We start from the raw sequence: 70,379 nt of genomic DNA on the forward strand, positions 1-70,379 counted from the left end.
ATGCAATATTCTGGATACTTTCTCAGCTCAAAAATATTAGATACTAACAATTCCAAATTCATTTGAAAGAACCAAGGATTTTTCAATTTCGATTAAATTACTTGTAGCATTTTTAATAAAATTTTCCTCCGTAATGAAACATTTAAATATTTTGTTGTTACTGTACGAATATAGAAAACAGGATTAAATGTTAACTAAGACTAAGCGGACTAATTTCCTACTAACGATTAGAAAGGAATGATTAAGCTGGGATTTATTAAGTGGCGAAATAGTGTCCCAATATAGTAACAACTATTATGGATTTTAAGCATCAAATGACTTTAATTAATCCACTGCAAAACTACATTTTTTCCTTATAAATATGTTTGATTTTGGATCAGGTAGATGACGTTTCTCATGTTTACCCTCACAAAAAACCAATTATTAAATTTTATTTTTTTTTATAGCTTGCCATCTGAAATAGTAAGACTACGTGGTTCTGTGTGATCGTAAAATTCCAGAGAGCTGAAACCCTACTGGGGATCCCATGTTCTCTTCAGTCATGCGGCGTGGCGCGGCGGTTCGGTTCAGAAAGATTCTGGTCTGCCGCTAATGTTGAACCCGCGGTGACATCTTCACCATGACACTCCGTGGGTGTGAAGAGATTCTCGAGTCACGTGGGAGTGGGAGACCAAGAAGAATTGAATGGTTCGCGATTAGTTATGCCGCGGGACGCACGCACACAAACACAAGCAATATAGTTATGCTAATATCCGTGGGCGAACAAAGCCGATGTCCGTACCACTGTTTCCTGTCGGAGATGTTCCCGAATCTGTCCATACGCCGTCGAACTTGCGGTGGAAACAACCAAGTGCACATATAGCATACAACTTGTATTGTCTTAGCAAATAATTAATTGGATTTTGTAATGGCGAAAACGGAACCAAGAACTTACATACAATACAAAGACCCTGTTCTTTATTAGTCTACTTATAAAATATATTTGATTTGCATGTAAGGCAATTAAAGGTACCTCTGGGAATCGCGCGCCAGCACAGAAAACATACTACTATAACCTACCACATATTAAGGAGTAAGGATACATACAAATATATTATTTTCCCCTGTTGAAATTAACGTACCAGTGTTTGTTACTAAACACAATACAACGGCAACAGTAATGATTTATTAAAAAGAAATACAAAAACTATTTAACATTCAACCTGTAAATAGTTTTTTTTTTTTTTTTTTTTTTTAGGGTGAGGAGGGAAAATGCTTTTACGCACACAGGTAGCCAGCCTGTAGTGTGAGACTCCTGAGAATAGTAAATAGTAGTCTTGTCACAGAGTACAGTAGAGAGAGAGAGAGAGAGAGAGAGAGAGAAATCTTTATTTTACAATCATCAAGATTGAAAATGGTGTCATTACACAAAATTAGAAAAGAGTATTATGATCTTGCTTTACACAGAGTCATTCTTCCAGTAATCAAGTATATACAAGTATACAGGAATACAGGGCGAACAACTTAACTGTGCCACCATTAGTATCTCAGAAACTATTAGATTTAGAGAGAACAATATTAATCAAGAACGTCAACTAGTTTCTAATGACGTAAAAAGTATTAATTTAAATGTTTAAAAGATGTCCGCCATTTTCCAATATGATGGCTAGCTTTAAAGTTTCTTATGGAACACTCTGTATTTTATGACTGTTAAGAGATTCTAGATACAATTTTAAGACTTTTCACTATTGGCATTTTGTCACTAAACCCGTTTAGGAGCTACAGCATGTTAAACTAAAAAAAAATTGCTAATATGACATTATGACTTTAAAGACAAGGTAAACTATTTTTTTTAAGTTTAACATGCTGTAGCTCCTGAACGAGTAGGGTTAGAGAGAAAATGACAATAGTAAACAAGTCTTAAAATTGCATCTAAAATCTCAAACAGTCATAAAATACACGGTGTTAAATAAGAAATTTTAAAGCTAGCCACCATATTGGAAAATGGTGGCCATTTTTGAAACATTGAAATGCATATTTTTTATGTCATTAAACATTAGTTGAAGCTCTCCATTAGTTCTCTCTAAATCTAATAGTTTCTGAGATACCAATGGTATATTCACCCAGTATATTTAATAATTTAATAAATATATTTCAATGATGTAGGGAATTACAGGTAGCCTACCTTGTTGATTTCGACGATGTGTAAGCGTGGTGGGTTGTCAGGGAGATACACGACAGCACCCTTGTGTGATGTTTTGTCATTAGTGTATTTGTATGTTGGCGCATAAGGTTATATAATTGACTATTGGATACAGAAATTGTATAAATAGTCAATGGTTGTATTAACTTGATTATTTTTGTTTGGTGCTGAATGGGTGTGTTAACTGGTACGTATGTATGGTCCGGTGTAATTGGCTTGTGTGTTACGTGGCGTGTGGGACTGTATTGTGCTGTAGGTGTTTTGTCTAGTGTTTGGTGTATAGTATTTTTTGTGTGTCTTGTATGATTTTAGTGTAGCATTGTTATGTTGTGTTATGTATTGTCTGTTGTTTGGTGTATGGGATTTGTTGTTTGCGTCTTGTATGATGGTAGTGTGGCATTGTTGTGTTGTGTGTGTGTTATGTGTTGTCTAGTGTTTGGCGTATGATATTTGTGTGGCTGGGTGCTGGGTGTGTTGTGTGTGATATGTTGGTATCTGATGACGGCAAGTGACCGCACCCGCACAGTGTGACTTGTGACACCAAGACCGCATTCGTGAATCTTATATTGCATTGACACCGATCATCTTACTCGACGCGAACCTCTAATTAGACCGTTTGATTCTGCGGTTATACCTTTTGGGGCAACTTAGAGTCGTGGGTGGGCAATAGTCAACACTTGTAGAGTAGCTTTTTAGTTTGCTTAGGTACTTTATTGTAGTTGTATATTACTGAACAATTAATGTGCAACTAGAAATCAATACTAGACATCAAATATAAAATATTAAAATGATATAAACACACAGTATAACTACCAGGACAAATCGTCGTTAATTCTGAACATGTGGCTGGCATTATTCTTTACTATAAGTATCGGAAATGAAATAACAGCTACGTAATATAAGAGGAACTGTGCGCGCCTCAACATTGGGCAGGTGTTGGATCACCTGCATTGGATCCTGGGTTTCCATTGAGAGCAGCAACCTTGTATTTGATCCAGGTGTTAATGCACCTGCTTGTGATACTAATTACTAGCCTAACTTATTTTAATTTTCGATCATTTCAACCAGTTGTTTACTACGTTCCACAAGAATGTGTTTATTATTACTGCAGCCGGCAGTGGTGTTTTTATTTGGATATGATTGTTCGTTGGTGTTGATCTTTAGTACCTTAAGACAAAGTTTTGTCTGAAAAACCTCAGTGAGTTTAAGATTTTATTAGCCTTTTTAGGGGTTCCCTGTCATAACTTCCCAACATTCACTTTAATTTGTTTAACGTATAGGATATACCACAGGATATTCCAAATGCAATCGATTAAGGTGTTGACATTTATAGCTTGTTTAGACGCAATACACTAACCTCCCAGGATTACTATTTTAAAGATACTATACTCGTTGTTAATCTCTGTTGTAGACTGGGCTTTTTCTGTAAAACTGCTTACGACATGTTAAACGCAATTTTTGGGATTTCTACATTATGAGTTAGATGTTGTAGACAGAAACACTAACCCCCCACCCCCAACATTTCACTACATGGGCCTATGAATGAATCTCCACGGTATACTTAACGGATGTATCCCAGGTGTTGTGCAATACTTACATCAGCAGTGATCTCCTTCTCCACCTGCCCAGGCTGAGCCCATTCATCAGACAGAGGACCACCAGCTGTCAGCTGTCCAGCCACTAGCCACTTACCACCTGCGCCGTTACTAAAGGTGCTTTGGAATAATGGGTACCGTAGGTTAAAGTTGAATTACACGGTGGTGGATTCTAGATTATGAAGGATTTACTTTTATACGATTGTTGTTTTAATTACTTTACCTTATTTTCCTCACTCTATGCGTCTCAGGAAATATTAAGGGGAGAATATTTTTCATTAGCACGTTCATTGACACATATTTGGCAATTTAGTAGAGTAATTCTGTACTTTATACTTCATGGGGGTCGGTAGGAATAGCCACTCACTAGCTATGGAACTTTACCCCTAACTACACATTGGGAGGGAGCGAAGATATAGATTAACTGAGAGCGTTAGCTAGCTAGAACATGCTACACGGTATCTGATATTTTGGAAGAGCATGGGCGATCTTCTTGTCTCATACTCATACAGTAAACAGCATCGAGAAAGTGTGAGTTCCATCGTTCCATCCAATAGCTTAACAAACATGCTCAACCATTCGTTACGGTTAAATTCCAACATGTTCGTCCAACTTGACAATGTCGGGTACAGTATATTTTTGCTTTCGTTTTGCAATAACCAAAACTAATCCTCTTTAATGGTCAGACTGTTTGGGTAAGCGTCATCCAGGAGCGTTCTTTAGCCAGCATTTTGCTCGTAATTACCAATTCGAATATACAATAAGGATTTTTCTTATTTGTCCTGCTACGATAATATTATTGAATTTTTGCACTGCCAACATACCACTAAGCTTTTATAAACTATCAAAGCGCATGAAGTTCATAGTTACAATAGTTAAATTAAAACATAATTGTTCAGTTGTGATATTGTTTAAATAGTCCTCTTCACTCCAAACAAGGTCTACCCTCATACATCGGACCAGCACCCCAGCACCCCAGCACCACAGCACCCCAGCACCCCAGCACCACAGCACCCCAGCACCCCAGCACCACAGTACCACAGCACCACAGCACCACAGCACCCCAGCACACACGGCGCCTTGGACACTCTAGTATCAAGTACACGTGTGTCGCACGTGTCTGTCTGTCTGGCTGCTCATTATATCCTCCTCCTCACAGATGAATTTATGGTGTTAAGGGTGGGTCCAGTAGCAGTCATTACAATAAAAACACTATAAGTTATGGAAACTCACATTCTCCAATATTGTCTAAGAGAATGAAAAATATCACAATTATATAAAAAAATTCATATGCACTAACTAACCCTTACTGACGAACCTGTAACTATTGGTTCTGATTTCTGAACTATCTTACCACAGCAGTACTCACTGGCATGATCGTATGACCGATTGCACGGTCTTCATATAGCCGCTCGTACAGTTCCACTATGTCAGACAACGGGTAATTCAAATGTTTTTAAACAATTTAAAAAAAAGTTTACCTCAAACGTTATCTAGTGCTTATACTATAATACAAGAACTATTTTGGTACATTTTCAACACAACAACAATACAACCTCCACTGTCTGACTACAACAATGTACAGTACAGTAATGAAGCAAGTTGTTCAATACTAGTGATACTAGCCAGTCTAGATTGCTATTCCGTGGTTTGTACTTGTGGTATTTACGTTGCTTTGCCGTTTCGTTTCATCGGCGCTCACCAATTAATTATATATTATGGATCATAGAACAAAATTATTGTACATATAATTAGCATGGAACATAATAATTATCGAAGACAAAATCAATGAGTGCGTCAAGTCAGCATTGCAACACTGTCAAAGTATAATTAACATGTGAGCTAAGCTGCTGGACCTCCCGTTTCCACTCTGACTCCCACCTCTTCCCACGTGTTTATAAGTCAATTTGATTAACCAGACACTGCCACCGCTGCTAAATGCTACTTGGGACCCAAAAGGCTCATTTGTAACTCAATATTATTACCTACGCGGTTTTAAAGTCGCTGAATTAATTTGAAGTGCTTCAAACCTTATTTGGCTGAGCTGCTCGGCGCAGTGGTGGCCACTTTTCCTTTGACATTGAATTTAATTACAGTAGAGCTTTTGTGACGTAAATAATGTTTAATTGTAACTCTCGTAATTAAATATATTTTAAATGTATAGTAAATTAATTTAAACTTTAATGTTTGTGGGGTTAAACATGCCTTTTCAAATAATAGTTAATTGCATTTTCACATGAAATAACTTGACTTTGGTCTTGCTGTTAAACTATGCATTAGATAAAACATAATTGTATTTGGGATTGATATTATTTCGTCCTAATATGGGTCGGAGTGTTTAGGGTTTCCTGGCTGACGACCAATAGCCATTGCCCCTAATTAGTTACTATGTATAGATTGGTTAAACTACCTTGAAAAGATGTTGGTACTTTTACCTGCACCTTCACGATTGTGGGTGCTCGAATTCTAATGACATCATGGACATCCACCACTCTGAGTTTTTATTGTTCACTTCTGACTTCTACAGCTGTTACCTTGTTCGTTAACATCATAAACAAACACCCTACATATTCATAGGGGTCAGAAGGCGGAAGGGTACGCCATATGAGCAAAATCAGAGCAGTGCTTTGTACTGCTAAATTCTCTGGAATACCCATTGGTACTGTATGTAACAAACTCTGGATGACCTTTAAGACAAAGATCATAAGATTGAATACTGCAAAACAGCAGTGATGAACTACTGTTGTGATGATGATGTACTGTTAGTGATGATGTACTGTAGTTTACAGTAGGCCAGTCACACCACCATGTCCATGTCCATGTCCCGGTCTGATAAATAATCATATGGACATTTTGTTATTGATATTCAGGTGTTACTCTCATACGCCCGTGTGATAAGTTTGTCTTGTCTTCAAACATTGGGTAGCTCCCCAATGCTTTCAACCTGCACATTCTACATCATAGAAATTCCTTTGACTAATGGCATAACGTTTGATGGAACTATAAGGACGAATTTCTTGGAACAGGTAACATCTAAGGTGGGACATCTGGGGAACAGGTTTCCTACTACAGTACTACTAGTTACCTAAACGGATCTGGTTCTTGCCGACTATGGAATTCCAGTATGTAGTGGGAATTGTTAAGAAACTGTCCAAAGAGCGAATAACTACCATATTGCCGAAAAGGTGAACTGTAAACGATATAGTTAAATTATCATGATCAACCCTCCATTAGTAATATGGTTTCCCAGCGTTGAGTTATTTTTATGGATCCTAATGATGAACGTTCAAAAAGTACAATTATAACAAGTATTTGTAATATTTTGGTAGCATTGACAGTTATTAATCCTACCTCTTTTACCAATCAAACCATTAATGAGACAATTTCCCAAACTATTTAAGTGGTTTGCTATTAGTCAGACCTTCAGAAAATGTTTACTATATTTCCATGTCATCAAATTACGATATATTTTTTTTTATTTGACGAGTGCAACGCATTGAAGTGTAAATAAAATTAACTCAATGATAGAAACACAATTAAATCAGTACTGTACAACGAAAAGTGTATGCAGTGTATTCGGCGTCGAATACAAAATGAGTACCTACCCCCATTGAACACATTGTTGAATGTTTGGGCTTTAACATAAACCCCAAAATACAGATACAGTATATAAACATTACAGTTCTAGTTGAAATTTTAGGAAAGAAAATTATACCTTATTATTCTGCTCAGTCGTAAGTCTAACTAAGTTTGGTTGAGTGGAAACAAAAGCTTAATTCCGGTACCGGGAATCGAACCCGAGCCTCCTGGGTGAGAGCCAGGTATCCTAGCCACTAGACCATACCGGACATGCCTTTTCACAAATCAGTTGTAAATCTAAAGCAGTTTGATATGTTTTTTGAACTTATTTGTGAAATTGAAATTATTATTTCAAAATAAACTTTGTATCTATTATCTATCTAATTGTATCGTATCTAGTATCATTTATCCATTGTAGCTAATTTTAGTTTTATGTATTATAATTATCACCAATGAACTATCAATTTTATTAAAAAGGGTCTTTTATTACAGAACTTTTAATAATTTTTTGAGCATTAAGTTTAGGCTTACAAGAAAAAATTTACCAACCATGGTATTGCATATCGTTATGTTCATTATTTTTTAAATTATTGAGTAATTATTGATGGAATAATTTTGAATTTTTATTGCATGTTACATAACATTCTATAATTTAAATTGGGTAGGTATCCCCCAAGGTAGTTCAAGATGATTTGTAATTGTGTTTATTGCTTTTAGCGAGTTTCCCTATAGGGAAGTAGCTATTACCCTAGTTGGCACCGTAAGATCTGGGCCCGGGACCGATTTACTTTTTCATTTAGATGTCTTTAGAGGCTAAAACACCTTTCGCTCAAATCATTATATATGTATATACATTAATTCTAGATATTGTTAGTATCTGCAACAATGAGTAAATCTTAATAAGTAAATTTATATATCTTGGCTTGTAATAATTTTATTTGAATATATGTGTTTAATATAATCACAACCATATTGTATGTGTGTGTGTGTGATCGTGAAAGTTATAACTCGAATAATTTTGTTTGAAAGTGTAGGGTGGGATAAACTTGAATGAGTTTGCGAATCAGCAAGATTCGGGTCATGGGAACAGGGTATTATGGGGTCTTGACATGTTCAAAAATGGGGTTTTCCAAATTTTAACCCTTAGAACATGGAAATGCCATTTCCAATGAATCCATCGTGTAGAGCTTAAAAAACAAATTATTTTGTATATTGAAGCGTTGTTGTAAAACCAAAAATTACGGAGAAAATTAAAAAAAAAACTGTACATTTAAGATTATTATGTTGTTCTTAGGGAGAAAAAGAAAACTGTTGTAATTTGCTTGCTTATAAATATATATATGCTTGATCAAATTTGGCAAATTTATTTATTTTATCCTATATACTACAGTATTACATTTGGCTAAACAACTGTTTAATTTCCTGTAGCAGCAAACCTAGGTACTCGTCATAATGTTTTAATGAGGAATAAATATCTCTTGTTTATGGAAATATTTGAGCAAAAATCCAATCAGACAAATTGCAATTCGCTCAGTCTGCAGGTTTGCTGCGGTGGGGGTATTTTACTTTAAGTGCCGAATTATTCATAAATTTGCCATTAACACAGACCCTGTAAGACAGATTATATTACTGTATTTTTATTTAGTACCAGGGGACCTGGCATTGCTCGGTGGTATTTTATTTGTTTGGGAAGTTGAAAAATATAAAACAAACAATGATTGATTTCCAACCGATTCCCCCTTTCAATGCCATCTAAAATTTGTAAAGACACGAATTATATAAGAATATTTAATTGTGCTTAAGTATTGAGCTATAAAAACTTTTGTTTACAATATTGTCATCTTAAGTACGGTAATTAAAACTACTGGAAATAAACACGCACTACTAACACAACCAACACCAATTACCAACGTAAACAATCCGCATTTGAAAACAGTATAAATACAGTAGGGTAGAAATGGGTTCAATTTTAAATATATTGTTTTATTTCGGCGTATTTATACGTCAATGGCTATATAAACTTTTGTAACTGTACAGTCCCAATATTCTCGAGCAATAATGTTCTGGTTAAAGGCAATGTGATATGTTTTGTGACATCAATTATTATTCGACCTTGGGCCTTTACTGCTAATGAATCGGAGCTTACTGGTGCTGTATGTTTCAGTCTGTCCCTGAAAATCACCTCAATATTTTAATGTCAAATTTAAAAACCTCATTTAGCAATTTGCTGTTTATAAATTAAATACTTTCATTGTGTAACGTACTATAGCTTTTCACGGTTCAGATGTTACTGTACAAGATGAAAGTCTACAGTGATACGTATTACTGTAGTCTTTTATCCTGTACAGTAATAACATCCTCATCTAATAACCGACACTATAGTACGTTACATAATGAAAGTATTTTATTTATAAACAGCAAATGGCTAAACAAGGTGTTTAAATTTGACCTTTGTAATGATTTTAAACTTTCCTATTTAGAATAAACTTTACACTCAGACATTTATAGGTTTTGTTCAGTTTATAGCCAACATTATGTCTTGATTTTGTATGAAGGAAAATCGTCAGCCAGCATTAACATGTACGTAAATGTACGTGTACATTTGGTAGGTTAAAATCTGCCAGTGGGGTGACGAATGCCATCTCCATGCATCAAGTTGTCTTAGCTCCACATTTGTATTCCTGAGTACAAACAACAAACGCAGCATATATATACGGCTACAATTCCAAAATATAAGAGTTGTGTTTTGTGTTAATAATTAGTCACAGTACACCCACAAAGACAGCGCAGTTTCATTACAGTACTGGCAGCATGCCGCAGCCGCCGCCGTGTCCTATACCTCTATTATTGTTCACTCCTCTGTAATTTACTACTCTATGCACCAATTTGTAAAATTGATTCTGTACTCTATGGTGTGGACCTCGTGCTTCCACCATTCTGTTTGTGAACGTTATTTTGCTGTAGAGTCCATTTCCGATTTTTAGTTCAGCAGATTTGTGGTGCAGCTTGGTGTAATATTCCAGGTGTTCGCTAGTGTGTCCTACAGTACACTGTTTACACTCCAAAGCTGTTGATAGTTTCCAAAGGTGTACTGAGGCACAATATATTCATTATGGTTAAGAAAAAAACCAAGTTAGTGACGACCTTTCACTTGAACTTTGAAAGCCTGTATTTGTTCAACTTTTAAAATTCAATATATGACCTACGCCATATAAATATACATATATGCCAAGGCGTGTTGCAAAGAGAAAGGTTTTGCTTCTCTTCTGATACAATGGACATGTTCAAAACCAACTGTAACGTCACCAAATTAAAATACTGTATATTAAATCATAAAATCTATTTTAATATATAACGAGTTGACACCAACGGAAGCGTGTAAAAACAGTTACTATACATTTTTGTATTTTTTCGTTTACGAATATTTGTCAATGTATTTTGATAAATTTATTAGTGCACACAATTTTGAAAACCATACAAATACTCACATATTGCATTTTGATTATATGTTTACTTTGGAAATGGTCTAAGGGCTGAAACTAGGTCAGTGTTTATTAAATAATGTTATAATGTTGAATAAGTGTATTCAATTTATTTGTTAAAATATTCTGCATATATATAGTAACTATATTACTCTTTTGTTCATTATATAAATACAGTAGCCTGTACTGTTGTTTTATTCTACGTGCATGCTTTTAAAACCAGCCAATGTTCCCTTTTTGGAAGATACAAATTATTATCTTTATATTAGTAGAACGTGCGTATACGTTTTATATCCTGGATTTACAAGAGAATGTATACTTTCAGTAATCGGAATCCCTGAGGTAGGTCATTGTCAAGTTACAGTGATTTATCAGCCAATTAGAATCAATGCAATGTGAGGTGGTTTTATAGCAAAGTCATCAATCCAAGGCGAAGTAAGGCGCAGGTGCTGCGACTGCGAATTGTTTGTTATATTTGTCATAAGCCATTGACCACGATTTGTTGAATCCTTGTTCATTGAAATATTTTACATTTTAATGATATTAAGATGTCATAACAATTGCTTACAATGTCTTTAAGATTCTTTTATAGGCCTACATTGAATCCAGCACAGAATACAGAGACGACAAAACATTCCACATCTGCCTGTATGGAATGCCTCGGAAGGGTTGGTTGAGACAGAGACAGGTGGCGGGTGGATACATCTGCTGTTTGTAACATCAGGATCATAACCTTCCAAGGTCATTCAGGACACCCGGCTGTAACGGCTTTCAGACATTCACACCATGTGTACATTGTACAGCCTGGGCGAAAATATTATAAGATTAAGGTACATAGTTATCTGTGCTGAATAAACACAGTACTATAATAAAGTACTATAATTAATTGGAAGCAATAATAAATACAGTTTTACTGTAACGCAATTCTTGAAACCTATTGTAGAAAAAGGTTTAGATATAATCAGCAGCTCAGATAGACACATATACGTGGTTTATCGTAAGAAGAAAACCAACTGTTTTTTTTTCAAAAGCTCCTCATGGACACCTGGAAGTCCACGACCAAAAATTTAGTTTTAGTTTAGTGGGTAGCCTAATGTTTCACCCCCTAGGTAGTCATGCAGATGCAGCTCGAGCTCGCAGGCCAGTGAGCTATTTGACATTTCAGCCCGGTCAGCAGTCGTTTTTGCATTTACTCGGAAAAACTAGAAATACAGAAACCACCTACCTCAAATTATCAGTTTTATCAAAGTAAGTTTTATTGAATTAAAGATTACTACGCGTATATTTATACTCCAATCATAAAGAGAAACTGTCACCATCGAGATCATAATTCCAGACTTTTTCCCATGAAATACATTGCTTACAGGTAGGTAATATTTATCCGCCAGGAAAGTGTTCCTGAGTAAGCTAACATCACGGGTGAACGTGGTACGTTAGGTACAGAAGCAGCGTCAAAGTTTATCTAACTTGGAAGACCCAATTCCGTTGCTGCATACTCAGCTGCATACTAATATAGCATTCGGATATCAGGTTCTTCCGATTACTATCCCAATTTCATTATTGGATTAACGATGTAATAACACGAATAACATTTATGTCGGTAAGTAAAAAGTTAAACGTGAAATTGTATTTTTCTACAATTTCCTCTCACGTACAGTATTGTCAATAAAATCATAAATTCATTCATAGTTTAAGCTAGAACAATAAATAAGTCTTATATTTATTCCCCATCCAAATAAAATTTGAGTTAAAGAGTAGTAGCAGGTTTGCTGCTACAGGGAAGGGGAAAAGTGTTTTTATTCAATTTTAATCAAATAGGATGAAATAAATAAATCTGATGAATTCAACCAAGATATAAACAAGCAAAATACGAACTCATTTAAGTTCATCCAACTCTTCAAATTCACATCTTGGTAGTTTTAACATAAAAGTCCTGTCATTCGTATTTGAAATTACCTGCAAAATAAGGAATATTTCAAAATTTATTGTTCAAATTAACCATGCTCTCTGTTTCAAAAAATTATTCATACTAAATACCAAACACCTGCAGTTTAAACATACGTGTCGTACACAACACGTAATAGCTATGGACAGCTTGATGAGAGTTCCTTACTACTCTGTGGAGTGTGGAGTGCGGAGCCACTGAATGGGTCCATAATGGGAAGAGGTATCTTATTGTGTTAAGTAAATAGAATAAATCAGTGAGGTTCACCTTACAAGCCCACGTGTTGGGGTCGTCCTCCGAGGGTTTACAAGAAGGTCGGATGGCGAACACATCCTGATCCTGGGCCTGGCAGATGGTGAGGCGGATGTGACGAGACGACAAAGGGGTGCCATCCGATCACCGGTTGGCTCGTATACTATTTAATAAATAATTGGTTGTAATCTGTGCAACCGCAACTGGTTTTACCAAATTCGAAATGATCATATTTTTTTTCTACAGTCACCCGACAAAGTGGGCCTCCTTGCACAGATTATAGAACAGAAAACCTTCCTTTGGCGCACAGTTTTTACTTTGGCACACACCAGTATTCCAACCAAACAACAGAGAACAGTGTGCTTTTATTATGCACGCAATTAGTGTACGCTTGAAAATAAGTTGACAACACTAAAGATACTACGACTACGATCAGCTGGTGCAGCGTTTCCCATTTCATTTCGTTCAATGTTTGGATTTAACCTAACCTAAAGCGTGTTATACAGTGTTTTAAAGACTAATTATCTATATGATTTATAGTAACTGTAGGAAAAATATAACGTCACTGTGCAAACTGCCTTTGCTGCACTCGGGAAACTTTCCATACTCGCCTGCGGCTCGTGCGTAAACATTTCTCTCGTGTGCAACAAAGTGCCAACTAGTTCCACATAAATAACTAATCTATTCACGTTTAATTATAGAATGTGTTTTTGTAGTTTTGATGGATTCATTGTTGATGTCTTCATTAATAACACATTTTAGATGTATTTCCTGAACTTGTAAAGACACCAAGGGTGGGTTTCTGAGTCTTTGGTTAAACTAGTTCTCTAAAATCTGGAATTCAGATCAAGCAATACCAATAATACTTGAAGTCTACTGGATTAGGGAGAAGCTACTTGTTCGAGACTAAAGTTGACAGGAATACTTGAGTTAGGATACAGATTCTTAGGTCTCTGAACGGAGTTTTTTTTTACGTAAGAATAATAGTAGAAACTATGTCAGTAAGTTCAACCATACAGTATTAGCATTATTAGTTACATACATATTATGTTAATAGCAATATTTATGACTATGAGCATGATTTCACTAGAGCCCAATGTTTTTTACAATTCCTTACAGGTAGTTTTGAAATAATTTTCACCGTGATTATAAACTCGTAGTATCGCACTATCGTAGCATCACTATTTCAATTTGATATTATATATTATTTTGTATACTGTCAAAAACACCCTCTTGTGAATATTGTTTTTTGTCTTGAAACTTGAAATGGAACAGGACATAAAACGTCAATAACGATAGAATTAAAGGATATATAAGGTGTTTGCAATCAGTCACCTGTAACCGGTTCTTCAGTCGACTAATCGAGAGGTACGGGTGTTGCAGTAATATAAGTTAAACTGGTTTATATTAAACCGTAAGGCCCCGGCCACACGAGGCGAATTTAAGCCGCGCGGCTTATCTTCGCGCGAAGTTAAGCCGCGCTAGGGGTTCGACAACACATTGAATCAAATGAGAGTGGCCACACGAGGCGAAGTTTAGCCGCATGTGCGGTTGAGCCGCACCATGTCGTCCCTCGACCGCGCGAAGTTAAGCCGCGTTGGAGGGGATGACACATGCAGTCTTATGAGAGTGGCCACACGATACGGTTCGACCGCGCGGCAGCCGCGCTTATTGGAGATATTCTTCGGACATTTCCAGTGGTTTTTGAGTTTGTATTTTGTGTGTTTGTAACCGGTTGTGTGGTGTTTGAACAATGTTTGAAAAACACCGAACTATGGTTTCGCATGTGCTCGTAAAATGTTTGAAACACAAATGGTTTTTCGTTATGAAGGGATGGACCCAATGATTTCGGTTAACATTCGGTTCCAGATCACCACACGCTTCTAGTGCACAAACTAACATTAGTGTTTCGTCAATGACTACTAAAAACAGTGAACTGAACTATGTTTTAATAGAGTACTGATACTGGGAAACCCCAACAGGAAGCGGTTCATCCGCCCCGTGTGGCCAGGCACTTGCGCGGCTTAACTTCGCGCGAAGTTAAGCCGCGCTAGGGGTTCGACAACACATTGAATCAAATGAGAGTGGCCACACGAGGCGAAGTTTAGCCGCATGTGCGGTTGAGCCGCACCATGTCGTCCCTCGACCGCGCGAAGTTAAGCCGCGTTGGAGGGGATGACACATGCAGTCTTATGAGAGTGGCCACACGATACGGTTCGACCGCGCGGCAGCCGCGCTTATTGGAGATATTCTTCGGACATTTCCAGTGGTTTTTGAGTTTGTATTTTGTGTGTTTGTAACCGGTTGTGTGGTGTTTGAACAATGTTTGAAAAACACCGAACTATGGTTTCGCATGTGCTCGTAAAATGTTTGAAACACAAATGGTTTTTCTTTCACAATGATTTATGTTAACGTTCCAGATCACCACACGCTTTTAATGCACAAACTAACATAAGTGTTTCGCCCATGACTAAAAAGAGTGAACTAAACTATGTTTTAATAGAGTACTGATACTAGGAAAACCCAACAGGAAGCGGTTCATCCGCCCCGTGTGGCCAGGCACTTCGCGCGGCTTAACTTCGCGCGAAGATAAGCCGCGCGGCTTAAATTCGCCTCGTGTGGCCGGGGCCTAATGGTTGTAGGAGCTTCCTGTGCATCAACACTTCTAGTCAAAATTGTAATGGCAAAATAAGTAACGATGAACTTCGAGTTGGCAAAATAAAAATAATGAGATTAATAAGATGTGTGTACTTGAAAGCATTATTCAAAGAATTAACTAAAAAATTGAATTGTGAAATATGAACCTTATATGAAATAAAAAGGTTTAAATACCTGCCATTAGGCAATCCATTCAATTTCATCCACACAATTCCTTCCTAATAGAAGTATTTAAATTTTTTTTATTATTATTTGGAAATCTGGAGACTAACAATGAACTTATACAAAATGTTAATTCAGAACAAATGTTGGATTTGAAACTTTACGAAGCGACCATTTGTCGTACATTGATATGCATCTGTATCTGTATATATCTGTATCTGATACTCCGGTAGACGCTAGTCTAGTCTCATTGCGTGGTTTGTTGGTTGTTAGTCTTTTGTGCGACATTGGAATGTGAGATGTAATTGAGGAGTTCCTTTTGTCTTTATAATTGACTCCCACTCCCCCCTTCTCCTATCACCGTGTGAACTAAGAACTACAACCCAACCACTGTACAGTGTACAATACTTCGATGTGTACAACCTCCCCACCCCTCCCCTCCCCTCCCCTCACACATTCCAACAATGCAACGTGCAACGCAAATCTTGGAAATCCGTGACTATACACCTACAGTACAGTTCAGCAAATTATTCGTTCAAATCAGAGTAGGAGTGAGACAGCATATTTGTCACAAAAAGTAGCTTGTGAATTATTTCTCTCTGGTGAAATAGTTATTGCCGTAGGGCAGGGGCGTCATTTGGGGGGGGGCAGGGGCGGAATTCCCCCCCCCCTGGATCCTGGGCTAGAGAAAAAAATATGCTGTACAAGCCAATATACAAATATTTTCTCCTGTCAAATCCTAAAAAGCACAGCAGACAAAAATCTGTATTTTCTTGTACAGTAATTTGAAAGAAAAATTATTATTGTTTTATTGTCTTAGATAGCACATTTTGAGTTTACATAAATAAGTAGTTTTGTTATTCATTTACTTTTTCTGTTTGATGCTGTACGATAAACCACTTACTTCTAGTTTATATATATACATAAAAATTCAGATTTTTTAGAAGCATTGCTTTGTCATTTACTTTTATGAATTATTCAAGCATTAAAATTATACATGTTTATACATTTTACGTGATTTATTTTGAAAATTGTAGACTACCAATTTAATATAGTTAAATAGAACCTTTTGTACTTTTGTGTCAAATTATTTTATTGGTGATACAATTTGATTTGCTTTTAAGTTCTTAAATACTTGTATTTTATTTAAAAACCAAAATAAACTGTTATAAACTATGGGCTATGAACAACCGTATTCATTGTTAAATGTTGTACAAGAGAAATTGGTCATGAATCTAATAACAAACATAATATTAATAAATCATGGAACTATTGATCACGTTTCTTAGATGACTAACTTACCAACATCAAATTATTGAGTTTCTGTCTGTTGTCAATAATTCTTAGTTTCATTAACTTTCTGCCTAAATTTAAATACATTTTACTCATAATTTTTTTTATTTGAAGTGCTTTTGACAATTAAAATAAGCTTAAACCCCTCTTTTTTTGCTTCAAAACTGCTAAATTTTCCAGCATCCTGGGTATTCCATACCCCCCATCCCCCGGTGTTTGCCCCCCCCCCCCCAAGGATTTGGTGAAATGACGCCACTGCCGTAGGATTTCTTGTATAGTCTCGCTCTTTATTCAATAGATGGACATGTGCTGCAATGATGTGTGTACAATACTTTAAACCATATCTTTATGAATTTGACAAAAATATTGATATTAAAGTAATTAATTACTTGCAATTATGAGGCATGGAAATACCTACAATTGTGCAAATAAAAATATTGTATGTTCAGTGTGGCTTTTTATTTCTAAATCTGAAAATGAATCAGATCTGTATTACTTTTAAGTTTTTTAATAATCATTATTAAGATTGTTTCTTACATACAATATATATTGTCCCTGGAACCAAAACAGAAATAAAATTTTTGACATTAAAACAATTTTAACATCTCCATTTTTGTTCGTTGGTAAGCTCTTAATGACCTAATTACTCTTATGTATTTCATACCATTAATTTAATATATTTAACATTGCACCTATTGTACAGTATAGCTAATGGTGTAGCATTGTAGCAAGCAATAACAAACCGTTAACGATATTTTGGCGTCAAACTCTCAAGGTTCCCGCAATTATCATTATTACTTGCTAATATGCTGGATTCCTCACATTCCTCACGTATCCGGCTATGTTTAGGTTAATTAATTGAGCATATTCTCAACTAATTTAAGTACAATACTTTCCAAAATTGTAGTCTTTGTTATGTGCAGTACAATAATGTATAGTTCACTGAAACTTATTACTACTTCGTGGTTCTCGTAAACCTAAACGTTTTCTGTACGTATCTATAAAGGCATGGTACGTTCGTACTGGTGGACGATGTTCGTCCAATATTTGGGTTTTAGCTGATAACATAACTAGTTATTAGGTACAAACGAGAGGGATACTATATTATAGTAAGTTTGTACCTTGTTATTCTTCCTATATTAGGCTATTACATAATACTAGTGGCTTGTAGGGGCAATAGCCCCTATTATTTTAGTAAATATTTTGTACAAATTATTAGTCTCATGAGTTATCCTCTACCTTGAATTATTGTTTAACATTTTTATTTGTTATACTATGATAGTTATTACATAGCTGCATAAAGCATTTTGATGTCTGCCCTGTTTAAAATACAAATTCCAAAGGACTGTTCATGCGGTGTGTTTATAATAAAAAATTTATAATCATAATACAACTAAGGAACATTTTCAATAGTAATTTTCATGACTAATCATTAAATATATACATTTCTTTGAATATAGACAAATTTACTTTGAAAAATACATAGAGGTAATGTGATCCTCCAAATTGTAAAATGCAAAATCTCTCTGTTTCTACAGTATCCATATTGGTCGATTCCTTGGTCTTTATTTGGTTCTAGTAGTATTTTAAAATCATCTGGCCGCTTTACCCGGCTAAAAGCAACATAAAGTTGACCACTGGGTAAACACTGTTTTTTTTTTTTTCAAATAATATTGCCAACTTTTGTGAAGGTTTGGCCTTGCGCTTTACTTTTAGTAATAGCGAAAGCTAAATCGCAATTGGAAATGAATCCTTATAAATTTAAACAGCATATTAGGATCGGTAGATATTAGTTTTATTTTTGGCATGAAAAATATGTTTCCTTTGCCTACTCCAGTAATTCCTTCTAACTTTACACTTTTTCAGACATGCCTAACACAACCAATCGTACTCCATTAACAATTGGGAAAAAGTCTATTTAAGCAATTTATAATAGAAAAGATTACATATAATCTTTGATAATAGTATACACAGTACATATTACAAATTACCATATTCTTTAAATAAAGTTAAACCACATGTTTTAAAGTAAACAAAGCAGACATGACCTAGATTCCCATGCTATTTAAATGTGAATTATTTTATTCTGTAATAACCTTTTGGTGCATAATTAAGAAAAATGAATATTTTTCCCCAAAATTTCATGCCCAGACCTTTAAAATGAGACCTCTCCCAGCTTTCTATGGCCTCCGGTTCGCTCACAATTTCATTGTAAAATTTTGGGCTTACGGAATTAGATATATAGATGATGATAACGATAACTATGATTTTGTTTTGTGAAAACTATTTCACACGTTTCCTATTTGAATGTCAAAAAGATTTAAACACTGTACAGAAAGTTATTTGCTTTGATACTTGGTTTTCCTATCTCAAGGCAAGTCAACAAACCAAATAATACATTTTCTTCTTGTCTTTCATTTAGCGACAAATGACTGGAAACAAAACAATAGAAAGCTGGTTCTTCGGAAAAAAATACCACTTTTTTTCATCTGAAATGCTCAAAGGATGGGAAGTACAGTAAATAATAGCCAGGGATCCATTTGAGCCGATTGCTCCAAACCCATCATTACGGCCCCGGGCCCTCTGTTGGAGTCTTTCAATGCTTATTTCTGGCATTGCGACATCTAATGACGCTATCAGCTGATGCTTCGCGTGTCAGTTGTGTAGTAGCGCGTAGCGTGAGGATGTTCTATGCCTCGTATTGTGTTGTGTTGTGGCTAGAGGTGTTCCTCTATGGCCCAGGCCGTTCAACCAATGCACTTACGTCTTTAAGTTATTAACATGATTGTTCTATTAACACTAAGTGTAGTGTTTCAACGGGTTCAACACCAATTTGGAGTGTTAAATTAGAGTTTGTTAAATGATCGTTTCGTTACATGCTTTGACACCTTTTTATGTGATTTAAATTTAACTTGTGTTGTTACAACGTCCAACTAGTTGTTATGGCAAATTAGGAAATCAATGTATAAATAAATGCATTTGTTAGTTATAAACACGAAAGGTTATTTCTTTAAAGCATTTGAAGTATTTGCATTTTGCCTTAAAGAATAATTAATTTGTTTTTTTCATATCCTCAGAGTAAATTTTAAATTTTACAATAGCTATCAAAATCTTTGGTTGTTTGCACTGTGATTAATAATTCCCATAAATTGTATCTATCGAAACGGAAAGTAAAAATGTATTATTCTAATTATTTACAAAGTTATAAATTAATTGCAATGATCGGTAGTCAAATATAGTATTTCTGTGCTTACATCAGTTTTGTAATAAGTTATTGCTGTCGTACCCACAGAATAAATAATCCTTTTTACAAAAATAATTGTATTATGTTTCTCTTTACCCCGAAATCAGGAACGTGCGAGGCTAAAGACGTTTGACTGCATTTTTAAACAAACCACCAAGTACACACTAACCAACCCAAAATGTCGATATGTGCCAAGGTCCTGGTGTGCAATCGACTACATCAATGTATAGAGTGTACAGTACACACTGTGCAGTATTGTCTGGCATGTGGACCACATTCCTGGAGATGGACGATATGTGGAGATGAGACGCAGGATGCAGGCAGGACGTGACCTGACGGCGCGGTGTCCTTGGACAGGATCGTGCAGGATCAACAGCTGATATCCCGCCTTTATTCCCACGCCGCCGAATACCGATGGTATGGGTGTATAAAGTGCATTTTACCGAAACCCAGGTGCAGGTGATAGGTTCTATAACTGTACAGCCATTATTGGTGGTATTGACGAGCTGTCACCAGGTTTCGGTTGAGAAAATCAAAAGTGCATTAAGCGAATAGATTTGTTGATGAACATGACATCATTACGGGAACAATTCACGGGAACAATATCAAAACAATTCACTTGGGGTGTGTTGCTATTTGCTTCGCTTATATGTAAAGCTAGCAACCAAAAATCTGCTGTACTGGTTGAGTCTCGGACTTCTGTGCGGGTTTGATCTCCAGTTAATACACAGTAATTAAAGGGATTTTGACCTTTTTCCCTTACGTACGTTCGCAATTATTTAACAATGTCATAGAAGTTTCCTCCAGCCAACTAACACAGATTATGCCTACACATTGTTCAAATGCAAAAGTATACTGATTGAAATTACATAAGGCTTTACTGTACTTTAAGTTTAATTTACGCTCTCATACTTATCCAAGGATTACCCACAGATAACGCTTTTTTATATTCGAGTAAAGTATAGCTTATACACACTTTTTTCTGCAACACAAAACGCATTGTATTAGATGCACATGTGTTGTGCTAGTCTGGTAGGTGAGACAGAGATGCTCACAAGGTCGGTGGTCCAGACACTGCTACAGACAGTAACCAACCTGTAGCCAGTGGGTTCCCACGGCGTTCGAGATGGTCTCCCTGACTATTAAAATAACCATCAAAAACAACGACCCACGTGCTCGGGTTCGCATTACTTTAGCCTCTCGCAAATCACGCAAACCATGGAAGAAATGATAGAAGTACAGTATATTAGTCTCCGTATCAAGTAACGCTTCTGTGTGGAGTGGGAGGAACGCCTTTATGAGACATCTGATCTAGAAACTTTAATGCCCGATACACTGAACGCTTCGCTGATATGATTTTATCGAAACAGCAATGCCTTGTGGTCTGTGAATTAAACAAGTAGTAATCTGTGAATCACTGCTACGAAAATAATAAAATAATAAGAATAGCATTTAAATTATTTTATGCATGTCTTTTAATTTGTGTAGACCTTCTTTATCCCAAGTGCTCTTTGCTTTCTATATGTGCTCAGTTCGCACGAACACAAAGCATTCTTGTCTAGACTCGAGTTTTGAATCCTGACTCAGAGTCAACAGGTCTGGTTGTCTGACTGCCAAGACGTAGCTCTGGACTTTCATACTGATAAGTGCTGTGAGTCATGGTTATGTCCACAGCACCAAACCAGCAAGCCAGTAGGGCTTTTGCTTCCAAAACAGAAATACTTTACAGTACTTTCCTGCTCTAACTATTTTAGTAATCGAGAATATTCCAATTTTATTTGACATTTCAAAATAACAAGTAGCTAATAGTTGCAGTTTTTCTGCTGTTTTGTTACAATAGCAAAAAGTATTCACGTATTTGCAATAAAATAGTATCTTATGCTGTAAAGTAACAAAACAGCATAACCTAGGAATATTTTCTAAAATATCTTATCACTAACCAGAAGCACGAGCGTATCTATCACAAAAAGGTGTCCGGTAGCGGGTCTAGACTGTTGTACAGAAGACACGTGTATACACGTGATCATTGTGGGACACTCGTCAACCGACATCTCTGCTTGTGCTTACCCGGGTGGCGACGGGTTTGAACGTTTCTCTTCTGATTTACAACAGCTTAAGATTAGACCCGACCTTGACACAGTTTTGGTCCTCTGGGCCGGATTTTCTTCGCTTTATTCTTGACTAATCGATAGAGAGGTCTAGTTGTCTAATTATTTAGTAATTGTATATAATAATCTAGTTTTGTATACTTTACTGTACAGTGTTTTACGGTATTAAACATGTCTTTTGTCATAATCTTTGTGTATTAAAACTTTGTTTTATCTATGATAAAACTGATTTGATTTGATGATTTCAGAGCGTATACCATAGGTCTCATGTGACCCGTTGACCATTGCGTATTACACTACAGTATTTAATTCCTGCATGAAGAAGAGTGTACTGCACAATGAATACTAGGCTCTTTCACCTCTCTCAAAAATGAAATTAACAAAAAACATTCTCTCTACACAAATAATTACCTCACAGATAAAAGGATGTTTGGTAGCTACCTGATAGTTCAAATGATTGTGTGCTGATTAACTGATCTGTCTGAACTGACAGACTATCCAACGTATATCAAACATCTATACATACAGAACAGATATTTTTGTATCAGTCGATCAAACCCGTTGGATGTGTACAGAACAAGTACGACAAGTCCAGCTTTTTACGCCGATTCAGTCGTAGTTGGAAACCAGGACTAGATATCGAGATAGATGTCAAGTCAAACCTGGGATACGAGCAAGTTCCGACATGCTCTGAAGCGTTAAAAGTGTCAGACGACAATTATGCCGAAAAAGGAATAGCAGACTAGCCATTAAGAGAGAAGAGCTATGTTCCCATTGTTGTATCAAGGGAGGCGAGGTAGGGGAGGCAAGGTCAACAAAGGCCGTGCTAGTGGAGGGGGGAGAGGGGCACCAGCGACAGGCAAGTCAGCTGTTCTGTTTTTCCAACAGTCAGTCAGTCAGTCTTGTCTTCGGGAGCCGATAACGCCGTAGTGTGTATTGTCCGTCCTCTCCGTCTCTTAGTTTTACCCACATCTTCCTGTGAGGTTATGCAATTTTGACTGAGTGTTTTGTGACTTTGTTTGTACAATGGTTCGTAGTTTCGCGCAGTGGACGAAGACTCTGAGTTTTCCAGCACGCTTGTCTCCTCAGAAGCAATCTACCCCGAGTATTCTGCCGGACAAAAATGCTACCCCAATCTCAATAACTCCAGACGTAAGTAGGCTAACTGTTACATTGTAATTATATTATTTACTTTTATACAATAAAATAGTACGTAAGTGAAAAATAGTGCCAAACCCCTGTTACAGTATTGATCCCGAGGCCTCGGGGGTGTGTTCGAATGGATGGGGTCGTATAAGGGAGTTTACATTACTAGTAGTTTGCTACTAGTACTTTGCTTACTAGCTTACTACTTTGCTTACTAGTACTTTACTAGTGTACTAGTACTTTCACATAGTTTTAATTTGTTTAATTTTGTTAACCAAATTTAATGAATTGGTACATATTGGTATTTTGTTTTTCGAACCCAAAGATTTGGTTTATACTTACCAAAGTGTCATTTTAATGCAATGTAATAAAACACTCGTTTGTTAGTACTGGTAGAATGTTTCTATGTTGATATACCTATGATGATATCACCAACGTTTCTGGAAGATTAAAAACATTGCATGACATGGTAAAGTATTTACTACTTTACCGATGTCATGACTCTTTATTTGTGAGAAAAAATTTTCAATGTAAAACAATGAAACTTATCTAACTTACGTGAGGAGCTGAAACCCTTATCTTTACTTAACTCTATAAAACAATAAGCTCACATGAGAGGGTTAAATTAAATTTTAAAAATGCGGAAATCCGCAGTACGTAGGCCTAACTTATCATTGAATTGTTCTGAGAAGCCTGAGTCACACATGTACATCCAAACACCTAAATAGTCTGTAACCGTTGTCCTGGTTTATATCGTTGGTCCTGGCTCGCGACTCCTACCCCTCTACTCTTTATCAGTTTATCCACAGAAAATGTACTAAGTAGTACGTTTTCTGTGGTTTATCGCACATATCCCGTATCACTTCCCTGAGAACGGAATCCAGCCATAGCAACCAGGCCGTAGCAAGAAGACACCCGATACAGGGACTAGAGGGTAGAGGCAGGACAGCGTTGTACACTTGCACTTTCTCCTGGTCGTCTCTAGGCCTTCAGCCTCACGACATTACAGAAGTGACGCAATCATGTGCAATACAATCTGCACAAGTCGAGCCTCTGCACACTACAGTATGACGAATTCTTGTTGTAATAAGACGCTGACGTGACTGTGTATCTATGCGCTGCGAGACTATCTGAGTGTTCGGAAATAATACCATCAACTGGCCATGATGACATCTTGCTGTTATTCTTGTATATCACCGCATGGTAAGCTCTTTTATCAGCTCATTACAAAATTACATGACACACTAATTACCAATTTCGTATTTTAAGCGAATACACCTTGGTGTACTGTAAAACTTGAACCATTTATCGTTTTCGAATATGTGTTTTTGTGTTAACTACGGAACACAACTCGAATATTTATCATTCTAAATAATGGCATGATATTAATGGCTTTTTCTAAAAATACTATTTTTAATAATTTTATCATAAATGCTTCTTTTTAGTTACTCTGTATAAGCATTTAATCAGTTTAACACTGTTAAACATTAGTTTTACTGAGGATATGGCCTAGTTGAATTATTTAAGACGTTATATTATTTCAATCGGTGTTTGTGTTCAGAATTAATGGGACTTAACAGTATTGTTGCAAGCACTGAAGCACTACAGACGCTATCAAACCAAATTTGGGCACACACGTGAATATAGGATACAGGCAACACATCACAAAACTCTATTGTTATTGACACCAACGTTATTTTACAGTGGGTTGGATGAGTAACAACACAGTACGGTAACTCGCATTCATCTACTAGATGCCCAAACAAACTCAGTAATAAAACTAGAGCGATCAAGGGGAGGGGGCTTTCATGGCTTATCTTGTAATAAAGTTTTTTTTGGGATTAATTTAGTTCAATGAGCTAATTATAATAATCGTTTTACGACTGAAACGTTGGACATATTGAAGACACTTTTATTACCAAAGAGATTGTGTACTTTCTTGATTTTGGTGACGTTGCGACAGTTCATTCAATCTCGTATCGATCAGTTTTATTGGCCAAGTCGTAAACTATATACAGTATCCTACCAATGAGCCAGAACTCTCTCGCGCGGTTCACCTTAGTCTTATCTGAGTTCATACGGCTCACCTAAGTTGATTATCTGCTGCCAGAGGGGTAACCCTGACCTTATCTAATTGAGCTTGATTGGACGATAATATTCCCATGTGAGCGAAGGGGTCGCTACTGTAGTGTAACAAGACGCCATGTGTCCGCCGGAAGTGGTGGTCCTGGACCGGAAGTCCTGAGCACGGGCGGAACGGCGGAACTGAAAGGCACGCGTCGTCGGATATACGGGCGAAGAACGAAGAACATGAACATGCTTGGAGTAGACTAGAGTGTAGTAGACATACAACAACTTCTCGCTCAATCAGTTTCACCGCGAACCAGATTAAAACAAGGGCTCGAACTTGAAGTTGATTACATAGTAGCCTATAATGTTACGGCGGTTACGGCGCGGCGTCGGCGTTGCAGCGTATTTACAAAAATCGGCAAATCAACAACACCAAGAGCGTTACTTACTCGGCACCCTGCATTTTGACATTTTATTTTTGATTCGGTCGTTCAAGTCAATGAAGAAACGGCATCACAAAGATGGAAGAACAAAAGTGGAAACAATAGATGATTTGAAAGCAAACTAACAGGTGAGGCCGGCCTATGTATAACTGTCACTGTCGGGTCGGCCAGAAATACCTGCGGCGGCAATACCGTCACAAGGCGGAGAAAGAGATGTTATGGCTGTCAAACGATCGTCGACCACACACACACACACACACACACCAACACACATACGTGCATGCGTACCACACAAAGACCGGCATCACGATAATAACTTGTACCTCTTCCAATGACTAATTGGCCGGAACAGGACGGAATATTAGTTGATGCTCTTTGAAACGAATGGGTCTATATCTGAGCCCCCAGACGGAGATGGACGATAAATTTGCTTTAGTGTACGTTATGTGACATGATGTTATATAAAAACTTTCCTAATTTCTTATACATTTTTGGATTTTCTAAGAGACAATTTATAATGGCTTTAAGTGAGCGGTTGTACGTTTTCGGTAGTACTTATGGCCATCCTCCATTAAAATCTAACTTCAGTCATTTGCTCTCAGGCAGGATTCGGACATTATACAGTTAAAAACAATTGCAATAGAATAAAGAATCGTAGAATAAATAAACATTATTTTTACAGTATGCAAGGTAGGATGATGATGATAATAATAATTTAAGTCATAAGTGTACAATAATGACTGACATTTTCGCGCGCACTGCTAGTGATGGCTGATTGGTGACCTCTTTACTTGAATGTCACTTCGTCAGCACTCAGCAGTTGGCGTGGGAAGGGAAGCCCTGTGGAGTTATCAGCTGTCGTTGTCCATTGTTGTGATCATACAGCTGTTTTGTTTGGTTTTACGACAATGTGCAACGAACGACGAACGGTTTGGGTTGTTTCTGCATACTACCGTTGTACATGCTTGAGTTGAAGTTCCCACTGCAGCTTGCGTGTTGGCCTCAAGAACATAAATAACTAAAGGCCCGTTTTGCCAGAAGCGTCTGGTGCGTCTGACGCTCAGCGATGATCGCTAGAGTGATAATCGCTCAGCGTCTATCGCACGGGCCTATTTTGCCAGAAGCGTCTGTTCCTTGCGATTATTTGATCAGTAAGTGGTTTACTTTGGTGGCAAAAGGAGTATCTTTGAAAATGACCTGTAAAAAGCAAATAGTAAAGTATTTGTTAGCTGAGGAATTAGACGATGATGAGATATTAGAAATGTTGTGCAAACCTAGGGAAGAAGTGCGTACTATGTTTTTAAAGAGGCCTGAAGAGGGATATTTTAAATTAATATTTGAAAATCAATTAACAATTGACTTAACAGTCGTGTGCTGAAATGGCTTCAATCAGTTTTTCATCTTCTTCACTATTGAATCCCCACTTTGTTTGTGACATGTCACTAAACTTGAAAACACAACTTATTTAGGAAACAAAAGTTAAGTCAACAACTAAACACGTGCTTATTCCAGTAATAATCGCTAGCGACTGCGTCTCCGTCTGCTCCAGGAGCAGTGGTCCGCGTCAGACGCTTGCGTCTCAGTTACAGACGCTGGCGGCTGTAGCGATAGACGCTTCTGGCAAAATGGACTAACCTAAAACAATGATAAGCAGTGGGCAGCGATTGACGCGGAGCGATAGACGCTGAGCGTCAGACGCACGAGACGCTTCTGGCAAAACGGACCTTAAATTAGGCTTCCCGCTAGCGTGCGTTGCTTACAGCCACTGGTACACTACAACGACTTATTATACGGGGTGTTTTTTTTAACGTAACACAAATTACAAGTACTAATAGACACTGTTTAAAGACAAAACCAGCTCACATGTTGGTATCACCATATTCTTTATTTCATTGCCAATCAGCTGATATGCATTGTTGCGTAGAACTCAGGCCTAGGCCTATGACATTCCTAGGTATGGTGATAATCTTCGTGCTTAATTTTGGCTGTATCGGTTTAGCATTTTAGTCGTGACAGCTGCCCAGACACTACCTCAATTTTATAATAGTATAGATAAGTCTTAACTTGGCGTTTTCGCAAGCTCTGTTTGGATGCGAAAAAAATCGAAAAACCCCGATATTACGTCTTATTTACAACACACATTATAAATAACCCTATATATTACTTGTACTATGCATATTACCTGGTCGACAATGAAGTAAAGAAATCATAGATACCGTCATATGAGCGGTTTTTTTAAGTGACCTACAGTAGTTGTAATTACAGTATTTACGTTTAAAAACACTCTGTAAACATATGCACACAGCCGTTTACGCAGGGCAGTGCAATACAACAATATCAAACATGCCATTTGTGTTAACATGTTTCTGTCGAACATGTTTTATTATTTTTTTGGTTTTGCGTATTCTGACTGCAATTAGAACAGTCATCGGCTTATCGTAATTCACCACACAAAACAGTATTTGGATGTGTTGAGCTAGCAAACTGCATCATTCCGGGACTCGCTGATGCGTGTCAACATTGTATATAGACTTCATGTTTTGCACGTAAGCACATAAGCCACGGTATCTGGCAGTTTTCCACCTCTTTAGCGATTTCCGCGCGAAGGAATGCACGTTCCGAGCGGAAAATATCTTCTCCCACGCCCCGTGAAATCACTGCTCTACGTCAAGATGTCTCACAAAGCGGTGATGCCCACCACCAATGATCCTATTGACTATTGAGAGTTACAGTACTTTAGTTTGGGTGTTAGTCTCGGTCCTCATCCGTCAACCTCGTCCACAGGTAGGGACACAACTGATGACTTTTGTACCCTACTGGAACTAGCAATGTTTTCTCACTTTGAAACACCAATTCTACTTTGGTGGTCTATTTTGTTTGGAGGCCCAGAGGTAGGCCTATATTGCTACGTTCCAATTATTTACGCGTCTTCAGAAAAACGGTGATTTATCTAATGACGAGAGGTTTCGTCCTCCTACGCTTGTTTTGCTAATCATTTCTTCGTTTCTATTCACACCAAACCTTATTCTCATAACTAAACAAACATAAACCACAGATATTGTCTTTGAACACTAAAAAGTACGAGGATCAATTATCATAATAGTTTAACCCATGATCATTCATTTACAGCGAAAACCATAGTCTCGTAAAATCCTTCAACTACCGAAAAAATTATTACAACTAACATAACAAAATATTCGTAAATATCAGCCTCAGTATGCGTCGGACGTCGTGTACCCTAGGACATTGCCAATTTATTTACAGTAGTTGTAAAGATGCTGAGCAGCGGTCAGCAGCTGTCAGACCACCAACGTGGAGTCTCGTCAAATGCATCTCACAGCTCACACCTCACCATGTCATTACCATTTGACACATCAACCAAGCTCATCGACTATCGTCTTTACAAACCATAATGCTATTCAGATAACTCATGATTAAATTCTAGTGTAGCTATAGAAGGCAGGAAATAAGGGTGTAATGTTTATAATTTAATCGAGTGATTCATGGTTAGTTAAGCAGTTTGCTTATCAGAGCGCAGCACGGTCATAACGGACGTTTCGCTCCGCTTATAATAATCGCGAGTGCCAAGAATGGGACGAGCTTTGCTCAACGAACGCCTTTGGTTGATGACGGGTGAGTTGATTTTAAGTTTGCATAAGACTAAATAAATTCTCCCGACTGCTAGGCAAAGTATGTTACAAAATATCCGTGGCCTGTATTTGTTTACTGTATTTGTTTTTGTAAACACTAAATGTGAGCAAAAATCATGAGAAACAAGACTACTGAATAAGTTATCTCGGGAAATCTTAACAACCGAGTCAGCCTAGTGCGAATAGTAGACCTCTTATAATTAAACAATAAATACACAATGAAATAAAAAGGACAATTTTGATTATACTTTTAGAACAAAGCTCTCGGAGCTTTATTGCTCAAAGCGTAACACAGCCTGTAATTTAACGACTGGACTGATGACTGATTGCTGCTATTCAAGAGTACTCGGTTAAATTGTCAAGCAACGAAACAGTACCACTTTTACTTAAAGCCTAAATTGTCAACGACGAGGACGAGAGGTCGACTAATAACACAAAATGGTTACCTTTCGCATTTCAAAAAGTTTAGGTGTAGAGTTGAAAGCGTAGGAGCAAAAACTTTGCTAAATTGAAACAATTGACAATAAGTCTGCATTCTGTACATTCATCTTGAGGTTAATATCCTCTGAGAAACAAAACCTGCCAACTGAACAAATAACAGCAGCTGATAAGTTGTTTGAACAGCCGATTCACAGAGACCTCTGTTGCCACTAACGAATAGACTTGTTCTGGTTGGTTCAGTATATTATCACTCCAGCAAGCAAACACTTGTATACTGTTTGTTGATATGGTTATTATTTCAACAAGTGTTTCAGTTCATTAGAGCAATCATTCACTTTTGAGAGTTCTCATTGTTTAATGGGTCTATTGGTGTCCCATGATCACACTCGTTACAGCTGTAGATTTAATTGGGGTTCCGTAGCACATTTTCTAAGAAATCATTAATCTATGATTTTATTTAAAAGTGACATCTTTCTTTACCACCTTCTTTGGCTTAAAAGCTATATATTCACAACATCGATCGCTACGTATATTAATTGGCTCTACAGTGATGGTGCGAAATTAAAAATATTTAATCCAAACAAACTAACTAATAGAATGTATTGTTCCTAGTTTCAAAAATAGATAGGCTATACAAAAGCTATAATTTTATTAAATTTTGGGCAGTTAGTAGACACTACTATTATTAACGTGTTCGATAAATGACAACAAATAAAGCTCTCCTGTGGCTATAACAACCTGAAGTTAGTAAAACATTCATGATACTGTACTCGCAATTTGTCATAAGAAGACGTAAACTTGCATGGGACCAGCGTCTAAACGTAGGCCTATTGTTCGATCTAAAAATTTGTTATGTGTTTTCATGTGCGTTTGAGGACGTTGAGCGCGAGTGTTGAAGAATGATCTTTTTCCCTTATTCAGGGTTAATGATTTGATTTGTGCTTTACAGTTCGATTAAAAAAAGAGAGAACAAGCTGTTGTTTTTAATTATGGGTTTATTTTGTTAAAATTGTGTTGAAATCCTATAACAACAACGAACTGAAACTGAATTGAGTTGAAATGAAATAACAAGAAAATAAATCTAAAAACTGGTAGAAGATAGAAAGGTTATGTGCAATTCACAAGTGATACTCTTGAACCAAACTTTGACAGTGTGGATTTCAGTAGGCCGTACGTATTTTCATGGGACAGTAGCCCGAGTGGCGAGGGCGAGGGCGAGTGCGAGACCCGTGAGAGGCAGCTGGGTGTGAAGCTGCTGGAGGGTCCAGGAAACTGTAGAACACTTGCGCTGCGATGGGTGAAAGTACATCATTCTATTGTTCTCACCTATTGTTGAGTCAACACTGCGTTGCAGCAACCCTTCACTCATTAATGTGGTCATTTGTATCTTTTGGTTTTTGCGTTTTCCAAAGCTTAATGTCCGTGCCTTAAGGTCTACTCTATGGTTCCATCTAAATTAGTTATTTTCACCAGCACTGCATTTATTAATTTAGTATACCTTGGGTTTAATCAACCAATTAGTCCTCTTTCACACCAGCGCGGTGCGGGTCCGTCCCACACCGGACGAGGCTGTAGACTATTGAATATTGAATCATATGGGAGCTTCACACCAGTGTTTCCATTTGAGGGATAAAAATCCCTTTCTAGGGATATTTAGGGCCTTCGAGGGATTGAAAAGGGATTGAGGGATAACTAGGGATAATCAGCGAAATTGAAGGATTTTTGAGATTTTCTAGGGATTTCAGGCCTTTGACATTATACAATTGAAATATCGATAAAATAATACGTTATGGCTGTATTTCGACAACGTTACGTTAAGGATCTATTTTGGCTAATTTTGCAAGGTATTGATAACACATTGATTATACTACTTTTTCCATAGGTTTTGGTAACAAATCGATTGTAGCATAGATAAATGATACTCCTCAAGGAGGATGTTTAGGTTGTTATGGTTGTAGGTAGTGTAGTGACGTAGTGTTTCAAAGTCGGAACACTCAAGGGGAAGAGTAACAGATAACAGCCAACACTGCACGAAACAAGCGAAGTTGGAGCACAGAAAACATAGGTTGGAGTTGGTCGGTGGAATGGAATGGCGGATCTAGATTATCTAGACTGTTTTGTTATTTAGTAGCCATATGTGCCCTGTGTCAATGTAGAATGTTTGTTTTCGTTTTTATTTTTGAAACAATTGTAAATACTTATAAATGAAAATTATTAGTTTATAAAATTTTAAAAATAACTATTTGTTTCTTTTTTTTAGTTAACTAATCTTGTTTTGTACTACATAGACAGTTTTTAATCACGGCTACCTTTAATTCCAGGCCAGCCGCGGCCTTCGAAGTGGCAACACTGGCAACATTGCAAGTATAATGTTGTAAAAGGTGTTTGTTTGGAGAACGCTAAGCTAATGATATTTATGTATTTTTTAAGAATACGAAAGCTTGGTTACTGAGCTATGAAAATTTTGACTCCACATTGAATGTACAGAAATAGATTTTCAATTTTTATCGTTTTTTTTTCGATTCTATATTGTGTTTTATTTCCATGTTAACTTATGGGACGTCTGGCGCTAATCCTACCAGGCCGCGGCCTGCCTGGAGTTAAAGATGGCCATGGTAATGGTACAAAAATGTTTTTGATATAGTATTACTTTATAAATAATATGGGATATTGAAGAATAATATCACCAGTTACCATATTTTAGGGGGCTATACATGATATCCATTGGTATTGCTGCAAAAATAATAAGTTATCTAGATTTGATATAGAGGGATAATTGGAGGGATTATTAGAACGCGGACTAGGGATAACTAGGGATTTTTTGACGTTGGCCCAGGGATATTTTTTTCTTGCGGATGGAAACACTGCTTCACACCAATGCGGGTTCACCCGGACAGAAAATCACCCCGGCTACACGAGAGTCGACTATGAACAGATCACAGGCTTGACTGACAATTCAGATAATTCAAGAGATACAGTATGACGTATTGTCTATTATTCTAGTCACCGCACCGCATACTGCATCATTGACTGCACTGGGAATTTTATAATAACTTTTAATTAAGACCAGAACTGTGTTAGTACAACTCTTTCAGCATTTATCGCTTATCTCAACTTGAATTCACACGCCTTCTGGCATCCTTGGAGGTTGCTGGTGTCATAAAAATTAACAATTAATCTTGGACGCGATAAGATAAAAAGATATCTCATGGGAATATTCTACAATGGTGGCCGCATTCCAGGAATCCAGGGCTACTTTGATTACATTGTTGTACATATCAAGTCTAGAGTGGATCTGGAAGGCCGTGGCAGCGTCATGGTTGACGGCGCTGCTATGTGGCAGTGGTCGGTGAGAAGAAGAAAAGGCATTTCCAGGATGTGCACTACAGTAAGCACAACACAACAGAGTAATTAACCCGACCAAGGCAGCTCCGGAAACACTCTTGCCAACCTACGCATAAGTTAAGAAAAATTTAATCGTGGTTTTGTATAATAATTAATAAGTGCGTTGTCCGGTTAATTACTTTCCCTGGAGCGTAACGAGTTCAACACAATGTTTATGGCACAGTGATTATCAATTGTTGTATTGCAAACGGCCGCTCTTTAATAATGATGGATTCAAAGTAAAATAACGGAATTCTGGAAATGTGTTTGTATCATTTTAAAAAATTAAAGTTTACTAAAGTATACTTAAGTATTAAAGTATTGTATTTACAATAATTAAACCATCAAGTTTAAAATCATGTTCTAGTCAAGAATCAAGAAGGTCAGTCATAACCAACGATATTAACAACTCAGTCAGTAGCTCTTTACATCGTTGGTCATAACTAAAGGCCGGGCCAAAAATTACCATAGATTAGGTCAAACGCATTTCCGTCATCTTGTAGTAATCTGTAGGTCTGTTTAAACTAACCTATAGGTAACAATGGAACTATCAACAGTTAGTGTATCAGCGGATGAATACAATGAGATTACACTATAATCTTCTCATTACCTCATACTGTAGCTGATTAATGATTCCTCCGTCGTCTCACAACAACTTCGTACTCACTCCTTCAACGTCCGGGCACCCACACGTCTCGCCGGAAGTTCAATCGATCGCTCTCATGATCACGAGCGGTAACGGAAGTGTCGTCGTGTCGATCAGCTGTTTCCGGTCACTGTTTCTTATCTTATTCCTCTTGTAAACATTCGCGACAACACGTGCACAAGCATCGCAACTCGACAGTGAGCTCGTGGAGGAAGTTGATTGACTTCTCTAGAGTCACGGAAACAACAATCGTGATACAGTATCAACAACAAATTCAATTGTATTACAGTACATCGATACTGAGTTCGTATGAAATCAAACTTCGAAAATTCACCTAGGATGTACAGCGTAAACATTTGTTATCAGTCCCGATAAGGTAACCGACATGCAATGTGAAGTGAATGTGTACACTGAGCTTTTGGAACTGATAAATAATCCATGCATCAAAGAATACATTGTTTGATACTTCGCAATGCCTGTTGCGCAGTTTGATATGAAATAAAAATCTATAAGAAAGATTCGTCATTTTGTCTTATCATACCACCCCGCCCAGTTATAGTCCAGGAGCTGAGGGGGGTTGAGCATGCATGAAAGTAGTACGCAATGTTATTGCTGATTATTGTAATATGGACTGTGGTGATCAAAATTACGTATGTCGCCTATTTCAAAAGTGGTCGATAAGGTGGGGGGGAGGGGGCAAACATGGCGGTTTGCGCTATGCGTTAAAACGCTGATAGTTCGAAAACGGTAAAAGATAGAACATCGGTTAAAACGTCGTTGTAATCCTAAAAATGTCGACAACAATAATGGTCATTGGGTCCGAGGTCGTATCTCTATAAATAAACAAGTTATTGTATAAAATATGTAAAAATGGACTTTTCGTGTAGATTTTTTACCGAAAGTAGAATTAATTTGTGAGTGTCGCAAAGAAGTAATATCTAATATCTTTGCTGATAGTTGTAATATGGACTGTGGTGGTAAAAAATACGAATGTCGCCTACTTTACAGGTGGTCGAGAACTTGGGGGGAGGAGGTCAAAGATGGCGGAACGCGCTATTCATCGAAATGACTGTAGCTCGAGAACGGTACGAGATAGGACATCGGTTAAAACGTAGTTTTAATCCAAAAATATTACCAATAGAAAAGGTCATTGGGTAAAAAGTCGTATCTTAACTAATAAAAAAGTTATAACAATAATAAGTTTAACAAAATCTACATCGTACAGCTATTTTTTTCGAAAATCTTATGGATTGTTGATAAATAATAGTGTAATTACTTAATTACTCGGCTAAATATTAACTAGATGCATTTTCTTATAAGAAAAAAATATATTATTACGAATACATTTGGTTTAAAATGTAAAACACGGCCTCCAAACTACATATAATACTTGGGGTTTGGCCGCAATCAAATGCATAATACAGACTACCACTACAAATCCAATTTTAATTATTATAATGTTTTAGGTTATTACAATATGATTATGTAACAGATTCTTATTTAATACAGTTATATGAAATAAAAAACATTACTACAAAATTAAATACCTTATAATAAAAAATACGGCAAATCTCTTCATTCTATCCATAACAATTACACTGGTTGTTCATATTATTTGTTGAATTTAAATAGGTACCTTTTTAATTTCTCTTAGCACCTGTAATACAAATAAAAAATTGTAAATATTTTCTTTGATACAAATGTATATACATCATATATAATTAATGCATGAGAGCGGTCAAGAAATTAAAAGTTTATGGTGTTTATATTTACAATGGAATTAAACTACTATATATTATATTTCATATTAAATTATTATCTTATTTGTTTGATTATTTATTTATCATTATTTCATTTATATACTCAGTGTATAATGAAATACAAAATATAAGCAATCATTATTTTAAAAACAGCAGCAATTATAACGCAACCTAACGGACGAACCCCAAGGCGTTTAGAGGGCCGTGTTTTACATTTTAAACCATATGTATTCGTAATAATATATTTTTTTCTTATAAGAAAATGCATCTAGTTAATATTTAGCCGAGTAATTAAGTAATTACACTATTATTTATCAACAATCCATAAGATTTTCGAAAAAAATAGCTGTACGATGTAGATTTTGTTAAACTTATTATTGTTATAACTTTTTTATTAGTTAAGATACGACTTTTTATCCAATGACCTTTTCTATTGGTGATATTTTTTGGATTAAAACTACGTTTTAACCGATGTCCTAACTCGTACCATTCTCGAGCTACAGTCATTTCGATGTATAGCGCGTTCCGCCATCTTTGCCCCCCTCCCCCCAAGTTCTCGACCACCTGTAAAGTAGGCGACATGCGTATTTTTTACCACCACAGTCCATATTACAACTATCAGCAAAGATATTTGATATTACTTCTTTGCGACACTCACAAATTAATTATACTTTCGGTAAAAAATCTACACGAAAAGTCCATTTTTACATATTTTATACAATAACTTGTTTATTTATAGAGATACGACCTCGGACCCAATGACCATTATTGTTGTCCACATTTTTAAGATTACAACGACGTTTTAACCGATGTTCTATCTTTTACCGTTTTCGAACTATCAGCGTTTTAACGCATAGCGCAAACCGCCATGTTTGCCCCCTCCCCCCCACCTTATCGACCACTTTTGAAATAGGCGACATACGTAATTTTGATCACCACAGTCCATATTACAATAATCAGCAATAACATTGCGTACTACTTTCATGCATGCTCAACCCCCCTCAGCTCCTGGACTATTACAGCACTTGGTTTTAAATCAAATTTTAATCAAGAAAACGGTAATGCACTTATGCACTTATGGGTAGAGCTAACTAGAGATACTGTACGTGTTTTTACTAACTAATTGCACAATACAGCAATACAAATCACAAACGAAAATTTTAAACCTGCCAGAGATAGTTTTTTGTCGGGAATTTTTGCCTAAACATAAAACCGACTTGTTTGGATTACAAATCAATATTCTACGATTTGGTGCAATCGGGAGGCTATATATGTGTTATGATAGATGTCTGCTTTGTGCGTGCGTGTGTTTGTGTAGACGTTCTGCAGCAAACGTCCTATACAGTATAGTCTGCAGTATATCAATAGTATATACTGATTATAGTCTCTACAGTATATCAATAATGCGGGGACGCGGAAAGGTCGCCCCCGGAAACATCACCCCCCTACGTCCCCTTCCATCCAGTGCGGATCTTGAGTAGAACAACAGCTATTGGCAGATAATGTGCTATTAGCTTTGTACGGCTAAACAGTAAACGGATAGACTGATACATTAATAGACCCGTTCACCTTGACGGCACCTGCACAGTGCACAGTGTGAGTGTAGTGCAATGTAAAGGTGTAATTAGCGCACAGTCCAGTGGCTGTGGCGCGCCTGGAGGTGGAAGTGCGAACTGTCTGCTGCACAGTCAGTCTGCGAACGTTGTGTGATTGTGATTGTTGTGTACGTCGTCATGTACAGAGTGCGACCCCGCGATGTAAGCTCCAGCTCCATCAAGGTATTGTAGGATAATTAAAAAAATAATTACACTTTTACTTTGTGTACAAAGTTTTACTTGTGCATATTTTACATTTATCATGAATATAAATCGGTTCAGCGTCTAGTATTTTTCGTCCCTGGCAATTCCATTCAGATTTTATGTTTCTTAATTCAGTCATTTTATGCTTAAAATCCCTTTTTTCATTCTACCTAGAGTAGGTTTTTTTACAATTTTAATAGCTCAGTAAAATGTTATCAAAATATATCCATAAACAAGTTAACTACCTACGACAACAGTTAACTTATTTTCTATTAGATTAACGTGTGAATTCGTAATTTATAGTTTTTTTAAATTTCCTCCGCAACATTACAAACACCGCTACAATATACAGTACAGTACTAAATTCATTTTTTTAGCTCTACCAAAGAACTGTGAAATGTTATATTTTGACGGTCAAAATGGGAATAAAAACTTTTACACAATAAAACCCTGCCCCATAGTCCGATCATGCTCGTTCGTGAATCCGATCAAATGAGTGTATAACCTCGTTTACACCTTTGTACCGAATTTCATCAAAATCGATCGATTTTTACTAGACTTATCGTGCTAACGGGGATTTTGGCCTCTGGAGACATCCAAACGTAAAAGACGTCTTTGGCTTGTCTTAATAATGAGACTGACGGTAATAGCTAATTCCCTATTTACAAAATTCGCTAAAAATATCAAATTCAATAGGAAAAATAAAATGTAAATTATACATAATTTACTATACGTCTGATTGAAATTAGGTGATAACTAATTTAACTTTTTTGGAACTATAAGGTTCAAAGAAAACGAAATAACTCTATAACAGCTCAGGTTACTTTGAGTTATGCTTCTATTCTGTATTGCAGTTATCAGTTATGCATTAGCATTACGGTGAGCGAGAGTTATTCTTGGTATCGAGGACAGGCGACTATCGGGCGAGTGATCTCATGTACTGTATTGAGAGGGTTGTCGCCGTAGTAGACAGATCTTGTCTATGTGTCCTTGTGTTTGCTTTAATCCGGACACAAAACTACTGGCATGTTTACGAGACCCAAGTGAAATTAAAATAAATGTTGTTTAACTATTTAAATAAAAAATTAACAAGGTAAAATGTAGTATAGCATTCAAAGTCGGTTGTGACATTTATTGTTTAATCAAAACTGGCTATTTGTATATCTATAGTCAATGGCTGTATTGCACTGTACAAATCTAAAGCGTATCTGCAAACTGGTTTCATCTTTATTCCTCCAATTAATTTTGCGCTACATACCCAGATCGAAAAATTCTCTTATTAATCACGTTCCCCTTGTGAGTTTCATGCGCACAAAATTATTAAATTTTAGTTTTTTCTCGTATTTTTACTTTCTCCCCCTATACCATAGTATATGGAGAAAGTATTGTTTTCGTCAAAATTTTTTACGATGCAGACGACACGCTATAGTGTAAACTATACTTAGAACTTTCTATAGAACAATTAATTCTGTTTTAAAACATCTTCTATTCAAACCGATTCAAACCAACTTATGACGTCAATTTTCACCCAGTATGCCCAATCTCTTCTCACTCCCGTTTTCTGACTAAAAGGACTGACACAGTTCAATCGTAAACGTTTACTGAGCTAAAAGCGTGGGCTTTTAACCCAGAAAAAGGACTGGTCCTCTTTAATGTTCCGCAGAGATAATAAACCAATAGTGACCACTTAAATGTATTTATCAGCTGTTCTTCGCCATATGGCCTGTCAGCTGACCATATACATATAACAACTGGCGACAGTTCGCCGCACACCGCACTTCCAGCTGTTTTATAACCAATTACGTTCAACTATTCCGAGAAAGAGCAACGAAAGACAGCTGACTGATTATTTTATTTATGAACCGGATCTTAAACAACATGCTGCATGTGTTTAAAGAGCTACAACAGTTTTGTCAATCATACACAAAGCACAACAAAGCATGTACAAATACATTTATACAATGTATGTCATTTATGTCATTTATGTCATTTATACAAATAATGTAATTTATACGAAGCATGTACAAATACATGTACAATATGTCGCGAGACAATACAAAGCCAACACAACATCGCAATTATAAAATTTGTAATCTCAGTATTTAAAATTCCTGTTATGTAGGCTATGTCAATATTTTATAACACAGGTACCAATGAGAGATGGGGATTGTGTTAAAAATAACACCCCTATGCATTATCGTCGAGCTTCGAAGGCTTATATAAAAACAATTATATGACGTAAGGCAATTAATGTCACAAAGGATTGAATTACAATGCTAGAAAGCGAGGGAATGGGTGTTTACAGGTTATGGCGATTAGCATAGAATGCTAACAGCGGACCTGGGAACGGAAGTAGCTCATAAACAAGGACCTTTGGACCTAACAGGTGGCATTGATAATGTAATGTCCTGGTCTCAGCCTTCCTTGCCGACTTTCCGTTCTCAATGTGTTTTTATATGAAATTATATGAGATCACAAGTAAAAAACAAACCTTTAAGATGTTCTTAAATTCGTATTTGTTATAGTATTAAATAGTGAACGGTTAAAATGAGTAGGCAGGCTATAATAGCATCATCTAGTTTCAGATTGGGAGCCTACCAGTAGACCGACAAGATACTTGGTCGTCTGGCCACTAGACCGTCTTTTTTAATTAAATAGATAAATACTGAAAACCAGTACGTCGACATGTTATTTCATCGTCATTCCAGTTGACCGGCCTGTAAAACTAAATTATTATATACGAGAAACCTACTTGTCGTCAATCGACCCGACCGACTTACCACTTGCTCGTCTTTTAGGTGGGGATAGGGGGCAGAGTGGGAGGAGCTAACCGGGGATTACCCAGGAGTTTGAGGCGCTTCTCGTGGTTGAACCACGTCGCTCGAGGCTAGAAGCCAGTCTTGCCAACTGAAAGTAGCCTAGCTCCGTCGAACACTACACACTCGGCGTGTTTATACAGTCTGGAGTTTAGTTGACGTTGGCGCGCAATTCTAATGGATAGTTTCGTCGTTTCTATAGCAACCGTGAAGTGACCTCGTTCTCGCGCATTCCTCTGCCTTTGTATTATTTAATCTGCTTTGAAAGATAAGACTCGCTTATGTGCATTGACTATTGAATCAAATAACAATATCATTAGGGGGTTTTGATCGTTTGTTTGGATAAAACTACGTACCGTATATTGTAGAATTACATTTGTAGTGTGGTAATATGGTGTATATATATATAATTAATACGCTACATGAAACTTTGTCGGTTGAACTCCTCCGCCATTTCTTAACCGATTTTATCCATTGACATCTCATTGGAAAGAGCGTGTCGCGTAGATTTGCCAACTGGCCTTACATTTTTTACAAAGTCCCTTGGGTTCTGCCCCAGTGGCTTTGAAAGTTCCCATGTTATCCTTATGAAGAACATAATTGTTTACATTTTGATCAGCTGTATAATTTAATTACTGTTATTTATTTTTCGATTCAATGAAACGCATTGAGTAAATTTATTTACTATTTGAGTTTGTGTAAACATAACCCCCAAAACGAAAACGGACCGTGTTAGTATGGTTGTATCTTGAATTTATATATTTATCGTTGCTTTGTGTCGCTATGACAGATCGTGTTAGCATGATTGTAACTTAAATTTGTGCATTTATCGTTGTTTTGTGTAGCTATAATTTGTTTATTTGTTGTTTTTTTTCTTTTAAATGCCTCCGACGCGACAACAACGAAACATAGAAAGGAGGCGTACACGTCAGCACCTGACCCTGGACAATCTCAACTATTAGGTTACGAATGCGAGCTAACACTACCCCTAAAAGACTTTTCGTTCTCAATTTGACCCTCTATCAATGACATGTGTTGCCTGTACAGCGAGGCATTTTGAGAAGGAGAAAACCAGCCGGAATGCTTAAGGTTTATCAATAACGAAGATCAGGGATTTAGGTAATCAGGGTCTGAGTTACACAATGGTAATATTTGAGTTGACTCTTTTTAAACTCTTTTTAAACTTTGAGTTAAACTTTTTTAAATATGACTGTTATTGGTTTTGAAATAACCCCTGTAATACTTTGCAATTGCTTGAATTTGAGCAACATGTACACTAGTATATATAGGACCTGTGTATAATTTTGGGTAACATGGAGGTCAATTTACCTTGTGTAGGCCTATATCAAAAAAGTTTAATATCTTGAATTAATCCAAACGATTCATAGTAGCCAACAGGCACAAAGTATTGTAATTATGCAAGATGTTGTAAATTTCAAACATGTGTAACAGTTAAGTTTACTGCAACAGTAGTTCGTTAGGATTGCCTATTTAAGTAAGTTGTCATTAGGTGTAGAAGTCGTTCATCAAGCGTCATGAGAAACGAAATCTGTTATAGAAGTGAAAAAATACAGTTAATCAAATGGTGCTGTATATAAAATATCTGCAAATAAAATTAGAGTTTTGTCTGTACACTGTTCAGAATGACATATTTTCCTCCTCGATAAGGGTTTACCTCCTCGCAAGTTATGTCAAAAAAGGTGTAATTGTAATTTTACCAAGAAAATTAAATCCAAAAAAAGGACTGGTTAATAGAACCAGATTAATGGCGAAAGTTTGAATGATGAAGTCTTGAAATTATTACTTGAAGTTCAGCTGGAAAACGAGTGTTCCTCTAAAATTCGTCCTCGAAAAGTTGGTCTTTATCTGCTAGAGCTGCATCCCCTGCTTACAGCATGGGGAATTGTACGTAACAATTTCAAGATGCCGCGCTTTTGATGATCTAAAAATAATGGTTAAAGAACAACGAAACCAAGGTCATTTGGCTGAAGACGTTAGAGTGTTTACAAAAAGACATGGTATGTGAAGAGTTTCTTATTTAACATTTTAAAAGTAAGATAAACATTTTAACTGGTCTGTCAGTCAGTATTCTAAGCCTACTCTGTTAAAACCTTTATTAAAACAGTATTGAGCTTAAGATTTTTATTTACGGTTAGTTAAAAGTTAAGCGCTTAAAATTCTTCCTTTTTTTGTATTGAGAAGTCAAAAGGTAATTAAATTTTTTTAATGATTTTTAAATAGGTACTGTATAGTTAATATTAACTGGAAACAACTAGTCTATACTAGAGTAACAAATTACAAAATACAATACAAAGGAAAAGGGCATTCCTATGAATGCTATTGAGCATTGATTATTTAATGTATTTGGGTTTTATGATGTATTACTAACCAAAGGAATACTTACTAACCAACCGCGATACCAGTGACTTAATAACGGTCAACAGATGTTGGGTATCACGAGCTTAAAGGATCGCTAGACAAAGTTGCCCGAATCGCATGGATGGTAAAATAACTTCTGGCGATGTCTAGAGAGATTGTTATTTAGAACACATGAAATCCTTTCTATAACATAAATGTCGGCTAATCGTGTGATTCCAAGTACTTTCGCCTGATTTGAAACATATTTCCAAGCCCGTGCCAATATTACTTGTTTCTGTTCGAAAAGGCCATTGCTGTGAGAATATCAGGTAAAACTAACATAGAAACTTGAAAAATACAAATTAACAATAAATTGGCAACATAATAAATATGGAGCATTACTGATATCGCAAGTAAAACAAAAAAGACTTAACTATATAAGTAATCGCAATGGGAAGAGAACGCGGAAGAAAATAATGTCTGTATATGCTGTATATGCTGTGTATGCTAAGATCTGTATAGTCCTTGCCTTATATAATTGACAAATGCTTATATTTGCTCCAAACAAAAAAAAATACCAAACCCTTCAAATATTTAAGTTGACGGGAGCGGGACCTACCACTTCTAAAGAACGCCACCGTGTCTGTCATCCCTATTCTCTTACTTAAGAACACCCCTAAAAACCTTCACCGAATAGGTAAGGTACTATCGTAAAAATAACGAGGAACTTATATAAATCAGTTTTAATTTACAATTCTCTGGACGTACATCACTGTGAGAACCGTAGTCTTGGGGAAAGTCCACGGGTGCAGGACTCGCCACTAGGGCGGTCAATATCTTCAAAAGAACGCCACCGCGTCTGCTTTCCCTAACTTAACAACACCCTTATAAGCCCTAAATGAATAGAGACTATCATAAATATGACAAGCACCTTTTACAACTTCTTTCCATTTCCAATCAACCTGACCTGTCCTTCATCGGCGTGAGAACGAAAGTATTGGGGAAGTCCAGAGAAGCCTAGAACTGCGTAGATGAAAGAGAAGCCGCGTTGGATGACCTTGCCACCCCTTCGCATACCTTCATCAGCAATATCTCATAGTGACTTTTTACAACGCAATTTTTGTTGTCAATTTGTCTGATCTGAACAATTTAAATATTTCAAAATTAACTAAGCGAATAGCTGATTATAATTGATTATTTTTATTGGTATTTGTGTAGCCACAATATCCGGATTGAGCGTAGTAAACGAACATCAACCAGGACGTGTTTGATTGATGCGAGCGAGCTCATCTTGAAAATGAAAGAGCATTTGACATTAAACCACAATAGGACCACATGGTATATTGGATTAAAATTTGCACTGGTTATCAGTGTTCGTTGACTTTGGAAATAAGTCAAACGTCACAGTGTCTAATGCTATTCAGCAAACATTCCACATAATTAGTTCCACTATTCGATCAACTTGAAATGCTTACATTTCTTAATAACGCTGCCATTGATTTTTATCGTATTAGCTTATCTAATGGCATAGTAAATACAACCCAAGGCTTCACCTGCGGTGAAGCAGCCATAAATATTTTACAGTACAGTACATAAGAAATAAACAGAGTATTACAATCATGACAATAATCATCCGTAGTGGCTTAGCCAAAAATGACAAAAGTAAGATATTATCATCATTGTGTCACGCACAGTTTAAATAGACACAGTTTAAATTTTGATCATAGTTAGTTGTAATAAACATTATGAATCGGCATACTTTGGGGTAGGAGTTAAGAATTTTATATTTGAATTTCAACACAAAAAAATCTTTTAAAATCAATATTTAATTTTCTCCGTAATTTTCTCTCTACAGCTTAAACCATACATTTTCGAAACTTTGAAAATACCAAAGTCGTATTCCTCACCTACTAAAACATACATTTCGACATACGTATCAATATATTTGTACAATCCGTTCCTTAATAAAAATCTATATATTTTCATATTCGTCGCGCGAAATATAAGAATTTGTATCGACCTTATGGCTACATCATCGATCATAGTTGTAATAAACATTATGAATCGGTATATTTTGGGGTAGGAGTTAAGAATTTTATTTTAGAATTTCAACACAAAAAATAGTTTAAATTATATATTTGATTTTCACCGTAATTTTATCTCTACAGCCTAAACCATACATTTTCGAAAGTTTAAAAATACCATAATCGGATTCCTCACCTATTAAAACATACATTTCGATATACGGATCATGGTATGTCCGATTCGTGGTTTAATTCAATTCGTTACAAATTATTCAATTAAAATGCAATCAAAAACTACTTTCGGCCAGATATTTGGTTGGAATGTGGAATATCTTAGCTATTGTATAAAATTATAGCTTAACTAGTGTACATGTTGCTCGAAATCGAGCAATTGCAAAGAAGTACAGGAGTTACATATAAACAAATGACTTGTTAAAAAACTAATAACAGTCATAATTTCCGATGATTTTAAAAGAGTCAACTAAAAGATTATTAACTAATGGAAATACTCACAATTTACATAACAGTCCTATTCCAGTTTAAAGGGTTATTTTTTAACTATCAAACTGCCCATGGACGGGAAATGGTAAGCTTACAATTTAAGTCAAAATAAAAAGTCTGTCAGCTTTTATAATGTACTGTACCTAAGTTATTTAGCCAATTTGTAGACAATAAGGTGTAGGCTACAAACTCTACAGAACTCTCATGCTTCCGTGGGGAGCAACTACTGTAATTATTAATATTTAATTCCTGACAACAGCTGGAGTTTCAAAACAATGTTTGTTTCCCGTGTTAATCTTATGGAGAAATACGAAACTTTAAAGGGTCCCAGGGCCTCACTCTCTAATTATTTACCTAAAAAGAAAGTTTCCTGCACAACTTCACGTTACGCTCTTTCCAATGACACCAAAAACATGTCAATCGGTTCAGTAGTTTCGGAGGAATAATTGTCACAAAAATCCTGCTTGCGTATTAAATAAGTACTAGTGTACATGTTGCTCGAAATCGAGCAATTGCAAAGAAGTATGCGAGTTATTTATAAACAAATAACTTGTTTAAAAACTAATAATAGTCATAAATTCAGATGATTTTAAGAGTCAAGATTTTAAAAGGTTATTAACTAATGGAAATACTGACAATTTACATAACAGTCCTATTCCAGTTTAAAGGGGTTTAAACTTTTAACGATCAAACTGCCCATGGAAGGGAAAAGGTAAGCTTACAATTTAAGTCAACGTAAAAAGGCTGTCAGCTTTTACAATGTACCATATCTAAGTTATTTAGCCAATTTGTAGACAATAAGGTGTAGGCTACTTTAAACTCTACCTGATAGAGTTAGGCAAAAACTGGCAGAACTCAGAAATAGTGTTATTTATCATAAGGCTTACTCATATGCCAAATCCTTAAAATAAAAATTAAATAACTAATAACTTATATCATTAAACACAAATCAACATTCAAAACTATACACATTTTTAATACAACATAGATATTACACATTGACTGTTTACAATTAACATGTTCTTCTTCTCGCTATTAATTTTTGCTTCACGACGGGAAATATCTGTTTCATAATCATTGAAATAGATTAATCTATCATAAAGATTAAGATTAAAATAAACCTACCACGTAGTTGTTTATTTTTTTGGATCAGCTGTCTGAAATTGTAAAATGGGCATTTGACAGTTCTGGTTGTTTACATTTAAATGTCAAAGCAAATGTAAACATTGTGAATTTTCTCATGCTTCCATAGAGACCAATTATTTATATTTAATTTCAGACAACAGCTGGAGTTTCAAAACAATGTTTGATTCCCATGTTAATCTTATGGAAAAATACGAAACTTTAAAGGGCCCCAGGGCCTCGCTCTCTAATTATTTCCCTAAAAAGAAAGTTTCCTGCACAACTTCACGTTACGCTCTTTCCAATGACACCAAAAACATGTCAATCGGTTCAGTAATTTCGGAGGAGTAATTGTCACAAAAATTATGCTTGCGTATTAAATAAGTACGAGAGGTCGTCCAGTGGTCGAAACTCGACCAAAAATATGTAATGTAAACTTACTCACTTCTCTGTTTTCACCCCACACTGTAAATAAAACATGTGATTGGAGTTTCTTCCATTTGTTTTGATTTTCTGTTTATATTTCGTTGTTATTTCGTCACCAGCATGGCAACGCATAAGATCCATGTTAATTTTTTCAAATTTTTAAACTCATTTTTTGTGCTTATCTTTGAGCCTATTTCAATTTATAAAGGGATTCTGCACACCTACAGGAAAATAGCTTTCTAACGGTATGCGTAGATTTACCCCACGATGCACACGAGCTGAGAAAAAAGGTTTTAAAGAAACATGCTTGCCTATTAATATATAGATAGATATAGATAGATGTGACTGTGGACCCAATTTTGTACTAAACACACGCTGTTGTTTGATCTCGAGTAGCCGACCCAGTGTTAGCATCAAGAGGCCAAAAACTAGGAACGTAGCGCCAGCCACGTCCCTTTCACTTTCAGCAATTTTACAACCCTCGCCAACCCTACACATCCAAAGACAGAGAGAGAGAGGGAGAGAGACAGTAAAACAGCTGTCGAAGTCGATCGGGTCGACCTAGCCTCGGTCGTCAACTCGCTTTCTTTTTCTTCGCCTACAAGCGTTTGAATAGGGGCGCGGGAAAACTACTTGTGTGATGCGGCACGCGTAATACCGGAAAAGGCCTTCGGGTAGTTCTAGAGCGCCGCCAGAATTGGGTCGCTGGAGTCGCGTTTTAGTTGCCACTTTACTATTGAAGATTCTTAAGTGGCAAAAGAGTTTATGACGAAATATACCCCCACCGCAACAAACCTGCAGACTAAGCAAATTTCTATTTGCCTGATTGGATTTACACTAAAATGACTTTTTGAAAATATCACAGTTATTCCATATTTAAATAGAATAAGTTTAACAAGTACTTAGGTTTGCTGCAACAGGGAGGGTAAAAGTGTGTTTTTTTTGTAAAATAATAACATTTTATAAATAAATAAATGATTTTTTTCTAATTTAATGCAAATATTTTCATAAACAAGAAAACTACTACAGTTTACTTATTCCCTGGTGTGAGTGAGGGTATACATTCAACTCTAGAAAATACGCTGGTCAACGAACGACAAAGAGCCGCCGATGTCTAGAGTTTCCTTGGATGGGTGGCCGACCGACCGGTGGTCATAGGGTGACGACACAAAGGGGGTGGTAGGCGGGTATCCGTGTCGGCCAGTGAGTCAGTGTTACCGGTGTTACTTCAAAGATGAATTATTGCCCTCGGGGAATCCCGAGGTAGGCGCGGCGCCGCCAGCTCGACACTTGTTTCGGTCACTGGTTTTGGTTGATTGTTTCGTTTTCGTTTTACTATCTTTTGATACTTTTACATAAACGATATAGCCATGATATATTACTAATGAAAATTCAATAAGTACATTGCACACTAAAAAAAAAACTTACATATAGGATAGTTCATGTAAACAGTTGTTGCTTAAATCGTTTGGAACTCTGGCCACGTCTATATTCTTCATTAGAGTGAACTTAACTGCAGGCTATTCAATAGACTGTGAAAAAAAAAACTGTGAATGATTTTATGTACTTGTTTTTTTTTATAATTATAGCAAAAGCTACCAATCTTTGTCATCCGCGTCATAATTCTTGAGCTAACTACTTCTGCAGTGATATACCTTACACGTCACAAAACTGTATTAACCCTAGATCCAGTACCTCTGCTCCAACTAGTATTATAACATTGCCGTCCAGGAATCTTTGAACATATAGTTTGACAATAATTGCATGGATAGTACAGCCGTTTCAACAAGGATTTATTTACTATATGTTCTTAAAACTGAAATTAATTAGAAATACTATTAAAATACATTAAATTAATTAATTTGATGTGAATTTAGCTTTAGTTAACAACACTCATACAAGTTCATAAACATAAACCAAATACAATTTTTTTTTAATAGAAACGATTTGCAGGGTCGTCCAGATGAACTTGGAAATAGTACCATAGATAAAAGGAGTAGACATACTCTGTCATACATACATGTCTATACTTCTTTTATCTATGATAGGCTAGTTCATTAGAAAATCTGAATATACAGTAGTGCCGTGCATTTGAAGTACTTACTCAGAACACAGACTTACTTGAGGACAGTTAAACAATAAAACGCAAAGATCCACGGAAGTAAAGACTTATTTAGTAAAAAAAAAACAAGGATGCGTCAGTTAGGGCCAGTTAGACAATTGAAGTACACAGAATTGAATCACCATAGTATTGTCCACGCAACAACGTGAGAGGATAAAACATGTACTTCTTCAATTATAATTACATGTTTCTGTGTAAAACCGAAGACGTCTACAGACTTTACTAAGAAAAACTTCTCCCCGGTAACACAGGCAATGGGAATTCCTTCTAGACAAGGTTTTCAATAGGCCTACAACAAAATCATAAAACAAAAGATGTTTCTCAGGCTAAGTAGCACACTGTGCACTTCAGCAAATAAATAGTTTACCGAGATAACTATTGCTTACCAAGACAGCAGTGTCATTTAAGGAGAAATAGTACAAACTAATGTCACCAAAAGTCTAAATTCATTCTTTATTTTATTTTTTAAGAGAGGGAAAAATAGACAACAAAGCTTTAAATAACCGGTATTATCAATTTGTATTTATCTCTCAATTGAATAAATGTAACGGTAGTTACCTCACCACTGTTAACAATATTTGACCCTCCTATTACATAAATATGTTAGTTAATTTAATATTCAAACTCGTGTACATGTTGCTCGAATTCGAGCAATTTCAAAGTAATACAGAATTTATTTCAAAACGAAAAAAAGTAATAATCAATGAGTTTAAAAGAGTCAACTCAAAGATCACCAGTGTGTAACTGCTGGAGATACTCACGATGTATATACAGTAATCAACATTTCCTGTAAATATTTTATCATATTTCATAAATTGGTATTGCTTTTTAATGTTTCTACAAATGTTTCCTGACTTATAGCTGCATAAGGTTGTCCATGTTTATCTTATTTATTGATAAACCTATGTATGGCACCACCCTTGTCGCCAGCAGTAAGTTTACAAATTTCAGTAATTTTTTAATAAAGATAAACACTTTTTTGATCATATTAAGGACTTCCTGTTGTCTGTAACAATTTTATTTGTTCAATCGGCGTATTTTTATTTATTTAGCTAAATAAAACATTTATTTCATTGAAGTAAACTAATATAGGCCTATTTATATTCACTGTACTGTGTATAACAAAATATCGATTGAGAAACAAACAATTACACGTAATAAGAACCTCGCTAGTCCGCTGCATTGTGATAGCTGAAAATCGTCGGAATGAAAACCGCCGCTACAAGATACAGAAGTTGGTACGCCTGCAGTGCCCTCCACAGCTGCGCGCGCCGCTGGCACTGCCGCTCAACACATCCCCACCTAAAAGACGAGCAAGTGGTAAGTCGGTCGGGAGGATTGACGACAAGTTGGTTTCTCGTATATAATAATTTAGATTTACAGGCCGGTCAACTGGACTGACGATGAAATAACTTGTCGACGTACTGGTTTTCAGTATTTATCTATTTAATTAAAAAAGACGGTCTAGTGGCAAGACGACCAAGTATCTTGTCGGTCAACTGGTGGCCCCCCTTTCAGATTAGCCTATGCTATTTATAAAATGATTGTAGAATCCAAAATGCCAATAGGGGTTTTCTTAAAAACCGTGTCATAAAAAAATCTATTTTATTTTTCAGACAAATGGTTAAGATCACAGAATAAATTAAATAAAACTAAATGCATATTTTGTTTCAGATATCTGACAGTGAAAAGGATATCATGAGCTCTATGGTTTACTGCATTCACCACAAGGAAGGATGTAAATGGAATGATCAACTCCGCAAGCTAAAGGTAGATGAGGACACATTTTTAGCACTTAAGTAAAAACAAATAAAAAAAAAAAAAAACAACAACAAAATTGTCCATTCTACTGACCTCAGTTAAAGGAAAAGTTGTAACAACAATGTGGACAACTGAGACCAATAGACAAGCAGTGAGCCAAGAGCTATCTCAGAGGGTCAACTACTGTATACTTGCCTTGTCTAATTCTCATGCAGTACTGTTTCTTGAAGGCTTTTCCTCAGTCAGTAGTGGCCGACTTGGTCACTGGTCCAAGCACCAGCCAAACTACCAGCAGTGTGTAGTAATACTAATACCATAGAACTTTTAGAAGTTTTTTTGAATTGAGTAATTTTGTATAAATGTGAAACTAGCAATGTTTTGTTAATACAAGTTAATAAATACTGAATCGAGTGTGACTGCAGTGTAGTATAATAATTTGTAGATTTTTTTAATAGTACAAAAATTGATTTCTTAGGATAAACAAATTGTTGGGAAATCTATGTTTAGCAGTTGGGAGAATTGAGGCTTCTCCCCCCCCCCCCTGGGATTTTACCAAGCAATGCCACTGAATACCACAAGAGCTAAACTAGATCAACACCCCTATTAAATATCCATACGCTTTTGATAGATTTAAATTGAATGTGAAACAGAAAATTTGCAACTATATCTTTCACTGTTTGATATGATAACTGATTGCCACATTGATCCGCAGGCACATTTCAACACCTGTAAGCATGACGCCATCCCCTGCACTAATGCCTGTGGAGCTCAGATCCCGCGAGTGCTTATGGAGGACCACCTCAAGTTCACCTGTTCCGAGCGCTTGGCTCGCTGTGAGTTCTGTGGAACTGACCTGCCGGGGGCTGCACTCGATAAACACACAGGAACATGTCCCCTGGAACCACTCTATTGTGAGAACAAGGTGAGGCATCTACTGAAACATTGTTTCAGACTTGTTTTAGAAATAGGCAAATTGTTGTGCACAGTGGCTACTTTTCACTAAAACATGTTAATTGAAATAGAATTAGTATACATTGAAAATGTTGTTTTCTATTTGAATTGTTATGTACAAAATCACCTCATACTATTTAGTAAATGTGAAATAAAACTGCTCACAAACCAAAAGGTATTGCTCGATTGGTAACAAGGATTTCTCTAGTTCTTTGGTTTGCTTAGACACAGACACAAATTTATCCTATTAACAAAACACATATTCAATGATTTAAACAAGTTAAAAATACACTTTACTAAAAATCATTTTTGCTAAACTGGAAAACATATTCAACCTTATAGTCTTGATGCTCTCTTGTTGCATCTTGTTGTATTAAACTCAACTGTGCTATTTAATTGTTTAACACTTTGATCTTGTATCAGTGTGGAATGAAACTTCAACGAAGACTGCTCGGTCGTCACAAACAGAGTGAGTGCAACAAGAGGCTCGTTGCTTGTCGCTACTGTACACAGAGCTACGTCGCTGATACACTACAGACTCACCACTCTGCGTGTCTGCGCGCTCCAGTCCCCTGCCCCAACAGGTACATGATAATAATACGATTGCTTAGATCTCAGCTTACTTAGTCACAGAAGTACGGTATAATTTTTAGATCGGATAGTCTTTAGATTTACTACTTTTTGAAAGTATCCAAAATCTTGACTGAGATCTGAATTCACCAAACCCTCCAAAAGAAGTGGTATCAAGCAGAAAATGTTTAGTCATAATTGTTTAAATGTAATTTTTCTTATTTTTCCACCTGAGAAATATTTAAGAGAAAATCTTGTTAAGAGCAAAGTTCAGATGTTATCAAAAAACATATTTTTTTGTTTTTGTGAATAGCTACTTATTTTCATTGCAACCTGCATCAAACAAACTTCATCTTCATGTATTAAAACAGTCATATTGAATAGTGGATACCATTAAGATGCCATGTACTTCATTAACACTAAATTCACAAATTCTAGAATTTTGAAAAAAGATTTTGTACCAGAATTGGTTTATTTCCAGTAATTTCTGACTTCTATCTTTTATCACTAAATCCTTTGTATTATATTTCATTATTACTATTTATTCAAACAAAAGATGGTAACATTAAAATGTACCCATTACAGATGTGAGATGGGGATTATTCCCAGGGAAGACCTGGACAGCCATCTCAAGGACCAATGTGCCAGCCTGCTTACCCCTTGCACATTCAAAGAGGCGGGTTGCAGGTTTAAGGTAAGCTTTGACTTCTATTATCTCCAGAATTGTAGAAGATAATCTTTCACTTTTAAATTTCATTTAAAAAGAAAATTTTGTGTGTACTACTGCCCAGTTGTCAATGGGAGGCAAAGAATTACTGAAAGTGATAATGAAGGATTTGGTTTTTAATTTGTGTTAAATCGCTTCAGATTGGACATATCCAGTACCTTATTCCTAGGAGTCAAGCAATGTTACTATTCTGTACTCCATTTAAAAATTTCCAAATCTAATGGGTTGGAAAAGGTATTCTAATTAATTGTTGTAAGTGCAAGGAAAACTGCAATTTTCACCATGGCTCATTTTACACAGTATAATCTTTTTTTAAACCAATAAGTCCCAGCGCACACGGTGTGACTGTTTTAAAACTTTCGTTGCAAACCAGTTGCGCGTGCAACTGTTTTGAGACCTCGGCAATGTATTGCAATGGGGAGGCGCACACGACGCAACTGGTTGTAGGCGATTTCAAAAAAGTTTGAAACCAGTCACATACAACCGTGGGCCCGACGTTGCAGATTTCAGTTGCACGAGACCACGGGGTGTTTTTGTGGTGTTTGGTGGTATTTTGGTGGAATTTTGACGGCCGTATAGTGTTTATAATTTCCTATCCGAATATCTCTAGCTGCTACAAACAGCCTAGTACTAACATTCTTGCTCAAATAAGGGTGAACCCAATGCTCTCTCAGTACCCTTCGCTGTCTTCGGTATTGATAATAGCTAATAACGTCTTCTTCGTCTGAGTCCGACGTAGTAAGCGCACTTAAGGCCTTAAAACATCGTAACTGCACTAAATTTGCACTCCACTGATTGCACAATAGACGCAACTGTAGTTGTAAAACAGTCACACCGTGTGCGGACAGAAGTTTTGTTTCAGTTGCAAACTGGTTCCAAACGCAACTGGTTTGCAACAGTTGTTGTAAAACAGTCACACCGTGTGCGCTGGGCCTTAATGTTAGTTCCACCTGATTCATGTAGTGGTGTGTTTCAGTTTAAAATTTGTTCCATAACCACGCTTAAAAATCAAGCTTCAGATTTTACAATGGTAATCCACTTGATAAATACTTTAGATCGTAAGTAATCTACTCATTTTTAACCAAAATTATGCACAGGGCTTGAGAGGAATGGTGATGGAGAGACATTTAGAGGAGAACAGCCAACAACATCTGGCGCTGATGTGCAGTCTAGTCACCAGACAGCAGCACCAGATCACCAGTCTCAAGAGTGCTCTGTCCCGGCTGTCTCTCAACCACACAGGTACGGAAACACTGCACTCTTAATGTGACAACCTACTAACTCTTGTCAAGAAATTCATAAATAAGAAATAGCAAACTGACAATGAAAGATAATTGTGCACCTCTGCACCTACCTAGAGGGTTAACTTTTCCCTCTTCCTTCTGAACCATTGCGCCACTTAGCCCATTTTTAATAGCGGCCCTGCTTTCATTACTGCCACTAAACTAAGTTCACAATAAAATGTAAATTTTCACCTTAGCCCATAAATTGAAGTAAGTAGACTGTTTGAATTGGTGAATTTATGAAGGGTTTTTATCCCAAATCTGCGGTGCTGTGACAATCGTTAAACAAACTTGCAGCTTTCAAAGAATTTGTTATGATATTAAAAATCTTGGATTCAACTGTTTAAAATAAGATTTCCTCCTGTTTGGTTTTCAACAAACTATTTTCAATAATGATTGCATCTAGGTAAGGTAATATGAAGCACAATTAATGTAATGCAATCCATTTACAGGTACACTGGTCTGGAAAGTCACAGAGTTCAGTGCCAAGATGGCGGAGGCTCGTTGCAAGGAGGGTATGGAGCTGGTCTCTCCTCCGTTCTACACTTCTCAGTTTGGCTACAAGCTGCAAGCATCGTTGTTCCTGAACGGCAACGGCGCTGGAGAGAACACTCATCTGTCTCTGTACATCAAGTTGCTGCCTGGCGAGTACGATGCATTGCTCAGGTGGCCGTTCGCTCACTCTGTCGCCTTCACACTCTTCGACCAGAGCGAGAAGGTGCGTTGTGATTTATTCAGAGTTCTTGTAAAGTAATACAATTCCATAGAAGTACAGATTTTATTGTTTTAGTGTGAGTTTAGGGTACAGTAGACTCCCTCTTATCCGGACTCCTCGGGACCGAGGCCAGTCCGGATAGCGGGTTTTCCGGTTAAACCGACGTCCCTCAAAACTCGGTAAAACAGACCATTTAAATGCATACTGTATAAGCCGATAATGATTATTACATATTTAGACATGTGATCACTAATCTTTCCTACGAGAACTGTCGTTTCAGTACCTCCCATTTCCTGCTGATTCAGTACGGTTAGATCGATGTGCTGATAAAAATAGTCCAGGTAAAGAGATGTCATTTCCACTGAGTGAAGTCCGGTTGAACCGATGTCCGGTTAAAAGGTGTCCAGATAAGAGGGTTACTGTATAGCCAATCATTTCTTTGCTACTTTAACCTTTAGGTCTCTCGTAGCATCCCTCCATTCACTTTACTAGTTTTAGGCTTTTGATGAAACTAACAGTTGCAGGATACCAGTAAGTTGTAGGATACCAGTATCTCTCACAATTGAACCATTATTATTATAAAGTAACAATAGTAATTGGAATGATGAGAGAAAATCCCAGTTTATTAGACCAGTTATTTTAATGACACTTTAGCCTATATAAAACACTTCAAGTTTTTGGTGTACCTACCCATTTGTTTATCTTTTGACATAATAATTGCATAATTATACAGTGTGTCAGATAATAGTTGCTTAAATAGTTGCTTTAGTAAGGCAATGATTTGAACTAAAAACAACTTGTTTGAATATTGTCTGATGAATTTTTAAATTGAAATAGATTGCTAAAGCTTTTTGTTGGCTAAACTAAAATTATAAATAGGAAAATTTGATTTATTAGGCTTTCTGTACCCCTGTACAGATCATAAACCAAATGAATTGTTATGAGTTATTAACACCATAGATGCATTAACAGAACATCAAACAAAAAGGTTTAGTAATTATATTAATTTATGTGTTTTAAATCTAATTAATTTTTCTATATATAGCCTATAAATTTCACAAAGTAAAAAAATTTCAGCAAATATACGTATTTGGAGAAACTTACATCCGAGATTTTAAACTCTAAATTGGACTATTTCAATTTGTTCAATACTGTATGTGCTATTAAACACCTTAGGTTTCTGCATTTGAACTAGTTAAAAATGTTATTTACAAATTCTGTATTATCTTTACAGGCTTGCAACATAGTGGAGAGTTTTGTCCCCGATCCAACATGGGAAAACTTTCAGCGTCCATGCAAAGCAAGCGAACCTGACACCCTCGGCTTTGGATTCCCTAGGTTTGTGTCTCATGAAAGTCTGGGAAAACGCAACTTTACGAGGGACGATACACTCTACATCAGAATCAAAGTTGACCCCAGCAAGATTGTTGCCGTGTAAAGCAATATTATACAAATTCCTGCCAAAGTCATTAGGTTTATTTGTTAATATGTATTTTTTTTAAAATTATAATTTAACTAGGCTATATAAATAGGCTATACTATATTCTAAATTTTGTTTTTGTCTTCAATTAATTATCAAAGTATTTAAAATATTTATTGATTGTTCAATATTTTTAATGATGAGATGCATAGCATTATTTTATTAATATTATTATTAAAGACTCATTATTACAGTTTTTTTAAAATGTAAAAATAGTGATAAATATTAAGACACCGAATATCATGTGACCTGAATGTATCTCTACAACTTTTACTTAAACAAAATATGCATAGTCTATATGTTGTATCTAAATACTACTTAATCGTAACTATTAAGTAGACTAACCAGTGTGCATTCTAATCGTAGTTGTTATTTAGCAAATCGATCTCGTAGACCTGCTGCTAGACTTGTACAAGTTTGGTGTAAATAGAAAATAAGACCAAAGCATTTTATATTATTTTTGTAAATACATTTTTGTACAAACAGTCATGCTTCTCTTAAATATTAGTTCCTTCTTAATCCCAAGTTTCTAATCATATATATGTTCATGTGGTTTTGCTCACTAATGTGAAGCACTTGTTCACTGCCATGGCAGACATTTTAAACAAAATAAGGAAAGTAGATTATATATATATATATCACAATTCTTTACCAATACAAAAATATGGTATTTTTTCTTTAGCTAACTCAGAGCATATTTTAAGGGATTTTCACTGGGCGACAGTGGCGCCGGACTTACCAGAGGGCCTGGGGGGTATGGAATACCCCACCCGAAAATTTTTGCAAAAGTTAAAGTGAAAATCACACATTTCTACGTATCTTTTAATGCATTTTTCGATTATATTTGCTTGTTAATAGTCCATATAATCTCACTTAATTACGTATTCTAGAACGTTGTAACAGGCCAAAGCTCCCTTCACAACCTCTTGGGCCAAAATCATAGCTCAATACTCTAAAGTATTTACATATAGTTATTTTTTAAATTCCGATACATTTAAAATGTGAATCATAACAAAAATATGCCGGCACCACCCATAGTCACTGGGCGACAAAATCTCAGCACTGGGTGACACTTGTGTCGCCCAGTTAACATGTTATTTTATACCCTGAGCTAACTACTATCTTATATCCTGTTTATCTGGCTAGGCATGGTTTTGCTACTGTTAAGTTGATATTTACTTTGAACGTTCTTGGAATACAACTACTAAAAAAAAAAAAAAACTAAAACTAAAAAAAATATGCGTACGATATTTCCCAGCCGGGCGGGAGCGCGGCGAATCTGCGACGTTGCCGATGTGTACCTGGCCAGTGGCCACCATGCATCGGTAGCCTATTCACTCACGGCAAACAACTTTGAAAATCAATATTTAGCTTCTGCCTTAATTTTTCGATCGTTGGAAACATTTTTTGCACGTAAAAATCATATAAGTACCTTCGTATCGCTCCCACAGTAAATTGGTCCACATTTATCCTTGTTCCGATGTTAAAACAATTGGCCACATGATCATACACGGGATAACGTTTGTCACCGCACTTTTCTTTTTCCGCATGAAAGAAACAAATCGCACTAACTATCATCTGTATTTCACCATCGAAAAAATTCCGGCGAGGAGCCATTTTCGAATAGAAGTTACCGACCGGTTTAAAAATCTAAGACGAACTGGTTAGCTTGGTTAGTCATCTCTCATAGCGACCATAGTTCAAGAAAGGTGGGAGCTAATGTTTACATTCCATTACTCATCGGATATTCCAGCTTTAACGCAACACTTCCCGGAAAGGGTGATGACCGCTCCGATTTCTACTCTCAGTTGTATATTTAAAAGTGGCAAATTAAAGAAACCATAAAATAAATACTGGTGGAAAATATTTACTTGGCATTTAGCTGTTATAATTTTTTAACTAGCTCAATCAACACAAAACAGTTGGCTTGTTGCTTGTAATACAAAATTAATTTTTCATACCACCATAGTTAACTTATTATAATGTATTTGTTTCATGACTAGTTAATTAGAATATTTTGTTAGTAAATTTATGTAAATTTCAAACTAAATATTGATATACACAGTTGTTTGCCGTGAGTTAATACCGATGCAATGTCAGTGTGGTGGCCACTGGCCAGATACACATCGGCAACGTCGCAGATTCGCCGCGCTCCCGCCCGGCTGGGAAATATCGTACGCACACCAGGCGGCCCGCTGCCAGTCGCGGGAGAAATTTTTGTTTACAAATATAAATCTGTTTAAAAAACGCCTTTGTTCGCATTATAAATCTATCATATTGGTGTTATTTCTTGTGTCACGACAAACACGATGGTATTTTGAACGAAATTTTTAGCGTCTTATTAACGATGTTAGCATAGGTTTGAAAAATTAACAGCAGCATAAAAACTTTTGTGAGTAAAAATTTTAAAATGCATGGAAATGTTAACAATAAACCTACCAATAAGCCATAAAAATTTCAGAAAGATTGGCTCAGTGGTTTGTTTACAATTAATTTTTAAAGTTCAGTGTTAGTGCAGAGTTCCTTAAAAACCGGTACTTTTTAGGATCTTTCAACTATATAAATTTTTCTGGTAAACGGAAAATTTTTAAATTGTTACCATGTAAAATGTATTTAAACAAGCTTACATTTAATTTTTGTTTCAACAAAATCGGATAATTCATCTCAGAGATATTTAGGCTCAAACTCGAGTGCACATATTTATTTCCCCGACAGTAGGAGGGAGGTTGAGGATCAATCAAGTTTTTGAAATTACTGTAAAGCCCAACTGGCCCAACTGGCTGCTGCTGTATTCTGGTAGCATAACTTGTTTTAGTACAGTGGAGTTGTCAATGGATTTGTCGAACCAAGCCTATAAATTAGAAGATACGGTGACATTTGACCACTTGGTCATTGCGAGAAAGAATAAAAGTGCACAACATTAAATCAAATTAAGACGGCCAGTAGCATATCCAGGGGTAGGGTTCAGGGGTTTGAACCTCCCTTGATCTTACAACGTGAATTGTCCCTATAAACATTTGTTCTACAATTGAAAAATCTCTTTAACTTGTCTCTAAAAAGCCTATAAACAGGAGTTTACAGGTCTGTTTTTGGTCGCAGCAACAAATAAACGACGGGCTACGCTCCCCATGTTATCTTACAGCACTGGCCACAAGTCGCTCCCTCACACACCCATTTTTTGCACATTTTTCATTTATATCTTTTTTGGTTTTGGCCTGCTGGTCGTAAAACATGGAAATAAATAGAGTTGAAATACAGATATTTTCATCGACGAAATAAGCGGGCGCACAGTAAAACCCCTCATACCTAAGTGGGACCGAGCCCCTGGCCGGATAAACCAACCTATTATTAAAAAGATATGTTGTGTATCTAATAACAACTTGTGGTTGGTTAAATAGTGTTTGAGTCTCTTTTTGAAATCTACTAGCTCAACTGAGTAGTGAACCAGCTTAAAATGTATATGAACAGGAAACAGATAACTGAGAGAGAGAGAGAGAGAGAGAGAGAGGGAGAGAGAGAGAGAGAGAGAGAGAGAGAGAGAAAATTCTTTATCTATTACACACTGTTTTGCAGCAATACAAAAAATAAAAATATCACATGGGTCACAATGACCTGTGTGTGATAGAGTCCTTAGCTGTCTGCTGTCAAAATAAAAGTTCTTCACACTTCACTTATACAAAAAAAAGAACTAACAATAACTTGGTAAAATAACACTATACAATTAATACTATAACAGTTATAAAATAACCTAAAAAACCATATGCAACGTGCAATCAATAACAAGGGGTGCACATTGTTTGCAATACATCCGATTAAAGCATAACTTTTTTCTTTCAAACAAAATTTTTTACTGAGGCGTGGATTCCGTCAAGTAAGAGTGCTGTGGAAGGTACAATAGATAGTCCAGTTATCAGATGGTTAGGTCTAAACGAGATATTCTGGGCTGATAAGTGACTCTGTATTGTCAAGGCCTATCTCCATCAGCCAATTAGCAATAACCCTCTTATATACACTCAGTGACACTCCAGGTCCCTAATTTCTGGAGGAATATTACGCAACAAGCAATTAGCAATGTAAAAGGAATTTGTTAAATTGATTGATTTGAGAACTCTTGGGACCCGTAATCCTATCATCACTGAGTTTCTGGTATGATAGTTATGAACTACTGGCAAGGCGATAAGGTCTAAATGAATGTATGAATAAGCTAATAAATCTTTAACATATAGCTGCCTTATTGATAAAAACTGGGATTCTTTGAACAGATGATCAGTAGAATAACGTCTCGGTTTTCTTAACGCAGCTCTAATTATTGATTTTTGAATTACGAACAAAGGTTCAATTACTGATGAATAAGCCCCTCCCTAAGCTATTAAACCATACTGCAGATGAGATTGAACGTAGGCGTAATAAATTCTTTTAATTTCTTCATGTCGTAAAATTTGACCTAATTGGTAAAAAACATAAATCATTTTTCTAAGTTTTGTTTTTAAAAAATGTATATGACTTTCCCATTTCAATTTAGAATCCATTATAATGCCCAGGTATTTATACTGCGACACAGTTTCAATAATTTGGCAGTTGCAATTGCTGCCTGCGGTGCCACATGAGTGCAAGGCTAGTCTGAGTTCGGCGGGCGGCTCGCTAGCGGGACGAAGTGCGATAGGCAAACATTTTGTTTTACTGACATTCATTGTTAAAATGTTTTCTGAGAACCATCTTTTTAATATTATTTGTAATTCTGATGATGCAATATTGAAAACCTCTTCCCAAGTACGTGCCCTAAAGATTACCGCTGTGTCATCTGCAAACAAAAATATTTTTCCAGAAATATCAATTTTATCTATGTTATTTATGTAAATTGAAAATAGTAAAGGCCCCATTGTAGAACCTTGAATAATTCCAAAATCTACATTTATTTGATCACTAATTACGTAATTAATTGATACTACTTGAGTTCTGTTGCTTAAATAACTTTTAAACCATGCCAGGGCTAACCCCTTTACTCCCAAATATTCTAACTTTTTGAAAAGAATTTTCCTATCAATAGAGTCAAACGCTTTAGCAAGATCTATGAATGCAATTAGTATTTTTTCATTTTTATTCACTGACTCGATTAAAGTTTTATTGATAAGAAATAGTGCGTCGGTAGTATTTTTACCTTTTCTAAACCCAAACTGTTGTTCTGATAGAATTCCATGTTCATTTAAATAATTTTGGAGTTGAATTTTGACACATTTCTCTAACACTTTAGATAATACACTTAACAATGAGATTGGTCTATAATTATTTTTGTCATCTTTTTGTCCGGACTTATAAAGAGGAATTACCTTAGCTATTTTAAATCTGTTTGGAAAAATGCCTAAAGTAATACTCAAGTTAATAAGATGTTTGAGAGGTAGTAAAATGTCTTGCAGATGATTTTTTAATATTTTGGCTGGAAATTCATCGAACCCGGGAGCAGAACCGCCTCGCATTTCCCTCACACACTCGGCCAACTGACTGTCAGAAAAAGGCTCCAGTCGCAGTTCACGCCCCTGTCCTACACTGAACAAAGCATCGTCGACCAGTGGCGGACCCACGGGCGGTGGCAACTCGCTCGCCAACCTATTACCAACACTAGAGAAAAATTCATTAAACGAGTTAGCCACCGCCCCCAAACCCCCTCCACCTGAGTCCGACGGTTGCTGGAAAAGAGAAACAGGAAAATTGCATTTCTTTATATTTGCTCCATTAAATTCATTTATATGTTTCCAAAATAATCTGGGGTTGTCAACAGAGGCTGTTATTTTTTCTCTGTAAAAGTTTTGTTTTGTAGTTTTTATTTTATTTGATAACTGGTTTCTAAAAGCTTGAAATTGAAATTTTAATTGCTCATCAAAAGGTCGGGCTTTAACCAGTTTGCTCATTTTATCTCGTTTTGTAATAGCAAATATTAACTCTGTGTTTATCCATGGCTTTAATTTCTTAAATCTAGGGGTGGGTTTTATCACACGCATTGCATTAAGTTTCAAACTAGAAAATGTGTTTAAAAAAGCGTCACAACAATCATTAACATACTGATGTGCAAGGACGTGATCCCACGACTGGACCGCCATCAAGCCACTCAGAACACCCGAGTCCAAGTACATGTTGCAGGTTTCAGGTTGAGCTGTAATGTTGTCAAGTTCAATTTTTGCTATAAGAGTGTAATGATCAGTTATGTCAGTTTTAAGTACACACGAAGTCAACTTGTTACAGTCATAGTGTTTGACAAAAATGTGATCAATGCAAGTTTTAGAGTTATTAACTTCTCTTGTAGGTTTATTTATTAATTCAATAAAACCAGCTGAATACATTATATTTAAGTAAATCTCTTTAAAATTTGTTTGTTTTGACTCTGGTAAAATGTCAATGTTTATATCACCCATGAAAATGTGAGTATTTGAATTGTTGGTAGTAATGCAGTAGGTTTCTAGATCATTTAAAAACAAATCAATATTCATGGATGGGCTACGGTAAACTGTAAGTATGCTGTAATGTTTGGAGTCCAGAGTACAGTCAAGTCGTAATCCAGTCGCTTCACCCAGTCTTATCTGTTGCATTGTTCCGCAAAGTTCCGTTTTCAAGTACACAATTACACCGTCGTTTCTGTTCCAGTTGATGTCTGTATTAAATAAATCGTATCCGTCGATGTGATTCAATGTCTTCAAATCATGGGTCCACGCCTCAGTAAATGCAATACAATCAAATTCAATATTTAGACTTTGTAACAAAATCAATGCGGCATCAATGTTCCTACTGTAACTTCTAATATTTAAATGGATAAATAGTAAACCTTTCCCCTCATTGAAAAAGTTAGATACTTGTATATGGTTTACAAAACTCATGCATTGTATAGTTTTAAAGTTTTCCAAGTCAGTTTCTCTATCAAAGTGAACCATGCTACTATCCTGTGAGTATTCCGAGGCTAGATATTAGGGATTCTACTGTATATGAGATGTAACTCTTGAGGATTAAGTAACTTCTCTTCTGGTGCCATAGGGATCCGAAACCTCATGTATTGTTTAACAAAACCGTCTTTAATGTCATAAGCCCGTTGTCAAGGCTAAACTATTCAATAAATAGGAACAAATCCTCCTATTATCTTAAAGAGCCCTGTCCGTTCCGTTAATGCACCTTCGCCAAATTTGGTGAGTTAAGGGGAGAACTTCAATATTGATAATGTAATAGCATTTTCACAAAGTGCAATTTAACACAGAGATGACAATTTATTAGACGTTAAAGAGTCCGAAGGTGTTATTCATTTAATGTTGCGACTCGGTCCGTGCACTCAATTTTTACTTTGCAGTGACTTAATTTCAGAGTGTTTTTTGACATAAAACAGTAGGACCTCAATATCTGGAATCTGAAGGGGGTATGATCAAAATTCGAGTTATCAAGTTTTTCAAGTAAGTGAGGTTTGAGTTATGAAGGTGCTATATGTTCGAGATCCTGAGGTGTTTGTGTCTGACAGTGATGTTACGTCATGGCCTTTATAACTCGACTTTTACGTGCTAAACAGAGGTTGAATATTACTGAAGATATTAAGGAATTCAAGATATTAAGGTTCGAGTAATTGAGGTTCTATGTAATGTTTTTATTTCTGAAATAAATTTATTTGATTTGAAGGGGACTGTAAATTGTCTTCAACAGACCTGCAAGAAATCCTCTCTTCAGGGGATTAAATTATTCACTTACTACAAACAATGGATACAGGTCCTGTGGTACAATGCATTACCACTAGTAACTTTTTGTTTATAGAACTGATTCCAATAAATAAGGCAATAAAGACTACTGCAACTGTATCACATATTTTTATTGATATAAATTGTACATAGTTTTCATCATAGAATATAGAAATTCAAGCCATAAGATGGTTATTCAACAATTGGTGTTTAATCTAGTCCTAGGTAGTACAAATCACGGATGCGCACAAGGAATTGTGCTTCTTAATTAGTTGTGGACGGTATTGAAATAATAAATTAGCTAAATAATAGTTAGTGGAGTTAGCAGTGTTTGCTCCACAGATGGAAGAATGGACTTTGGGTTTGTACATGATTAACATTATTGCTTGGTTACAATTCCTTACAAGTGTTGGTACGATAACTCTGATGGAATCGTCTGGAGTGCCAAAGGCCACAGAAAGGTAACTACGGGTCAGTGAGCAACATAGGGTGGCCACTATATAAAGCTGCATCTACACGAGGCCAGTAGACTTCATGTAGAAGGCCAATATCTAGGGGTTGTTTGCAAATTATTATAAAACCTGACAACTCAATTAGGTTGTGTGCTAAAGTTACAAGCAGTTACTGGCTTGTATAAACGCCACCAAAATTACAAATAAAATTAGATTCTGTTAAATTTTTACATAAAAATATTCTTTTGGTATAGTTTTGATTTGAACTATATTTGATATCCAAATGAATGCAACAACTGATTAATTTAGTATACGATTCCTACGTCACAATTTTAAGAAAATTTCTTTATAAAACTTTATTTGCTTAGTTTTTGCCCAGCTCCAATCCTTGGCAAACCATCAACTAAAGCAAACAACAGTCAAGTGCTTACCGTTTAATGCAGAACTTTACTTTGTATTATTATTATCTGGACCTAAGTCACCAAAAAATATACAATTTTAAAAATAATAAGTTTCAAAAGGCGTGACTCTATTTCTCTCTCTTTCTAAGCAGATTCTTTGTCTCACTCTCTCTCACTTAGTCAGCTGACTTGGCATGGCAGCGCGCTCAGAATAGTCTATCTTGTGGCAGCCGTGGGAACTATCGAAAATTCAAATATTTCCAGACTGAATTTTTCACAAAGGCATTGCGTTCCTATTCATTGTAGCACTGACATGCTATTGATTATTGTTTTGAGTGGCCACCCTACAAGAGAAGGAACTGTTAAAGTGAGCGAAGTATCATTAGTTGGTCTTTGGACACAAACGTACACACAAGGTACTTACTTGATACAACGTATACATACACGCTACTCTACAGCCGTGCTAACACTGTACAATGTACAACCACTTATATTAAAGCTGATAAACTAGCATCAATCAGTCAAGTAGGATAGTCTAGACGTAAGCTAAAACCCATCAACTAAATCTAAATTTTGGTTTTAATGGTAATGTAGTTTTATAACAAGTATAGGTGGTATAGTTTCCAAAAGTGGGATTCAAGGAATGATTGAAGTAATTATTCTCACACTGAACGTAGAGTGACACCTTCGGCAGAAATAATATTTGGAAATCATCAAACCAAGCAAGAGCGCAGAGAATTTAAAAATTTACAACATGTTTTAGACCAGAATGCATTACAGATTTGTTCCTCATTTTATTTTATTCTAATGGAATTGTAATTGAAACTATAATTGACAGGGTCGCCAGAATTGTGCCCCCTATCAATCGTTGACGTAATTTTGACATCACACCTGGAGGGGGTGCAATTCCATCCCATACACTTTGATTTTAACGAAATCTGATCTAATGTAGGTAAGTGATCAGTGAACTGGAGAGTTGTATTAGAAATTTAAATACGGGGGGCCCCGAATTGTACTCCCTGCCAACATAAAATTACTTATGTACTGGGTGGACTGGTAGTTTGGCTTGTCTACCGGCTAGAATTAATGAAACAGTAGGAAATGCCTTCTAAAAAGAAAAATTTTGGAGCGTTTTAAGCCTGTTCAGAAAATAGTGATTGTTCTAAGGTAATATTATTGCAAAGAGATTGTCCAAAGATTTGGATTCACTACCTTAATTTGCCTTGGACGATATGGAACTTTGGTATTAGCGAATTCCCCATATATAAACCTTAAACTACACAATTACATTATTGCATGGTTTGTTTTTAAAGTATTGTTATTCAATAAAACTTGTTCACAATATTTACCTTATTCTCACCTTAAAACGACAAAAATTCAAATGACCAAGCCCAAAGTCAATTACAAAACGTCGTAGGAAGGCTTATTTGAATCCTATACAATGTAACAGATAAAAATATAACAATATAACAGGTCTAGCCTGGTGAGAGGTGTTTTTCCTTCACCTCGCGGGATAGTGGATACTGTTAGAAATATTTGGAAGTTAGGTCATTGTTTTGTTTGGTTTATAAAATATTTTAACTGTAGTATTGACAACAATATGTTTAAGTGATGGATCTCTTTACTCCTTAAATTCCTATACCTTTTCCTAGTTGATTATTCAAGTCCATATTTTTTTTAAATTTTATTAAAATTTACTTTACTATTTTCAAAACAGACAAACAGATAAGACAGACGATATAGGCCTACATTGGATTTAATTTGTTTTATTTTGAATTGAGTTCATATTCAGTTCAAATCAAACATCACATTTACCACGTCCATTTTCATTTCAGTGCATGAAGAGGTCTGAGCCAATTTGGGGGGGGGGGGGTACAATTCCGGGCCGTACATCTTCTCCTGTGTACACGAGGGGGTACAATTCCAGAGGGGTACAATTCCACCACCCCAATTGACATTTAAATAGTTAAAGCAATTTAAAGTATAGTATCTTAGCTGGGTCTCATTGGCCCCGTATATTCCTACCCTTATCAGAATCTGTATTATGACTGACTTTGTATTATGTGATCACCTTCAACTTCAAGAAATGAACAAAGTAAATGGTATTATCATACATAAAAAAATATAAATAATTTCTAAATAACTATCATCCATAAAGATCTCAAAAACAAAAATAATTGAATATTTATCTTAACTTCATGGTTTTAAAATAGTTTAGAAAACAACAATATAGGTAGACACTATTAACTATTTGTCAAACTACAGGCTAACTGGGTAACATTTTACTAACGTTATAATATAAAATGTATATAAATCGGTTAAATTAACATGTATAAATATTAAATAAGTAAAAAGTAACATAACAATGATCATAATCTTCATTTTTATAAAATGTAACACTTGTTAATATTTCAAAAAATTCAACAACAGATTAGTTTCTTTCACAATCAAAACTTTGATGAGAACTACCTATCTGCTAGACTTTATATATTACATTTTGGATGTGAAGTAAAAATCAAGTTAAGGGTCTTCAGCATTCTAGTGACGTATTTGTGTTTTGTGTAACAAAAATGCTGAGCCAAAACATAAAAAATATAGACCTACACACTAAGAAGGCATATTTATATCAATTATATTTATGTAATAAACACCTGGTTGCATATCATTTACATAGCTATGAATGAAGAATGTTTGTTGAATGGATGAAATTACAGCTTTGTTACTAAAACCAAGTTCAGGACCATTTATAATAATATACAGTATAACCTCTTTCATCCGAACCCCCGTAATCCGAAAGTCCACTAATCCGAACGTCTCATTGATGTACTCTATACACAGTACAGTAGTTCTTTATTGGATACTGTATTTATTAATATCAAATCAAATCAAATAATCTTTATTCAAGCTGTACATACATACTTGAATAGAGTCACAGAAACAAAAACCCTAACAAGTACATTATGTTTCTTATTTACATGATTTTATTAATACATTACTAAATCTATGCAATACAATCCTTTATTAATGGTGTGTATTTAATATGAATTAAGTTTAATTTTTTTTACTCTTGGTTAATTACATAATAAAGGGTGCGCCAAAAAAACCTGACGGTTTTTGTTTTGTAATAAGTCAGTTGTTATACTAGCTAGATACCTCATTGTTGTAGTGAACGATTGCTTATGTTATGCCATTTTTAGGTATTTATAGTATATGTTTGGTGAAACATCACTTAGTCGAAAGAAAGTTACTGTCTACACTAGACACCACACTGGTGTGGCACGGTTTGGAGTCATCGGACCATATGTTTTTGAGGATGAAAGTGGGAACACCCCCTATCACTGTAAACTCGGAACGCTATTTGGAAATACTGAGGGGGTTTTTGGTTCCACAACTGTGAATGTTAGGAGGGATAGTCATAACCAAAACATGGTTTCAACAGGAGAGCACAACTTGTCATACAGCCAATTATTCAATGACAGTTTCGCGTGAAGTCTTTCCCGGTAAAGTGATCTCTTGGTTTGGTGATGTGCTGTGGTCAGCTCGATCCCCAGACTTAATTTTGTGTGACTGTTGGCTATGGGAATACTTAAAAAGCAAAGTGGTTGTTTCAAAATTTTGAACCAAGTGTATCCGGGAAGAGATTGTTTCTATTCATCAGGCGAAGGTGACTGCAAATATGCAAAAAAATTGAAAGCCTGTGTTTAGAAGAAGGACATCACCTAAGTGATATAATTTTTCATAAGTGAAAATGGCATAGTAGTGTGTACAATATAACATTATTTAATATATAAAATTGTATTTTGTTCTTGAGTTATTTAGTATTAAAAACTGTCAGGTTATTTTGGCGCACCCTATATAAGGGCTAAAGCCAAGTTTATTAAATTCCCTCACCAGTCACCAGATCTTGCAATATGTAATTTTTTCCCCTTTATTATTGAAACTGTTTTTGTAGATAAATACATACCACCAACTTTAGTGCTGGTTGCAAATAAGCTTGATTATTGGATGGATTAATAGGGCTATAAAAAGAAATTTTCTATGTAATATATAGACACCGAAATGGTTTCTATTGTAATTTTACTGTAACGGTTTATTCACTATGTTTACTACTGTATTAAATAAACACAGTTTTTTACTCTATAAAGCATTTTTCACTTTTCCCGTAAAAACTACTATCCATTTTAGTCACATTTGAGCTAAATTTTATCTAAAAACAACAATATGTTCTGTAATACGAACTATTAAATAGTCTGAACTACCCCTGGTCCCAATTAGTTCGGATTAAAGAGGTTCTACTGTAAGTTGAATGATGAATAACAGCAGGGGTCCAGTCTTGAACTATAAAAAAATCATTATATTGAATTTTAGCCTCCTGATCACATTTAAATACTAAATAATTTGTGTAAATATATACCTGCATTTATGTGTATTTACCGTGTCCGTATTTCCGTTACTGTTCTAGTATTACCCTTCGTTTTTAGCCCTAGATGTTAGTTTTTATGTTCGTGTGCGTGTGCGTGTAAAATGTATTTATTTATTATGAATTGAAGACCTTCGAATGAAGCAAGAAGACATCTGTACTGGCCCGACGATGACTCCTTTGAGAGTCGAAACCGGTTGCAATTTAGCAACACATTGATCACATAAATGCAGGTATTTACACCAATTATTTAGTTCTGATCTGATGAAGATCAATATTTTCTGTTTAATGAATGCAATCATTGCACGTTTTAATAAATTTTTAATTTATGTTTCTAACGCCTGTTTTAGTCATTAGTGCTGGTGGGTAGAAGAATCAGTGTTACGTTAACTCTAAACTGTCTGGGTGGATTTTTTATCCAAATACATCTATGTGTAAGACGTAGAGGGGGAGGGTTCATTAGCGTGATACAAACTTAACATTAACATCCAATTTACCTAGATTCTAAAGTGTTTACATCAATCAACATATTGAGAACAGAAATAAACTATCTTTACAAGCTCGCTATTATTGTTTTGTTTTTGGATGCCTATGCGGTCACAATCATTTTTTGACAAACATTTTAATTGGGTAAAGAGACAGAAAGTTTGCAGATTAATTTATCACAGCTTATTTAATTATTCACCCAGTTATACTGAATAACTTAAG

The 70,379-nt window shown here is 36.0% G+C and overlaps 1 protein-coding gene and 1 non-coding gene across 3 annotated transcripts; one reads left to right on the plus strand and one right to left on the minus strand.

Moving 5' to 3' along the window:
• Nucleotides 1-7,553: 7,553 nt before the first annotated feature.
• Trnae-cuc (transfer RNA glutamic acid (anticodon CUC)) lies at nt 7,554-7,625 on the minus strand. The gene has a single exon. It is a non-coding gene; the product is annotated as a tRNA-Glu (tRNA).
• Nucleotides 7,626-23,412: 15,787 nt separating this feature from the next.
• On the plus strand, nt 23,413-57,180 carry LOC128987444 (TNF receptor-associated factor 4-like). Of its 2 annotated transcripts, none has more exons than XM_054408289.1 (8): nt 23,413-23,652; nt 50,883-50,978; nt 51,682-51,891; nt 52,344-52,504; nt 53,076-53,184; nt 54,315-54,459; nt 54,953-55,218; nt 56,450-57,180. In XM_054408289.1, the coding sequence occupies exons 1-8, from the start codon at nt 23,527-23,529 to the stop codon at nt 56,651-56,653; spliced, it is 1,317 nt and encodes a 438-aa protein (XP_054264264.1). In that variant the 5' UTR covers nt 23,413-23,526; the 3' UTR covers nt 56,654-57,180. The 2 variants fall into 2 exon arrangements, with proteins under 2 accessions (XP_054264264.1, XP_054264265.1); XM_054408290.1 differs by lacking the exon at nt 23,413-23,652 and adding an exon at nt 37,701-37,818.
• The last annotated feature ends 13,199 nt before the right edge of the window (nt 57,181-70,379 follow it).

The sequence above is a fragment of the Macrosteles quadrilineatus genome, unplaced genomic scaffold (assembly GCF_028750875.1).
Source record: "Macrosteles quadrilineatus isolate MER2022 unplaced genomic scaffold, UCM_ALF_1.0 Scaffold_2__2_contigs__length_208266976, whole genome shotgun sequence".
Classification (NCBI taxonomy): Eukaryota; Metazoa; Arthropoda; class Insecta; order Hemiptera; family Cicadellidae; genus Macrosteles; species Macrosteles quadrilineatus.

What these genes read in the sequence shown, in the direction of transcription:
- LOC128987444 (XM_054408289.1), top strand. Translation starts at nt 23,527, where the DNA reads ATGGTTCGTAGTTTCGCGCAGTGGACGAAGACTCTGAGTTTTCCAGCA. An exon ending in ATCAACTCCGCAAGCTAAAG is followed by an intron (nt 50,979 to 51,681) that starts GTAGATGAGGAC and finishes ATTGATCCGCAG; the next exon opens with GCACATTTCAACACCTGTAA. An exon ending in TCTTCGACCAGAGCGAGAAG is followed by an intron (nt 55,219 to 56,449) that starts GTGCGTTGTGAT and finishes TTATCTTTACAG; the next exon opens with GCTTGCAACATAGTGGAGAG.